We start from the raw sequence: 72089 nt of genomic DNA, 5'->3' as shown, positions 1-72089 counted from the left end.
ACAGTTGACATCCAATAGAAAGATAATATATATCTAATATATAAAAAGAAGTAATAAAATTAGACTCAATTGAATTAAATAATCCTAATGAAAAATGGGGTACGAAGTTAAAAAAAAAAAGAATTTTTAACTGAGGAATACCGCATAGCTGAGAAGCATCTAAAGAAGTGTTCAACCTCCTTCAAAACAACCCTGAGATACCACCTTGCAGCAGTCAGAATGGCTAAGATCAAAAACTCAGGTGATAGTAGATGCTATCAAGGATGTGGAAAAATGTGAACACTCTTCCATTGTTGGTGGGATTGCAAGCTGGTACAACAACCCAGGAATTCAGTCTGGTTGACCCTCAGAAAATTTGACATAGTGCTACCTGAGGACCCAGCTATACCAATTCTGGGCATACACCCAAAAGTTGCTACAACATATAACAAGGCAACATGCCTTACTATGTTTATAGCAGCCTTATTTATAATAGCCAGAACCTAGAAAGAACCCAGATGCCCTTCAACAGAGGAATGAATTCAGAAAACGTGGTACATCTACACAATAGAGTACTACTCAGCTATTAAAAACAATGACTTCATGAAATTCTTAGGCAAATGAATGGAACTAAAAATGTCATCCTGAGTAAGGTAGCCATGGGACTGAACAAGGGAACCCCAATGGAGGAGTTAGAGAGAGAAAATTCTATAGGAGCAGAATGTGTTTGCAGCCCCATAGGAAGAACAAAAATTTAAACCAACCAGACCCCACCAGAGCTCTCAGGGTCCAAACCACCGGCCAATCAGTATGTATCGAGGGACCCATGACTCCAGCCATATATGTAGCAGAGGATAGTATTGTCCAGCATCAATAGGAGAAAAAGCCCTTGTTCCTGTGAAGGCTCGTTTCCCCAATGTTGGGTAATGCCAGGGTGCTGAGGTTGGAGCGTGTATGTGTGTGTGTGTGTGTGTGTGTGTGTGTGTGTGTGTGTGTGTGTGTGTGTGTGTATGTGTGTGTGTGTGTATGTGAGTGTGTGTGTGTATCCTCATTGAAGCAGGGGGAAAGGGATGGGGTATGGGAAAGGGGGGAAAGGGGATATCACTTGAAATGTAAATACATAAAGTATCCAAGAAAAAAATATTTAAAATATTGTTACCACCAAAAAAACAACCGGGTTAGATAAAGAATATAAATATATTCCACTCCTTGTATGGATAAGCTATACTGCATTCAACCCCAACATTAAGATTTAAGGTTTCCAGTGTTACACTGAACTGAGGTGTAAAACACAACCTTGAAAGATTGCTTTTCCATGAATGGAATTGCAAATAACTTTGCATCATATACAAAGTACACTTGGCCATGACCATGTCTAATACATGATTGCAAACTTGATGGAGCCTATTAAGCTTATGAGCACTCTTCAATAATTGCATTATGTATAGTCTCTATGGGGATCTCTGCCACAACCATGGCCAACAGAGTAATGATCTGTGGGAGGCAATCAGATAGTTTGGCTCAACATGACCTTCTAGCTAGTGTTGGTTCAAACTTCAGGAATTTGATCCTAAACAGTTTTAGCCATTTTAAGCATAACATAATTTGATGAACATTTTCCTAATGATAACTCTACCCTGTATACACAATAAAAATTAAGATATGACTACATCTAAGCTCTTTGCAGAGTTCTTATGACATCTTCCCTAAAAAATAGTCCTAAATATTGACTATATGTGATACTTTCCATACAGACAGGTTCTGTAGATTGACACTCAAGGTAAGAATCTGAGGAGCATTCAATATTGTCTCAGGCATATAGTGCACTGGTCATTAGTCTATTATCTATATTCTCTTCACGACTTCTGGATAGGTAACAGGTTGTGAGTTTCTTCTTTTTGGAGTGACAACCCTGGTTCTACTAGTGCTTATGTGTGAGAATACCCCACAAATCCCTCATGAAGAAAAAATGTTCTCTCTGTTAACTTTAATGATTCCAAGATAATCAAAGACACCATGAATTCAGCAGGTGAAGTTGTGACCAATGTCTCAGCAAAATGGCAAACACTGGGACCCTTAGGACAGCCCTCAGGTGTGTAGAAAAGAACTCTAAAATCATGAGTTCGAAAATATATAATTTCTCAAGTTTTTACTAATATAGGGATGCAATATGAATTATATAAGGGGCTTCACAGATCTAAAGAAACAGAGGCAGCTACACTATGAGCTAGCTTGTAAGAAAGCTACAAAGAAAAGCAGATACAAATGCAGTCAGATTCTTGAGTTCAAGGCCAGCCTGGGACACAGAGAATTTGGGTCCAGGTATGGTCAGAATGATAATCCCAGGGCAAGGTCTTACCCAGCTATCTTATTGTCTATGCTTATGATTGCTTGACTCTTCCTAAGAGTCAAGGGGTCAAGATCATGGAATGCTGATTCTTGGAATGGTCAAGAGAGAACCTGGCATACTGCATGAGATAAACTAGCAGAGTGACAGCGGTTTTTTTTGTTGTTGTTATTGTTTTTTGTTTGTTTTTTTGTTTGTTTTTTTGTTTGTTTGTTTGTTTTTAGAATTTTCTTTAGTGAGAGCTGAATTGTCTAGAGATCTCTGGAGAGGAAAAATATCACTTCGGGAAATTTTTTTCTTACAGGATTTCTGATTTTAGTCTGAAAATTCATTGCAAACAGAGCTCTTTTAGAAGTTTTCATACCTTGATTTAGATCTTTTTCTTTAATCTTTTTTACAGCCCAGACTTTATCTGCCTCCCAGTCCACCCTGTGATTTTTCCACATACCACATATGCCCCCCCAGTCTCCACAAGGATCTCCCCCACCTCCAACCCCTCCCCACCCTACAAGACCTTCCTACTCACTTGGGTCTCCAGTCTCCTGAGGGTTAGGCGCATCTTCTCTGACTGGTCCAGACTCCACAGTGCTGTGCTATATCTGTGTTAGGGGCTTCATTAGTTGGTATATGCTACCTGGTTGGAGGTCCACTGTCAGAGAGATCTCAGGGGTCAAGGTTAGTTGAGACTGCTGGTCCTCCTACAGGGTTGCCCTCCTCCTCATCTTTCTCCAGCTTTTCCCTAATTCAACCTTAAGGGTCAGCAGCTTCTGTCCATTGGTTGGGTGTAAATATCTGCATCTGACTCTTTCAGCTACATGTTGGGTCTATCAAAGGGCAGTCATGATAGGACCCTTTTTGTGACCATACCATAGCCTCAATAGTAGTGTCAGATATAGCCTCTTGAGCTGGAACCCACTTTGGGCTTGTCAGTGGACCTTCTTTTCCACTGGCTCTTATCCATTTTTTCCCTGAAGTTCTTTCAGACAGGAACAATTATGGGTCAGAGTTTTGACTGTGGAATAGGAACCCCATCCATCACTTGATGTCCTGCCTTTCTACATGTTCCCTCTCCCACTGTAGGGCATTTCATCTAGGGTCCTTCTGTTTAAGTCCTGACAAGTCTCTAACCTCCCAGGTATCTGATATATTTTACAGGGTACCCCCCCTACCTCCTACCTCCTGAGGTTGCCTGTTTTCATTCTTTCTGCTGGTCCTCAGAGCTTTAGTAGAATATTTTTTTCTTATAGCATTTCTTGGTCAGAAATCCAAAGAATTATTTAGAGACTGAGCACTGATCTCTTGGAATGTTTTTATGCAGATATGTAGACAAGGCTGTCTGAAGAGTGAACACAACTCTTTTAGAATATTTTCTGGCTTTCTTATTTTGATTGTATAATCCAAGAATTTTAGAATTTTTCTAACATGTTTTCTAACTAAGTCGGTGTTGTGTTTCTAAAAAGAAAAAAAGAGAGGGAATACATTTTGTGGATGTGTAGTCATGTATGGGGAAAGGGCACTTGGCAGGTATTCCTTCCTTAGAGAAGGCATAGTATAGAGGTTTATTCAGGGCATTAAAGAGAGAGGTTGCAGAGAAGAAAGAGAGAGAGAGAGAGAGAGAGAGAGAGAGAGGGGGAGAAATAAGACAACTAGAGAGAGGCTTGCCATGAGAATTGGGAGAGATGGGGAATGAGGAGAGAGGGAGGAAGGGGAGAAATGACAGAATCAGAGCAGGAAAGAAAGAGCAAGAGAGAGCAGAATGAGCAAGCTGCCCCTTTTATAGTGAGTCAGGCATACCTGGCTGCTGCCAGTTAACTGTGGGGCGGAGCATGCCTCGCTGTTGCCAAGTAACTGTGGGGCTAAGCTAAGACAACATGCTAACAGAAGATTAAAGAAAAATTATGGCAGTTTTGTTGCACTATCCAGAGATCCAGAGAGCTGCTTTTAAAATTCTTACTAGCAGAGAGAATTGTCTCAACCAGAGAGCTCTATCTCAAGTAAAAAAAGCTAGGTTCTCAACCAGATAAGTATTTCAGAATAGCAAGAAAAAGCAATCTAGGGCAGAGACAGAACACACACACACACACACACACACACACACACACACACACACACACACAGATACATAGGGAAGGGGAAGGAGAGGGAGAGGGAAGGGTGGGGGAGAGGGAGGGGGACAGGGAAATGGAGCAATCTGAAAAGCAATCTCATGCAATAGCCAAGTCCTATCTACAGAGAGCTGTCTAGGGAGCCATCTGCAGCAGAACACAGGCCTCCAGCTTGGGTCCAGGATTTGACTTCCAGTTGTTTGTCTTCCAAGCTTCCACATACCCCTTCTCTCAGACTCCCTCTCCAAGTTGAGGTTTGTTCTTTGCAAGTTTCTGGATTTAAGAGGCAGTTTTTTCAAGCCGCCTCTTAAGAATTCAATAAGAATTCAGTGAGAAGCCACAATAAGCCAGTTTGAATTAGTGAGCATGGAGAGGAGTTTTGAGCCAGAATATTAGAATTGAACCAGACAGCCAGAGTTCAGAAAGAAGTAAGAAGTGTGAGCTTATTCAGCAGTAAGCAGCTAAGATGACAATCACATCTGCTGAACAAAAGTTCCTTTTCCGCAATGTCATTGCTATGCTGTATTTTTTAAATGGAAATTTTAAGGTCATTATATATTTCCTTTATGGATAAGAAATATCTTAAATTTATTTGAGAAATGGTCTGATTCTTTGTGTTTTACAAGGACTTGACATTGTCTCTAAATATATTTATTCTGAAATCAGCACTATCTCTCTCTATACATATATTTACATCAATACATAATAATGTATTTGTTTACTTGACCATTCCAATGCATATAAGGAAGTTCAATTTTGTTCTAGTCTGGCCTTACTCCTAAGAAAGAAAATAGATCTTGACATGCTCTTATCTTTTTCAAGTTATTAAAATCATAATGTCAGCAAACAAAAGCATATTTAAATGTCATCAAAATTATGAAATTGGAATAGTAGAAACATGTATACAGACACATATATGCATGTACATTATTTCCCTAGAAATATTATGTTTCATGGTTATTTTAATGAAGGACTTTTGAATTCAACTAGTTTAAAATACAGAAAATATGTCCAGTTCTTAGAGATATTTCTATTATGTTTCAATTTAAATTGAAGGTTTTGTATATTATAGAACCTATTTTGAATTTTATATATATATATATATATATATATATATATATATATATATATATATATGTATATATCGTGAAGCAAATAACCTATTTCCAGAAGACATTAGTTTTTCTCTTGAATCTTTAAAGTTTTATGGTTGTTTTTAACAACAACAACAAAAATTTTTGTATGTCTAATCGATACACACACAGGAAAATTTGCTTCATAGTGCTTCACATTTTCTTTTTGATATTTTTATGATAGGCCAAAGACAGTCTTCATTTACATTGTTTAGACAGTGTAATTTTTTGAAAAGAATATACACATGTTTTCACTCAAATTTTCAGCATAAGCCATAGTGAGATTTAGAGACTCTGGAAAGATACAGCTTGGAGGTTGTATTTTGGTTTTTTGTTTTGTTTTGTTTTGTTTTCTCATTTGTTCGTTTTTTTTGCAACTCCACTATGTTTTAACTGGGTGACCTTCAGAGAGTTATTTCACCTCTTGTCCTTCACTGTAGGAGATAACAATGTTCATTTCAGAAGGCCTTTGAGACTCTCAAAACATAAATATTTTAACTTTTCATTGTATGGTTTAAAACCTACAACACAATTAATGTCACTACTGTAATAGTCACTACTATAAAGGATCATTTGTTTGGTAGATGTATTTGGATATGACTTTACTTTTGGATTTAAAGTCTATCATGTACTACTTACATGTCTCATGTGCGTCTTCATAGCTTGTATGATTATTAGTAATTTAACCTTATAGTTAACTATAGCAGAAAATTATTGAACCCTGTACTAAGTGCCCATCTCCAGAATAAGTGTTTGGGAGTGAAAAATGAATAAAACCAAGTGCTTGTACTCCAGGAGCCTTTTAGGATTTAAAAGTAAAGGCATTCATTTTATCTCTTTAAACAGCAAAAAATAAAAAAGGTAAATGGTAATGATTATCACTCAAATTTGGTTTACATTTTGACAAATCACATAGAAGATTGTTCTTTATTTGTTAGAGTGTAGAAAAAAATGAAAAATACCCTTATGTTTTCCTTTCCATTTATCTACCATGTGTGCAGACAATGAACCCCAGGGAAACAAGGCACCCACCAACATTCTATTATAAATTCCCTCAGTATTTCTTCTATGTTTTTATTGCTTTTTCACGTGGCTTGACATTTTCATGTGAGTAAAATATAGTCCCACAGTCAAGTTGTTCCCAGTCAGGTCTACAAAATGAAAGTCATTCAATAAGCATTAAAAAATGTAAAGGAAAGTCCTAGAAACCAATCCAGTGCTGATATTCATTTGAGCAATTTTTCTTTGATTAAAACTGCACGCAATCATTCATTTAAGGGATATGATATTTTTATTTTGTCAAAATATGCAGTTAGAGTAGTCAGAGTAACAATAGATACTGTTTTAGGAGAATAAATCCTCTAAGGAATGAAATGTTTACTGAAGTATATGTTAGGTCAGACCATAAAGGTATTTTTTTGTAACCATATTTTGGTACAAGAAATCCAAGACCTTAGAGGATATGAACTGAAGGAGCCTTTGGGGTATTATTCTAATCTAAGAGCTTCATGCTAGGAACGTGAAATTGTTCCAGGATTTTTTCTGTGGCTGGACAGTGTATAATGTCCTTGTTACTTTAGTTTTAAATATCTCTTATGACCAAAGAATCCCAGGACACATAGGGAGCTAAGAATGAAGGCAAAATTCTTTATGTCTCTGTTTCTTTCCTTTCCCATCTGTCTGATGATAGTAAGAACATTTATTTTATATGATTATTGATTATTTTATTAAATATGTAAATATGTATGTTATATAGCACACACACACACACACACATACACACACACATATGCCTAGTATACAGTAAATGATGGCTAGTTTCATGAGCAGAGTTTCCTTTCTTATTGTGGGTTAAATGAAAAATTTTCCTAGATTTATGAACATTTAAAAGTAGTTATGACTATCAAATAATTACGAATTCATTGATTATTTACATTGTGATCGAAGCAAAGAAAATATTCTAAAAAATGTGAAGAAAACAAATATCTAGAGACATGGACAAAATCCATATGTTTTGAAAACCCAGTGTAAAGACATTTCAGAAAGCAAAAAGCAATGAGATACTACACATTCTAGAAGTTGTTCTGAAATGATACCCTTTTCTCCTTTTTCTTTTTTCCTTTTAATATTAATATTATTATGTAACTTTAGGAAAGTTACATCAGAACATGGTTTTTTTTCCTTGTTTAGTCATTATAGCTAGATAGTACTTGAAAAAGTCAATAAGAAGACATGTGTAGTTATATTCGCGTGACTGAACCTATATAAAGCAAAGCTATTTTTAAAACTGCAGTATAAGAAAGCTAAATATTAGAAACTTTGTATCATATGCATGTTTGTATAGTTTCTTATCCTTAAATCTGAGATATTCAGTTAGTTTTAGATCATTTTTCAATTTGAGGTTCTTCAGTTCTCCAAAATACATAATTATTCTCCATTTAGTAATGAATCATTCCAAAATACTTACATGGATTTGATGTGTCCATATACTTTGACCATCATCTGCATTTTGAACCTAATTCTAAATAATGTTTCCAGATGAAATTGTGGTGTATTTCAATACAGGTTTTCAAAACTATCTTTTTAAATTTCAAAACTTCTAGGAGTCTTATTTGTTTTTAATCTCTGCATCAAAATATTGCCAGATAAATCAGTAAAGTGCTATGATCCATTCTTAGAATTCTCTTTTACAATAAAAACAACTTTGTTTGACATTCAAATTATTTTTTCTAAGAAAGCCAATGAGTTTCAGTAAGAATGTGCCTATGGTAATTGTCAGCTTAACAAAATTTGGAATTTCCTAGGAAACCTCTAGTCATGCTTGTAAGGGATGACTTTGAATGCCATAATTGAAGTGGAGAAGACTTACAAACTGTGGGTGATATCATTCCCTGGGCAGGGGTCCTGTGCTGTATAAGATAGAAGAAGCTAGCTGAACAGCAACATGCATTCATCCTTGTCTTTCCAGATTATGAATGCAATATGATTGGTTTAAGCTCCTGACTTGACTTAACTATCATGATGGACTGTGATGTGAAATATAAACTTAGAATGGACCATTTCTCCCTTTAAGATGCTTTGCTCAGAGTATTTTATGATAGCAACAGAAGCAGAAACTTAAGTAGGACCCCACCACAGTTACATTTTTCTACAATTTGAAACTCATTCTCGCCTCACTTGTAAGAAGATAGGCTATGATAGTGTGAGGTTACAGAGAAAAAATGTTATCTCTGCTTTGGTTTTCTTGAAAAAATATGCACTTGGTATACTAAAAAATTAAAACTCTACCATTTACATACATTTAGACAGAAATATCTGACATGTATTAAACTCCCACCAGAAAAGCAAGTAATTATGATAAAAATATCTTCTCAACTCTTTGTTTTGATTTGTACCATTTCCTATAAACAGTACTCACTTCCGGCACATTTTCATTTATATGTGCTGGAAATGAGGAAGTGTAGAACATTTGCTTTCCCAAGGGAGCCTTGCTTTGAGCATATTTGAGCAGTGACCTGATTAAGCTGCCAGTGTGTGTTCATATTTTTGTAGAACCTTTAAAATAGAAATCTAGAGTGAAAGGACAATGCCTGAGAACTAGACTATTTTACTCTACAGCAAATGAAAAATATGAAGGAGTGTATTTTCTTTCATAGAAAAGGGTTTCACAACTTTTGCCCTTTATCAGATTTTTTTAATAGGCAAACTTTATCTGTGAAATTACTTTTTTCAGCAAAAGTTGTTCTATGCAAATTGAGAATCTTGAATCCTAGAATTCTGGCTGGCAGCTGCCAGATTTAAAGGCTGTGAACATCTCAAGCCAAGTATAAAATCCCTCTCTTCAGATATGGGGATTGACGTGAGTTCTTGAGTGACTAAAGTAGTAACTATGGGAGCAGTTTGAGTACATTTGTAAATTGAATTATTATACATGCTTCCAGGAAGGAATTTTTAAACAGCATTCTGATTTTTAAAAAGTAAAAAGTAGCAAACAGGATTGTGGGCAGGTAAGGAAGAGTCATTCATATTTGTGATAAGCCTTTTAATCAATCATTTTAACTTCCACAATAGTATATCAGATCAATAGAGAATGATCTCATTAGGAATGAATAATGGTTCTTTTTTTTTTTTTATAAAAGCACATGTTCAGCTTCAAGGCATTCCATTGTTGAATGAATTACATTCTTATGGCCTTTTGTATTGTAGATATTATAGCATTCTCAAAGACTTCTTGGTTACCTAATATTCTTCCCTCAAATGTCTCAATTAAAAGGAAAGTTTTTCTAATAACCCCCTATTCTGCTTCTGTATCTTTCTATGATTTTTCATATCATTCTTCAATTCAAATCTTATTTTAATTAATTTGTAAGATTTCCCAACTATAAAATATGTAATATATAAGCCATACAAATAATACCAACCATCTTATTCATTCATTCATTCACTTTACATACTAATCAGTTACCCCCTCTATTCCAAGGCCCACACTTGCAAATTCCTACCCCTATTACACTCTTTCCTTCCCATTAGAGAAGGGAAGCCCACTTGAGTAACATTGTATCTTGGGGTATCCAGTTACAGCACTATTAAGTACATATTCAACCAAACAGCAGTCCTGATAGGAGAAGGAGATCCAATAGCAGGCAACTCCACTCCGATTTTTAGGGTACCCACATGAAGACCGAACTGTACATCTCCTACAAATATATAGGGGGCATTGGTCCAGCCCCTGCATGCTCTTTGGTTGGTGGTCCAGTCTCTGTGAGCTGTCTTGGTCCAAAGCTAGTTGACACTGTAAGCCTTCTTGTATCCTTGACCCCTCCAGCTTTCTCAATTCTATCCCCCATTTTTCCACGTGACACCTTGTGCTCTTCCTGATGTTTGCCATATATTAATATGTGCTATGAGCAATGAAATATTCTAAGCACTTTTCAAACTTTCTAATATTTATACTTTATAGCTATGTTATCCCATAAACCCATTTCACAGATGAGACAACTGAGGCAAATTGATGTTGAAATATCTTTTCCGAAACTATGTAGTTGGTGAAAATAGAAAGAAAGATTAAATCTGACTTGGGTGCTAGTCTTGCATTACATTAAATTCCCTCTTTTTGTCATGATATTTCTGGCCTTCCCTTGTACTTCTAAATACTTAATTGGTTCTATAAATACTTAATTGGTGCTAGTAAATAGTAGATTCACAATAACACATTTGCAGAATGATGTAATTGATTTATTAAGAAACTCATCCACTACTATGCATGTGCTATGACACTAATACAACAAAACAAGAATGAAAAAACCTGGCACCTGAGTGTAACCTTCCTGAAATAAAAATGAATTCAGCTAATTATTAGATTCTAACACTAGCAGATGGGTCTGCCTACTTGAATCTATAAAAGAATACTATTTACTAGAAACAGTTTTGCTTTTAGTTTTACTCAATTTAATGAAAAGAATCAGAGAGTATAGACAAACACAGAGACAGCATGGCTTTCTAGACAAAGTCTAGATCAAATATCTTAGCACTATTAAGAACTATACAAGACTAGAAGACCAACTGATAGTGTCCAAGATTATGTTTTCTTTGAGGAAAGAAGAGGTGACTATCCATGAGTTAGGCATACCAAAAGATGTGAAAGAACATGTAAATTCTAAACTATCTTTTCTCTACTAGTGTTTAATTTCATCTGACAAGTCTATTTTTAGGAAGAAATAAGTTAATGGCTACTATCATGTAAACTTATTTGTAGATATGCACACATATGTAAACTTTTTAAAACATGTATACTATACACGCAAAGGTAAATTCTCAGAATATATCAATTAAACATTGAGCTTGACATTTTTGATAACCTTAAAAAACTGATTGGCTCATAAATACTGGTTATGTTAGTTCTACGTGAGTAATTTTCAGTTCCGATAATAGTCTGTGTTGTACAGAATCTTGTGCAGAGCAAGATAGTGCCCCAGAGAGACTAGATTATCTAGTGGAATATGTCATTGAATGGCATCTAGAGGAAAGATCAGGAGATCCCTGGAGTTCTTTTCACTCAAAAATTGCCCTTAAACAAAGCTATCAGTAATGTTGATATGTTAGTTAACATTACTTAATTCATGATCTCACAATCTATTGCTCTGAAATCATTATACAGTCTAGCAAAAAATACAGAAATAATCAGACAGATATCTAATAAGGTTTATTACAGTATTTTGACCTTGGAAAAATACATTATGATGAAAAAACAATGTTATCCAAGGATTTTAAAAAGTGTGCCCAATTACTCTTAAACCTCAGACAGAAGTGTCTATGAGAAGACCAGCAGTCTCTACTGACCTGGACAGCCGAGATCTCTCAGACACTGAACCAATAACCAGGTAGCGTATACTGGCTGATAGGAGACCCCCACATATATTTAGCAGAGGGCTGCCTTGTCTTGCCTCAGTGAGAGAAGATGCATCTAACCCTCAAGAAATTTGAGGGAGTTTAGAGGTATGGTACAGTGTGGGTAGGGGCATCCACTTGGAGATTGGGGAAGGAAGTACGGAATGGGAAGTGGTCAGTGGCAGATCTGGAGGGGGATAAAGACTGCATTTAAAAAAAAATGGATTGAAGAATAAAAAAGAGGGGGTTGAGGGTTTAGCTCAGTGGTAGAGCACTTGCCTAGCAAGCCCAAGGCCCTGGGTTCGATCCCCAGCTCCGAAAAAAAAAAAAGAAAAAAAAAGAATAAAAAAAAAAAAATAGAAGTAAATTCTTACATAACAAATTATTGTTTAAAGGTTCCTAGTTACTTTTTTTCTGTTTTTGTTAGATATTCTCACTCAACAATATTATCATGTTTTGAATTTTTTCTTAGAAAATCAATACAAATGAGTCATGATGCTGAATCATAAACTGAAACACAAAGATGTTTGGATTTACTCTTGTCCTTATTTATATAAACACACATACATTCGGCTATAAAGCTTTATAACTTGGTACAATTACTGTCAAGCTAACCAGCAAACTGCAGATTGCAGATGTATCAAAAGGAACACATATATGCATATATGGCAACGGTGATTTATGAAGTTGTTTCAAAGATGTCCACAAAGAATTTTGTTGTTCTTATATCCCAATCCAGTCTTCAGTGATATCTAAAAAACTAGCTCAGTTAAAAAAATTACTCAAGTGACTAAGATATTTAACCAATATTATTCTGATTGTTTTCCTTTAATTATTTTATTAAGTTCGAAAAATTAAATGAGTGGTGATTTTTATATATTAATAAAAACTATGTGAGACATCCGGTATAGGTTTAGGTACTTAATATTTGTTTAAAATAGATGAGACAAAGTGTCTTATTGATGTGTATAAGAAAAGTTTATTCTTGCTTAGTTCTGTCTATCTCATGAACTATGGGAGTTCAGACTTAATAATATAGAATAAAATAAAAAATACATAATTTTCTTCTGCAGTGTTATGATTCTCTTAAGTGTAGTGTATGTGACTAAACTCTCAGTTTTTATGTGTTAACCAATGTTCATATATGTACATGATGTATGTTTTAATTTGCTACCACTAATGATAAATATTAACATCAGCAACACTTACAATAGAAATCATGGAGTAAATATTGCTTTTTTACTCATTCAAGAATTTAATGCTTAATGGAGAACTATACTTAAACCCTGACCATTTGAACCCCATCTCTGGTAGACTAGAATTTCATATCATTGCTACAAGTGATGTTAGCCAACCAAGTTAAGTATTAATAGTTCAGTGTACAGAATGTCCAAACAACCTATATGGTATTACCAAGGAAACAGAAGACAAGGAAACAAAAGAAACAGACATTTAAAGGCTTCTAAGATATTCTGTTGCACTTCTTTATAATAATCCAATAGCATTTTGTTGATAGGGTACATTCAACTGTGCTACAAATAGATATAATATATAATGCAATGTGTTCTAATTCATAGAAGAAAATAGTAACTATAGGAATACTGATAATTCAGAGGACTCTGGGTAAAAATACACCAAAGCAGCAGATGGTATTTTATTGTGCAACTTATTTTGATGTTTGATTGGTGACACATAGATTTATAAATATGGAAAGAAGATTTAATTCAGAATGGGAAGATTGAACACCTTTGTGGTTAACCAAACTAGCTGGTCAAATAAAAGACAGCCTCATTGGAAAGCTTTGTATTAGACAATAGTTTTGTGCTAGTTAGTACATTTCTGAGAAATGAAAAGAGAAATCAATAAATTCATTAGACATCGTCTCCTTATAAGCCACGTAAATTTCCTGTTTTATACAGGCAAATATTATCTTAGGTAATATTTGAAAATCAAAGATGTAGCAAAATTATTGTGTCTGAACAACCTTGCAATGATAAATGCAAATATTAATTGAAGGAGATTCTTATAAACCACGTTTGACCACATTCTTCCATAATGTGCTATTTTAGATCTAAACAGTGAAACTATATTGAATTTGCCTTATATTCTATCATAAACATCAAATATTAGGTGGTAATTATTCTAATATACAAATGATATTTATTTGACAGCATTTAACTTTAATGCATTCTTTAACTTCTTATAGTAAAGAGCAAATGGATATTTAAAAAAAACAGACTCAGTAAACCAAACCCAACAATAGAAACCAATCTAATAGAAGCAGCACTTAAATTCCTGAATTAAAGGACTATATTCCACAACTAAACTGAGGAAAAGCTCTACTATGTCCACTGAATTAGCTTGTCTTTATCTTTGAGATGTTCATATTGATATCATATATGTGTGTGTGTGTGTGTGTGTGTGATCATTGATATTGCTTTGCTCTTCAAAGTAGTATATACAATAGCTAGTTAATTTTAAGCACAATCAGTGTGAATTGACTTGATTGTGCCAAGCAGATTGTCTTAAAGTGAAGTTCTGTTATAAAAATTAATGTAGGTTTCACATTGTTTTTTTGGGACTCAAATATTACTGAGAGGAATCGTATGACTACTTATTTCCTCAAACAAATGAAATCATTGGTTTATAGGGAAAATTTTAAAAAGTATATAAAGAAGTAGTAGTTATGACTCCTCAGTTCTGGTGGTAGCTGCCTTCTGAAAGAAGACTACTTGTCACATCACCCCAGATAGATACCTGGTCCAAACTAGATGTATCCCCAGTCCTTACAACACTAATATGACCAAGTTCATTCTTCCTCAAAGATTCTATTGTCTAACATGACCAGTTTCACTGTAGACTTCATGCAGAGCTAGGTCCCTTGGGAATACTTGCTGTTTGTTCCTTTCTTTGTTTTAAATTTCAACATCTTTAGGGTCTAGGATTTGTAAGCTTAATGTAAAGCTAGATTCCCTTTGGAAATACTTCCTGTTTCTTTGTTTGTTTGTTTGTTTGTTTGAAGTTTCAACATCTGTGCAAGTGTCAAAGCAATTAATGTGTGCTGGTCATTTGAAATTAGACTTGATTTATATAAAACAATAGCTGCTAGTTTTATTTTCATATACATGATAAATATCCTTGCTCAGGAAAAAAGTGAAACAAACCGATTACAGTTTCACACTGATCTATTGAAATTTTTGAGCAAAGTGTGACATAAATTCAGGAGTATGATACCAGATTCTATTCCTAATATATATACTATAAAATTACATATAAAGAACTGTGTATTCAACAGGATTACCTTGAATTTTCATTTGCATCATTTATGTTTTATACATGCTTTATAAAAGGTATCAAATTGTGGTTGAATCACAAGAACTTAAAATTACATTAAATTTATGATTTTATGCAGTGAATAAATTATTGGTGATTAAATTTGAAATGTAATTATAGAAAGATAATAATGAAGTATTATATTGGACAATTAAAAAAATAGATCTCATTTATGTATATCCTAACGGTAATTTTGGTATTTATTTTCCTTCTAGTCCATCTTGCTTATATTAAATATGGAGTTTTGTTTTAACGTACCTATAACTATACAGCATGTTCCCATTTGCATTATTTTTCTATGTTACTGCATGTGCTCATCTTTAGTTTTTACCTGATCTTATCGCTCTGTTTATTGCCTTTATTCTCATCTCTAATGCTCAGACTCCTGTAATCAGAACATAGCAATGACTTTGGTTACTTCTACATCAGGCCCAGATCCTTACACATATATCTTTGATATCATTGAAATTACCACTACTCACTTCCATACCCGAAACAACCTAAGAAAGATCAATTTCATTAGCTCTTTTAAAAATGCCATCATCTTTGCTGAGGGATGAGAACTACTTTTATCTGTGCATATAAAGATGAATATTAGAAAGCAGTTAGAAGTTATACAGGTTTAGGAAAGCAGCAGTAATTAATTTTCCTCTCCCTTCCATGGTCTCAGTAGTCACATGTACTTTTAGCCTAGTTTTATAATATCAAGCACTAATTCACTCCTATGAAGAAGTATTTTAGTTTAATTGGACAGTCAAGTTGCCTACTATCATCAAGATATAAATGAACCTCATGCATCTTTAAGGATATATTTCCATGCTGGTTATTGTGCTGGCTCCCAAGCATCATGGTGGTTAGGGCTGTTGTTTGCTTTCCTTCTTTAGCAGTTTAGTTTGTGAGTCATCTTCCAGTACTCTAACAGCTAGCACTCAGGGAAGACCCAGTCCCAATTTATACATCTACTTTCTGCCTCTGAAAAGAAAAGCTACCACCATGAAATCTCATCAGTATGGTTGCCTAAACAAAACATGAACAATCCCAACACCAGCTGACTAATCAATGTAATTAGGGAAAATATCAATAAGTCTTACCTTGAAATGAATAGAAACAAGTACAAGGAGGCAAAACTGAAAGGATACAATAGTTTGTACTTATGTATTGATGTGTGTGTGTGTGTGTGTGTGTGTGTGTGTGTGTGCGCGCACACGCGCGCATGCACGCTCAAGTGCATGCATGCCTGAGTTGGAAGGAGGGTGTAAGGAATAGGAGGTGAAGGAGAGAGAAGACAGGGTAAATAGTGTCATTTTTAATATGAAGTAATCACTAAAACATTGATATATTAAAAGAGTCTTATTTATAGCTTTGAGTTACATTCACTAGCTCGTGTCATTTATTTTCAACCTTTGAAACTCTGTTAGCTGGATTTATGTCATCTTGGTACAAGCTTGAGTAAACTGAAACGAGGCAACCTCGATTTTTAAAAATATGCCTCGATAAGATCAAGCTGCAGGCAAGCCTGTGAGCAATTTTCTTAATTAGTGATTGAGAGGGAGGATGTAGCCCTTTGTTGGTGGTATCATCCCTGGGTTCATGGTCCTGTGTTCCATTAGAAAGTCGTCTAAGTACATGGCCTCTTCATCAGCTCCTATCTACAGGTTCCATCCATGTTTGAGTTCATGTCCTGACTCCCTTTATTAATGAACACTGATAATGGAAGTGTAACCAAATAAACCCTTTTCTCTCAATTTGCTTTTGACCAGGTGTTTCATTACATCAGAAGTAACCCTAAGACAGAAAAAAAAATATTTGTTCAATACTGGGTTGCTATTCAATGATGTCTTTAAAATAAAAATAATAAAAATAGTATGTAATTTAAATTTTTATTTAGATATTTTATTTATTTACATTTCTAATGTTATCTCCTTTCCCCTCTGGAAACCCCGTATTCCACCCTTCCTCCCCCTGCTTCTATGAGTGTGCTCTTCCAACCACCCACAGACTCTCACCTCCCCACCCTGGCATTTCTCTACATTAGGGCATAAAGCCTTCCAAGGACCAAGTGCTTCTCCTCCCATTGATGCCCGACAAGGCATCAATGCTACATATGCAGCTAGGTCCATAGGTTCTTCCATGTGAAGTCTTTGGTCGGTGGTTTAGTCTCTGGGAGCTGTGGGGGTGTCTGGCTGGTTGATACTGTTGTTACTTCCTATGGGTTGCAAACCCCTTCAACTCCTACAGTCCTTTCTCTAACCCCTCTATTGGGGACCCCATTCTCAGTCCAATGGTTGGCTGAGGTCATCTGCCTCTGTATTTGTCAGGCTTTAGCAGAACCTCTCAGGAGACAGGTATACCAGGTTCCTATTAGCAAGTACTTTTTGGCATCAGCAATAGTGTCTGGGTTTGGTGTCTGGAGATGGGATTGATCCCCAGGTGGGATAGTCTCTGGATGGCCTTTCCATCAGTCTCTGCCCCATACTTTGTCTCTGTATTTCCTTCTTTGAGTATTTTGTTCCCCCTTTTAAGAAGGACTGAAGCATTCAAGATACAATTCACAGACCACATGAAGCTCAAGAAGAAGGAAGACCAAAAGCATATACAAATCTTTTATACAATATTCTTGCTAAACAAATACTATGTTTAAATAAAATAGTATGAAATCATAATCTTATATCCAAATTTACTTTGAAGAAGTACTAGAACCTTATAGATAAAAATAACCCTGTGCCCACATAATGAGATTACAAACAAGTCAACTACCAGTAATGAAACTGAATTAGGAAATTCATGCTGCCTGAAACTAGTTTTCAATTCTTCTAGAGAAATCCCAGTTTAGTATTCTGTTTCTTTTCCTCTCCGGTTCTTTATGCACTCTGGAAATAGGGTGATATTTCTAAAATAGCCATTTGATCAAGCAGGTAAAACATTCCCTGGAGTTGACATGCATGAATTACCCAGAAGTTCTACTCTCAAGCCTCAGAGCATTCTCCATAATGTAACCTTTGTAGGAATCCCTCTGTACTTGATATTAGCACATTTTAAATGCTTTTTAAACACTACACATGCTGGCATACACCAAAAATTATTCAGAACTCACATCTTTATGTTACTCTTCCATTTAATAACTTATTATGCACCTTTCCCAGGCCTCAAAATCATTATTTCTAATGAATGTCTGGTATTTCCTTAAGTAGATGACATCACAGATTACCAAACAATTTTTCTGTCGACATCTTTCTGTTTTTCTCTTTTGTAATCTTGACTATATTTGTCATTGTAAATAACATACTTGTTTTTATGTTTTTATCCAAAGCAGAGCTTACGAATGTACCATAATGTTTTAAGAATTATTGTAGTTCTTTACAAACTACTTTTGCAAAGTATTTGAAAAATTTGGCTCCAATGTTATTGGAAAAGGAAGCCTGTTTTTATACAACTTTTTGGACATTAAGTATTTTTATTATTTTAAATAATTGCTAACATGATAAAATAATAATCATATATCATGACATTCTTTTGCTCACTTTATTCCACATGTAAGCACAAATACTTTACACACATTTGTGTACAAACTACCTGCAAACTGACATATTTTTTGAAATTTGCAGAGTGTATCTCAAACATATTCTCATTTAATAGTTGATTTCCCTATTTTGTGACTGAATGGTTTTAACACACAAACACACATAAGTGCATACACACACACACACACACACACACACACACACATATATATATATATATATATATATGAGAGAGAGAGAGAGAGAGAGAGAGAGAGAAAGCAATATTGCATTTAGTAACACTTATTTGAAGTAATTTAAGCAGAAAGTATAAAGGAAAATATTTTCTTTTTTGTAATCAAAAGCACTGATACTAAAATGTGCTTCAAAATCACTTGGGACTTTTGAACTGAAACTTTAAGTAGGGAGAGACCATCTGGGTAAGAAAGAGGACCCTTGGAACAGTTTAATCTTAATGATTGCATTCACAAATGGAATCTGGGGAATGGATGTTTGTGTGTGACTAGGAATGAAAGGGGAAAAATAGAGAACTGAATAATTGAATTATAGTCTTAACTGTCGCCCAAATCAAGTCAGTGGCTTACCTAGAGTGTGAGCTGTTCATTTTATTTAAATTATGTCACAGGTCTCTGGGCTCTTTTTATATGTGTCATTGTCCTTTGCTATTAAAATTCATCACTAAGTATTTATTCAGCTCTTACATTTGACTGCTTAGTTTAGGCTCTCTCCTTCCCTGAATTAGCTAGGTGTCAGTGGTACATCCTATGATAATAGAGAGATAGAAAACAGCGGGGTAAGGGACTTTTAAGACACTTAATTGAATGTTTGACATGTATTCTAGGCATGTGACAGGTAATAATTAAGTCTGCTTAATTAGTTTTTGAATATTGGGATGAGAAATAGTAGCAAAATTGAATAGTACTAATGAAAGTCTGAATTACTATAATCAAAACATTCTTTTCCTTGCACCAGGTAAAAGACTTTCACATAATAAGTGCATTGCCTTTCTTTATATATAAGAAAAAGAGTTGAATTGTTACGGTGATTAAACCCAAAGTTCTGTCCTAATTCTTATAATTAAAAGTATTCTGTAGTGTTATAAAGAACTTAAGAAATAAAGGTGAATTTCTCACATAAAAGAAAAAATTGCATGGTACAGCAAATAGTATTTCAGATACATTGTTGTGGAAATTTAATAATTTGACAGATATGGTTGACATTGCATATATGAGGTAAAATAATAATGTTACTAAAGTAAATAAATCTGTAAAAAATCTTACTATATAAATCATATATTATACATTTGTATTCTGAAACTACCAATAGTTTACATTAGGACAAAGTCTCCCCCAATTTATTGTCTCTTAAATTCAAATTTATTAACTCAAACTCTTTGGATTCCACTAAATTAGATTACATAAATGTAACATGACAACATCTGATATATGTTGATATCTTCATCTCAAATAATATTACCAATGTGTTATCCAGAATTTGTGTCTTTTCAATGGAATTTAATAGCCATCAGAGTGAACCAGCAAACTTCAATAAATTCCCCATTGTTTTGTTTCTTTCTCCATTACTCATTTGTGTCTATAGTTTCCTTTTCCAAAGCCAAACAGCTGGGGCTTCCTTCACTATTAAAAAGTAGTAACCGCCAAACTTCAGTTTTAAAAATTGCAAAATTGACAGAATCCTCAAGGGGGGCTTTCGTCCAGAGCATGTGGAATTTGAAAGGAAAAGCAGATGGAGTCCAGGAGAAAGACAGCTTGGTGATGATGATTTTAATTATTAACTGAAAATCAAGTGAGGTACACTGAAGGGAGAAATTATTTGGGAAGCTGTTATAGAGACACAGGGAAAGGAAAGTTGCTGTGCACCAGCCTAGCCTTCCTTAAGCAGAAGCCATGTAGGCAAAAACCATAGTGCTCTAAGTGCCCTGAAGCCGAAGGACAATAGATGCGTGGAGCATTCTGATTAGTGATGGCAGGAGACACAGATGGCTGGTTAACCCGTTAGGTGATCAGAAAGCAGGGCCACCAGGGAATATGTGGCCTCTTCATACAGCAGGACCCAGACAGGTGGCAGACAGCTTGAGCTGGGTTCTTTGTGTTTGATTTCTGACCTTATTTAAAATGACAGTTTTAAAATGCCTATTAGGCCCTTACTTAAGCTTTTGTTGTTAATGCTGTTTTGTGCTTCTTTTAGCCCAAGGTTGGTAAATGGCAATACTATATCCAGAAGCACATTATCAATTTCGCCTTAGTATTTTAAGTTTTGTTTTAAAATTTATTTATTTATTCTAATTTACCTTTTTTCCTAGAGTATAGTTTGATCATATTCTTCCTCCTAAACTCATCCCAGTTCCTACCCACCTCCCTACCCACCCAACCTCATGTGCCCCACTTCCCTCCCTCACCGCTGCCATCCCCTCCCTCCCTCTCTTTCAAAAATGTGAAATAAATTAAAATGAACTTTAAAAATACAATAGTACCAAAACAAAATAGTGTACAAACAAAAACCAATAACCAGAAACAAAAACATTGATTTTTGTGTTGGGCAATACTCTTGCACATGAGGCCTGTCCCTAAGTATGACTGATATACCCAGTGATATTCCATTGGAGAAAACTGATTTTCCCTTTCACAGCAGGTATCAAATTGAAAAGACCTTCCTGGTAAGAGATAAGACTTTCTGTCTGGTTTCCCTTTTCAGTGTCAGGAGTTTGTCTGATTTAAACCTGTGAAGATTCTTATGCATGCTGCCACAGACTGGTTGTGTCTGGAAGATGTCGTTCCCTTGGAGTTATCCACCAACTCTGGCTCTTAGAATCTTCCTGTGGCCTCTTTTGCATAGATCCCTGAGTCTTGAGGGGAGGGGTTTGATGAAGTCATCCTATTTAGATGCTCCAAAGTCCATTGCTTTCTGCACATTCTCCAGCTGTATTTTATTAATTTCAATCTATTGCAAGAAAAATCTTCCCTGATGAAGGTTGAATGATACTTTTTCTATTGGTATAGCAATATTCCATTAGGAGTCATTTTGTTGCTATGTACCTTTAGCAGAACAATAGTAATAGGTTTTTGTCCAGGGTCTATAACCTACCTATTTTCCGGGTTTTGTTAAGGTTAGCATTATCAGAATATCAGATCCACTTCATGGAATAGGTATTAAATCTAATAAAAAAAATAGTTGGATACTCCATTAACATTCGTGTCTCTATTGTGTCCACATATCTTGAAGGCAGGCTGAGGTTGTAAATCACAGGACTTGTAAATAATGATTATTTTTTTTTCTTCCAGTAGCATGTGAAGTAATTACTAATACTATGCCCACTGGTATATAAACATGAAGCTTCTAGTTCGACACCTGCTTGAATCCTCCATATAATGTCATATGCTGCTTCAGAAAGGTAGGCTATGGCCTTACTATCAGGATAGGAAGAGTAACCTATGCCTTGGCAATACTCTGTATTGTTTAGGGTGTTCTATAAAAAGCATTTTGACCAAGAACTTGGACAATCTGTAACCCATTCCTTGCATTAAGATTTTATTTAGTAACATAAGATACCTAGTTTTCTCCTCAGTTATACATTGTCTCAATTTAAATTTCTCTCTTATATGTATATGGTTCATGAAGTTGCTAAGGTAGAAGGGTCCACATAGCATTTGAAAAAGTCATTAAATTTACTAGTTTCTCCCCATATTCTTTCCTTTACCGGGCTTTAAAATTTCCATCTCCATCTAATCCTCTCATTCTACTTTCCCCTTTGCATTTTTATAATGCTATTCTGTATTTTCCCATCATCAGATGATCCTCTCCTACATATCTCAAACCCTATATGAAGTCCTTTACTAATCACTTAACTACTTGAAACTACTTCAGTTTGAAACACTGGTAAATGAGAATAGTATATACAGAAGTATAATTTCATTATATTCTTTGACATTTTAGTATTCCATATTTCTTGAGGCAACCTGAGCTGTGGCCTCTCTCTAAAAGTATGCAAAGGAAAATTTCCAAATGTGACCCCTTGAATCTTCCTTTAGGCACACTGGCCACTCATCCAGAAATCTCATTCAAGTCGCTTTCATATGAGGCATTGCATGAGCTTGATTCTGTACATGTGTGAGACTGGAGGTTATCAAAATCAAATGTAATGGTGGTGGATTTGGTAGTTGAAAACACCTGTTGTAGCTTGTTTTTATACTATTTGAAATACATTAAACAGCTATAAGGAATATTATCCTTGAAAGGCCAACACTGGAGAAGCTGGTGTGTAAGATAAGTAGATAACCTATGCATTGCTCTAGGTGTTTTTGGATTTGTAGTTAATCTGATTGCTGCAGCTGCTTAGTTTTGCATTTAAGCAAAAACAATTTTAAATGCTGTAAAATCAAGCAGGGTTTGTTTTTGTTCTGTAGCTACAAGAAACCCGATTTCCAATCTGAACTTGCTGGTTCATATCAGATTCTTTTGACACAATATTTAACTGTTTCAGAAGAATATGTTATAACCTTTGCTCTCCTTACAATAGAAGAAAAGGTAAAAGGTGTTTGAAAGAGATGTCTTAGATACTAACTAAACAGGGTCAATTTCAGGCCAGGAATTCTGTAAGGCTATTCTAAAATGCTTGTTCTTTTGAGATCAGAAAAATATTAAGAATTACCAAGAGGGAACAAAAAGAGCAAAGTTAAACATGTGATCCCAGGTTCTCACTCTGCAGCTGTACATTGGAAAATGGGTTTTCAGTTCTTTGAAAAATGATGGGACAAATAGAGCAGAGGTTTTTAAATACATGTATATATCCTGAAATAATTGTAGTAGTAGTAGTAGTAGTAGTAGTAGTAATAATAATGATAATAATAATAATAATTTCAAGTGCAATTCTTACTAAAAGTCATCAATTTTACTGATGCTCCCTATCATTTTATTACTGACCATTTGAGGGCTTGAACTAAGGGGCAGAGTGTCCCAACTCTGACTGATTCATATGCTATCATATTGAAACTATAAATGCAGGAGCTCTAATCTGTAAGGCACAGTTTTATAAAAATAAGGAGACTTCTGGAGACTGCCAGATACTTAATTTAATTTCCTTTGTACTGTTTTATTTATTTTTATATTATGTGCATTAGCTCTTGCCAACATATATGTATGTGCGTGAAATGCATGCCTAGTACCATTAGACTGAAAAAGATACTTGAGAATGGAGATATAGATGGCTATGAGCCATTGTGTAGATATTGGAAACTTAATTCTGTGTTTTCTGCAAGAGCAGAAATTTCACTTAACCTCTAACAATCTTTCTACACCTTAATTTTTATCCCAATATTTTCTAGTGTATTTTGTATGCTCTGACTGTACTGCTGGTATTTTTCATGTGTAAGAATAGACTCTGGTTCGACAAAAATATGTAGAATTACTTTTTAAATCACTATCTGGAAATATTGTCAAAGAAGACAATTGTTGGGATGGGTCTGCAGCAAATTATATTTCTGTATGTGAATCTCCCCATATTATTGTCCCATTTGAGGTGGAGGTTGGAAAATACAAACCAGCCAGTATATCTGATGTGGGCCCATTTCTTATAAGTTGTGTTTTTCCCATATATATATATATATATATATGGGGGGGCTATCAGCCTCTTTCTGTCTTTTCTATGAGGGAATTAATCACAGAGATGAAGATTAATTAATTTCTTCCAACAAGACTCCACTTTCATATTAGCACATTGAGAAATTTGTTTAAAAATATGAAGTTGGGAGAATCCAAATATTCAAACAAAACTGTTCCATTACTCAGGAGTGTGTATGATCTGAGCAGCCAAGTGTCTTCTAATTCCCTGCCTGAAGCTGACTCATTGTCCTGGTTCAATTTCTATTGCTATGATAAAGACTGACAGGACCTTCTAGTCTCCATTTGTGCCCCTGTGTAAGTCTATGGCAGAGTTATCTGTATCAAAATCACGTGCAGAGAGAGCTGGTTTCCCAGGAGTATTGTCACTCCTGAGATCACAGGTGAGACCAACACTCTTGCTCCAATTACTGTCCAAAGAAGGACCCATCAGGAGACTACAGGGCACAGGAATTGTGGAGCAACTTACAACAGAATCCTTCGGGTTTCCATCAGTCCCAGAAAGACAACCCTGTGACAGAGCTCTCCACACCAAAATCCTGCCTGGAGAGAACTGGTCTCCTAGGAGTGCTGACAGACCTAATATCAAAGGCTCACAGGCTCATAGGAGGGACAGGTTTCAATAAGAGACAGCAAGAACAATGAACATCAGAGATAACTAGATGGAAAGACAGCAAGCATGAGATAATGAGGAACAGAAACCAAGGCTACATGGCATCATCAGAACCCAGTTCTACCAATACAGCAATTACTTGATACCTCAACAGACCAGAAAATCCAGATTCTGATTTAAATCACATCTCATGATGATGATATGGGACTTTAAGTAGGACATAAATAACTCCCTTAAACAAATACAGAAGAACACAGGAAAACTGGTAGAAGCCCTTAAACAGGAAACACAAAACACCCATAAAGCATTACAGAAAAAATACAACCAAACAGGTGGAAGGAATTGAACAAAACCATCCAGAATCTAAAAATGAAAATTGGAAAAATAAGAAATCACAAAAGGAGACAATATTGGAGTTAGAAAACCTAGGCAAACAATCAGGAATCATAGATTCAAGCATCACCAACAGAGTACAAGAGATAGAAGAGAGAATCTCATGTGCAGATGATACCATAGAAAACATTGATACAACAGTCAAAGAAAATGCAAAATGGCAAAAGCACCTAATCTAAAGCATCCAGGAAATCCAGAACACAATGAGAAGACAAAACCCTAGGGTTTATATGTATAGAAGAGAACAAAGACTCCTAAATTAAAGGGCTAATAAATATCTTCCACAAAATAACAGAAGAAAACTTCCCTAACCTAAAGAAAGATGCCCATAAATCTACAAGAAGCCTACAGAATTCCAAATAGACTGGACCAGAAAACCTTCTTCCCTTCACATATTAATCAAAACAGCAAATGCACAAAACAAAGAAAGAATATTAAAAGCAGTAAGGGAAAAAGATCAAATAACATACAAAGGCAGACCTATCAGAATTACACCAGACTTCTCATAAGAGACTATGAAAGCCAGAAGATCCTGGGCCCATGTTATACAGATTCTAAGAGAACACAAATGCCAGCCCAGGCTACTATATCCAGCAAGACTCTCAATTAACATAGATGGAGAAACCAACATATTCCATGACAAAACCAAATTTACACAATATATTTCTACAAATCCAATCCTACAAAGGATAATAGATGGAAATCTACAGTACAAGGAGGGAAAGTATACTCTAGACAAAGCAAGAAATTAATCTTCTTTCAACAAACCCAAAAGATAGTAGCCAGAAAACATAATTCTACCTCTAACAACAAAAATAACGGAAGTAACAATCACCATTCCTCAATATTCCTTAACATCAATGAACTCATTTCCTTAATAAAAAGACATAAACTAACAGACTGGATACATAAAGAGGGCCCAGCATTTTGCTACATACAGAAAACACACCACAGTGACAAATACAGAAACTATCTCAGAGTAAAAAGTTGGAAAAATTTTTTCCAAGCAAATGTTCCCAAGAAACAACCAGGAATAGCCAGTCAAATATTGAATAAAATTGACTTTGAAACAAAAGTTATCATAAAAGTTAAGGAAGGCCAGTTTATACACATCAAAGGAAAAATCTACAAAAGTGAACTCTCAATTTTTACCATCTATGCTCCAAATGCAAGGGTACCCACAATGCTAAAAGCAACTCTGCTAAAGCTCAAACCACACATTTCACCTCACAAAATAATAGGGGGAGCCTTTAATGTCCCAGTCTCATCAATGGACAGATCATGGAAACTGAAACTAAACAGAGACACAGAGAAACTAACAGAAGTTATGAACTAAATGGCTTTAACAGATATCTGTAGAACATTTTATCTGAAACAAATGAATATGCCTTCTTCTCAGCACCTCATGGTTCCTTCTCCAAAGTTGACAATATAATTGGTCAAAAAACAGAACTGAACAAATAAAAAGATTGAAAGAATCCCATGCACCCTGTCAGATCACCACAGACTCAGGCTTGTCTTCAATAGCAACAAACACAACAGAAAGCCCATGTACACATAGAAGCTATAGAATACTCTACTCAATGAAAACTTGGTCAAGGAAGAAAGAAAGAAAGAAATTAAAAACTTTTTAGAATTTATTTAAAATGACGGCACAACATAGCAAAACTTATGTGACACAATGAAAGTATGCTAAGAGATAAAATTTTAGCTCTTAGTGCCTCCAAAAAGAAACTGCAGAGAACATACTCTCTCAGTGTGACTGTACACATGAAAACTCTACAACATAAAAAAAGCAAATATACCCAAAAGGAGTAAATGGCAAGAAATAATCAAACTTGGACTTAGAATCAATGATGTAGAAAGAAAAGGAACTATATAAAACCAGGAGTTTGTTTTTTGAGAAAATCACCAAGATAGTTAAGCCTTTAGCCAGACTAATGATAGGGAACAGAAAGAGAATAATCATATATTAAAAGGGAGACATAACCAAAGAAACCAAGGAAATTCAAAAAAAATCATCAGATCCTACTACAAAAATCTATACTCAAGAAAACTGGAAAATCTGACAATAAATAAACAATTTTCTAGCCAGATACCAAATATCAAATTTAAATCTGGATCAGATAAACAATCTTAAAAGTACTATAACCAATAAAGAAATTGAAGCAGTCAATAAAAGTCTCAAAAAAAAAAAAACAAAAAACAAAAAACCCAAGACCTGTTGTGTTGAATTGAAGAATTCTATCAGACCTTCAAAGAAGACCTAATACCAATACTCTTCATACTATTCCACAAATACAAACAGAAGGAACACCACCCAATTCATTCTATGACGCCACAATTATGCTCATACCTAATGCACAAAGTCACAACAAAGAATGAGACCTTCAGATCAATTTCACTTAAGAATATTGATACAAAAATACTCAATAAAATTCTTACACAGGGAATCCAAGAATACCTCAAAATGATCAACCATCATGATCAAGTAGATTTAACCCAGGGATGCAGGGATTATTCAATATATGGAAATCCATCAATGTAATTCATTATTTAAAAACTCAAAGAAAAATATACATGAGCATCTCATAAGATGCTGAGAAAGCACTTGACAAAATTCAACACCCCTTCATGGTAAGAGTCGTGTAAAGATTAGGACTTCAAGGCCCATATCTAAACATAGTATAAGCAATATACAGCAAATCAGATTAAATGGAGAGAAACTTGAAGCAATCCCGCTAAAATCAGGGACTAGACAAGGCTGCCCACTCTCTCCCTACCTATTCAATATAGTACTTGAGGTCCTAGCCAGAGCAACAGCAAAAGGCAGTCAAAAGGATGCAAATTGGAAAGGAAGAAATCAAAATATTATTATTTACAGATATGATAATATACTAAAGTGAGCCCAAAAAATTCCAACAGCGAAATACTACACCTTATAACAACTTCAGCAAAGTGGCTGGTTATAAAATTAACTGAGACAAATCAGTAGCCTTCCTCTACTCAAAGGATAAACAGACTGAGAAAGAAATTAGGGAAATTTCACCCTTCACAATAGTCCCAAACAATATAAATTACCTTGGTTTGACTCTATCCAAGCAAGTGAAAGATCTGTATAACAAGAACATCAAGTCTGTGAAGAAAGAAATCAAGGAAAATCTAAGAAGGTAGAAAGATCTCCCATGCTTTAGATTGGCAGGATTAATATACTAAAATAAAAATGGCCATCTTACTGAAAGCAATCTACAGATTCAATGCAATCCCCATCAAAATTCCAACTCATTTCTTCATAGTGTTAGACAGACCAACTTGCAAATCCATTTGGAATAACCAAAAATTAAATAAATAAATAAATAAATAAATAAATAAATAAATAAATAAATAAATAACAAGGATAGTGAAAAGTATTCTCAACAATAAAAGAACTTCTTGGCAAATCACCATCCTTGATCTCAAGCTTTATTACAGAGCAGTCATGATAAAAACTGCATGGTATTGGTATAGAGGCAGGCACGTAGATCAATGGAATAGAGTTGAAGACCCAGAAATGAACCCACATACCTCTGATGACTTGATTTTTGACCAAGGAGCTAAAACCATCCAGTGGGAAAAAAAGACAGCATTTTCAACAAATGGTGATGGTTCAACTGGCCATCAGCATGTAGAAGAATGCAAATTGACCCATTCTTAACTACTTTACAATGCTCAAGTCAAAGTGGATCAAGGACTTCTACATAAAAACAGATACACTGAATTTAATAGAAGAGAAAACAGGGAAGAACCTCAAACACATGGGTGGCTGGGGAAGCACCAACATAAAAGCAGGAGGGCGGGGTGTGGGCTAGGAGGTTTTCAGAGTATAAACAGGATATGGGATAACATTTGAAATGTAAATAAAATATCCAATTAAAGGAGAATAAAACAAAATGGCAACCAACATATTGTGAAACAACCTTTACCAATCATACATCTGATAGATGGCTAATATACAAAATATACAAAGAATTCAGGAAGTTAGACTCCAGAGAGCCAAATAACCCTATGAAAAAAATGGGGTACAGAGCTAAACAAAGAATTTTCGGCTGAGGAATATTGAATGGCTGAAAAGTACCTAAAGAAATGTTCAACATCATTAGTCATCAGGGAAATGCAAATCAAAACAACCCTGAGATCTGCCTCACCCCAGTCTGAATCAAAAACTCAGGTGACAACACATGCTGTCCAGGATGTGGAGAAAGAGGAACATTCCTCCATTGTTGGTGGGATTGCACACTAAGACAATCACTCTGGAAATCAGTCTGGAGGTTCCTCAGAAAATTGGACATTGCACTACCTCAGGATCCAGCTATATCTCTCCTGGGCATATACCCAAAAGATGCTCCAACATACAACAAGGACATATGCTCCACTATCTTCATAGCAGCCTTAGTTATAATAGCCAGAAGCTGGAAAGAACCCAGGTGTCCTCCAACAAAGGAGTGGATACAGAAAATGTGGTACATCTACACAATGGAGTACTACTCAGCTATCAAAAACAATGACAAATGGATGGAACTAGAAAATATCATCCTGTGTGAAGTAACCTAATCCCAAAACAACACACATGGTATGAACTCACTGATAAGTGGATATTAGCCCAAAAGCTCGAATTACCCAAGATACAATCTACAGACCACATGAAGCTCAAGAAGAATGACCAAAGTGGGGGGCTCCATTCATTCCTAAAGGGGGGAAACAAAAATATTCATAGGTGAAGATATGGAGGCAAACTTTGGAACAGAGACTGAAAGAATGGTCATTCAGAGACTGCCCCACCTGCCTATACATCCCATATACACCGCCACCAAAACTAGACAATACTGATGAAGCTAAGTGCATGCTGACAGGAGTCTGGTATAGCCATCTCCTTAGAGGCTCAGCCAGAGCATGACAAATACAGAAGCGAATGCTAGCAGCAAACCATTGAACTGAGAGCAGGCTACTAGTTGGAGGAGTTGCAGAAAGGATTGAAGGAGCTGAAGTAATTTGCAACATCATAAGAGCAACAATAATAGCCAACCAAAGCTCCCAGGGACTAAACCACTACCCAAAGAGTACACATGGATAGACCCATGGCTCCAGCTGCATATGTAGCAGAGGATGACCCTTTAGAGCACCAGTGGGAGGAGAAGCCCTTGGTCCTGCCAAGGCTGGAACCCCCAGTGCAGTGGAATATCAGGGGGGTGGAAAAGGGGGCTGTTGGGGAGGGGGAACACCCTTAAAAAGAAGAAGGGGGGGGATTGAAAGGGGCTTATGGCTGTGAAAGAGAATTACATTTGAAATGTAAATAAAAATATACAAAAAAAAAGAATAAAAGACTTACCAGACATTGGGTCACCTACTAAGCAGCATACAGCCCCTAACACATATATAGCAATGGACTCCCTTGTTTGGTCTCAGTGGGAAAAGACACACCTAACCTTTGAGGAAAGACTTGAGGCTCCAGGGATTGGGGAGCTCTGGCAGGATGGGGTTTGCGTCGGGACATCCTCTTGGGGACATGGGAGGCTAAACAGTACGAGAAAATTTTAGAGGACAGACCTAGTGTGAGATAATGAATGGATGGTGAAGAAGAAGAAGAAGAAGAAGAAGAAGAAGAAGAAGAAGAAGAAGAAGAAGAAGAAGAAGAAGAAGAGGAAGAGGAAGAGGAAGAGGAAGAGGAAGAGGAAGAGGAAGAGGAAGAGGAAGAGGAAGAGGTAGTGGTAGTGGTGGTAGTAGTAGTAGTAGTAGTAGTAGTAGTAGTAGTAGTAGTAGTAGTAGTAGTAGTACTGACCAAAAGCAACAAGAATAAAAATACTATTAGAAGGTATGGTCTTGTTGGAGTCATTAAGGCCTTTCTGCAGGAAGGTTGTCATTGTGGGTAGTCTTTGAGGTTTTGGATGCTTTAAAACAGGCTTAGTGTGATTTTTTTCTTCCTGCTATCTGCCAATCCAGCTATAGAACTCACTGCTACCTCTCTAGCACCATGTCTTTCTGCATGCCACCAAGCTTCCCTCCATGACAATGGATTAAACTGCTGAAGGTATAAGGCAGCCTCATTTAAATGATTTCCTCTAAGAGTGGTTATGGTCACAGTGTCTCTTTATGGCAATAAAAATCTTAACTAAGACAATGTTGATTTTAACTTGAATGTCTGTGTCACAGTCCATCATGAAGGTAAGTCCAGGTAGGATTTCAAGACAGGAATCTGTAGGCACAAACTGATGCAGAGAAAATGTAGTAACACTATTTACTGGCTTGTTCCCCATGGTTTTCTCAGCCAGTATTCTTATAGCATCCAGGATGATCTTCCCAGGATTGTACCACATAGGTAGCTGGAAAACATAAGCATTATACATTAATCAAAAAATGTCCCCACAGACTTGCCTCCAGGCCTATCTCATGGAGGTATTCTCTTTTTTCTATTGTATTTTTTAATTTACATTTCAAATGTTATCCCCTTTCCTCCACTCAACCACTCACCTCTTCCTGACATTCCCCTAGACTGGGAGAGTGGGGAGGCCCAGCCATGGCAGGACCAAGGGCTGCTCCTCCCTTTGTTGCCCATCAAGGCCATCCTCTGTGACATATGCAGCTGGGGCCATGGGTCTGTCCATGTGTACTCTTTGGCTGGTGGTTTAGTCCCTGGGAACTCTGGTTGGTATTGTTGTTCTTATGGGTGTGCAAACTCTTTTAGCTCCTTCAATCCTTCTTCTAACTCCTCCAATGGGGACCTTGTTCTCAGTCTGATGGTTGACTGAAATCATCTGCCTCTGTATTTGTCATGCTCTGGCTGAGCCTCTCAGGAGACATCTATATCAGGCTCCTGTCAGCATGCACTTCTTGGCATCAGGAATATTGTCTGTGTTTGGTGGCTGTATGTATATAGGCTGGATCCCCAGGTGGGGCAGGTTCTGAATGGCCATTTCTTGAGTCTCTGTTCCAGACTTTGTCTCCATATCTCCTCCTATGAATATGGAACTGAGGTTCCCTCTTCCTAGATTGTAGTCTCTTCAGTTAGTTGAAAACAACAAAGTTACCAGAATACTCACCAAAGAGTAAAACATTGTTTTCTAAATACTCAATAAACCTGGATTTCCTTTAGAGGTTTGACCTGGGTTCCTGTTTCTCTTGATAGTTATGACTTAGTAGTGTTCCCTAAATATGCTCCCATTCGCTCTCACAAAGTTTTGTTCCCTGTGCCCCAAATTTGCTTTGCATCTCAGAATGTCTTATATTTGATCTACGTGAAGTATATTTAAATGAAAATTATATAGTACACAGTGTGCAGTATGTGTCAGTCAGTCACTGTACTTTAAATAAGAATTCCAAGGAGAACATAAGATATGCAGACCAGCACTGATCTTAAAATGTCTGTTGGGAAAATTCTGTGACTTTTTGTGGCTGAGATCTTTACTATTCCTGCTCTTACAGAGGTTTGGAACTTTGACACCTTTTTGTTTCTATTTATGTAAATAACTGCCATTTCCTTTCAATAAAGTCATATATATGAATTATTTTAAGTTCTGTTACCTCACAGAGAAAAAACTCAGCTAATACATTTTTCTGAATATCCTGTAAACGAGTTATAGCACAAAGTGTTCATAAACTTACTTGATCATTGAATGTTTTTGTTACAAAAGACCTTCTCTTAAAAGCAATGTTCTGCCCCATATGCTTTTGGGAACTACTTGTTTAAGGTAATTAATTTAACAGTTCTGTGGCTTTCCTACAGGCTACATACTTAATATTGGGTTTGAAGACCAATTTCTAAGGTTACAGTAATTGCTTTCCTACATGTGCATAGAATTAGGGATACTGAGTTGTGTTACACACAATTAAATGTGACTATATGAAGCTTTGGTTCTCCATATTAGCATCTGTCTGGGGAAAATAAACCAGGGTTCCACTGAAAAGATAAAAGTGTGATTTGTACAAGCTATGCCTTTTCCAATCACTACTTTCTAACACATACCCAGGGGCAGAAAGACACACATAGAGATATCATTCCAAAAGAAAAAGAGAAAAAAAAAACATGACACTGAATGAATTGACAAAAATAATTTTTCAAATATCTAGAACATTATTAAAATGGAGGGGAATAGTGAGATAATATATAGTAGAATAACTGCAGAGATAGATAAAACCTAAACTCAGCTCTGTCACTTTGAATAGGATTCTTTAAACATCACCATAATCCCAGTCAATGGCTAATTACTTTTTCTCCTGCTTAGGGGTTAGAAATAATTAAAATGCTAAACATTATAAGAAAATACTATTCCTACACATATTTCTACATTCCAGACACTGTGGTAAACCCTCTAAATGCATTTCTTTATTTAATTTTTGTAAACATTTCTTTGAGATACTTAGTACTCTTTTCTTTTTCCACTTCATGAAGACAGAAACCCAGGTTCAACAATATTAAAAATGTTGTACAATAGAGACAAATTGGGCTACAATCCTTGACTATCTGCCTCCATGTCCTGTATATTGTAGCACTAAAATATTTAACTATATTTTTTCATATCCTTCAACTTCTTCAACTAATTATTGATAGAAAAGTATATTGCAAATTTACACTGGAAAAAACAATGTTTATGTGTGTAGTTGCCATTGGTGAATAAATATATCTTCTGTTCTTTGTCAAGCTAGCCAACTTTGGAAGAATGATTTCAGTGGTGGAAAAGAGTTTTGAAATGACAGAGGAAGGATGCAAAATGAAGAACAATAACTTCATCACACACATCATATGAAAAGAGATGAAGGGGTAGTACTTAGCTAGAATTAGTGAAGGAAGATTTGAAGGAAAGATTCTTAACAATAGGGTTGTGGATTAGTAGGAGGCTGTCTTGTTAATATAGTCAAAGATGTGGAAAGGCATACAAGATTATTTGTTTAGATGGAGGACGAAATTTAACTTAAAGTGTATAAGAATAATGGAAATGAATAGAAAGGATAAGGGATCATAGATAGAGTCATGTCCTTCACTCTGTTAACACTAGATCTACTAGTTACTGAATAGTAGTCTTTACATAACACTAACCAAAAAAAAATATTTTCATAAATCAATCAATCCTGAAACCAATCCTGAAATGTGTTTTCCAGTCAACTTTCTCCTTGATAAATTTATTTGGTGAGCAATATTGAATCTATGTGGAACAACAGGTATCCTTAAAATGAATAAATATACATCAAATACATAGAATGATGACATCTGAACATATTATTCTTTTATTTAATGTTGCCCACCATTTAGAATTGATAGTAAAAGGAAAATGAAACTAAAAACAGTAGAACAGGTTCTATTTTCACCCACGATTTTAAGAAACAAATTTACTTTATAAATTGTATATTTTCTGATATAAAAAATGCAACCTTAGACTGTTAATATTTTTTCCTAGCAAAAAGTAACAATAATGTTGGAAATGTTGAGACTCATTTTCTTGCTTGTGAAAACCAGATCATCACTTCAAGAAATATCAAAACTAACTTGGAAATAAGTGTGGATTAATCATGCCTTTTTTCAATAATGATGTTAATTATAGAGAGATTATACAGAGTCATGCAGAGATTGTTTATTTCATATTTACTGAAAATGGCAACTATCCCACGTAATAATCTATTCTTGTGAATATCAAAAGGCAGTTCATCAAGTGCAGATACTTATTTGGCAGCTAGGCAATAGGGAAGATTTAAATTGGTGTATAGTAGAATGAAGTCAGTTGGTCCTGACTAGTTCAGTCAAGGTTCACTGTGCTAATGGATAAACATGGCTGTCCCTCTAGCTAAACAAAAGCTGGATTGTCCATATTTTTTGGCAAAAGCCATTGTGAAATTGCCCAGGATTCTCATTTATCATAAATTATTGTTGGGGGGCATCTTTTAATTAGCAGAAAATTACTCAAAATAACAAGATACATTTGCATTTTTCAGAATTCATGTTTACAAATATATACTTAAGCATTCATACATACTTTGTTTTCTAAAATGATATGTGTTTTGGGTGAAATCTTTCTTTCATGAGGTTTGATTAAAGGAACTAACTTAAATGGCTATGCAAGAGTCTGGTAGCACATGACTCTTTATACATACCTTAAACATGTACAGTAAAGATTTTAAAATTATTTTGATATTGTTTTATTGGGTATGTTTTATTTTCATTTCAAATGCTATCCCCTTTCCCCATTTCCTGTCCATAACCCCCTATTCCATCTCCTCTTCCCCTTCTTCTATGAGGATGTTCCCCCACATATCCACCAGCCCCTTCCTGCCTCCCCATCCTGACATTCCCTTACACTGGGAGGTAGAGCCTTGGCAGAACCAAGGGCTTCTGCTCCCATTAATGCTGAATGATGCCCTCCTCTGCTACATATGCAGCTGGAGCCATGGGTCTGTCCATGTGTAGTCTTTGGGTAGTGGTTTAGACCCTAGGACCTCTGGATGGTTGGTATTGTTCTAATGGTGTTGCAAACCCCTTCAGTTACTTCAATCCTTTCTCTATCTCCTCCCAAGGGGACTCCATTCTCAGTTCAATGGTTGGCTGTGATCATTTGCCCCTTTATTTGTCAGGATCTGGCAGAGCCTCTCAGGAGACAGCTATATCAGGCTTCTGTCAGTATGCACTTCTTGGCTTCAGCAATATTGTCTGGGTTTGTTGGCTGTAGTATATGTGTTGAATCCTTTTACTCATTACTTCTACCCTCATATAATTCTGAGTGAATTCCAGTGATCTTGGTGACTGAAGTAGATGTGAACCATCTGTTTATACTCTATAGAAGAAGGATAGGAAAGATGCTTGAACTTTATCTGGAATTATAAAATCACAAATAAAATGCACAACATTTTTTGTTCAGTGAACTTATTGGACGAATCAAGGTGCTGCTGAGGACAAAGTACAAAGAGTTAGAAATTAAGAAAGACTTTGAATGCTTGAGTTCTTATTTCAGGGCTATAATTATGAACTATTTGACAAAAGCAGGGACATTACTCTTCTCCCCCATAACCTGGAGTAAATGTTCCTTAGAAGTGCACTTCAAGCATAATTAGTAATATACTTAGGAAACTAGCCAAACAACATGGATATAATTTTCAGATAAAGAAGACCACTAGGACTAAGAGTTTAAATAACTCCATTATTCTGTTATTTCTCTTAGACAACCTACAGTTCCAGAAAAAAAATTTCTGAGGAGATAGTTTCTTCATTTGCATTCATAAATTTTGTAGAGGACCTTAGGGAGCTGCAAGGTCCCGTGCCCTGGGGACTGTGCCGGTTTCCTCCTTCTGCTCCTTGTGAAAAACAAGTCCTTATTTGGCTGTTCCTGCTTGGCTGGTCACTTCCGCATAGATACAACCTATCTGCTATCCCCACATGGCTTGCTAGGATTGGCCAGCGCTAGCTATTTAAGTGTGGTGCGGGGATTCCCCGGGGTCAGAAGATTGTATCAAGGTTCCTGAGTAAAACTGCTTGAAGAAGATCTTGTCTTCCTTGCTGGTCCAGGTTGGGCGCGACAGAGGACAGCCCATTTCTAGGAGGGAAGTGAGTTAGTCACCCTAAAGCAAGTTTATTTGAGATAAAAGCAGGAGTATGGAATAAATGAAGTTATATCTATAAAACTTTTAAGGAGGTGTTCAGTGCATAGGAAATAAAAATAAACTACAGACAATTGAATGTTAGGAATAAGGCTGATAGGATCCAACCATCATTAGGCTTCAAATATTTGATGGGTCTTTAATTGCTAAATTAATTTCAGTAATTCATTTAATCTTCCTAATAGTAAAACATTCAGTCTAGAAAAACAGACATGAAAATACCTAGCCATGGAAGTATTATGAATATGTATATAAAACAAGGCTTGATACAAAAATGTAATAAGTATATTTTCTTCCCTGAACAAATATTTCAATAACATTTACCATTTTTCTGGTACTGTCCTTTACACTCCTAATAAAATGGCAAACCATTACACACACACACACACACACACACACACACACACACAAACAACTCTTGCCTTCAGGGACCACCAATTCTAGTAAGGACAGACAATAACTATCATCTATACGGAAACTAAAGAAAAATGTTAACTAGAGAAATTAGTGAATTACATGCTATTTGACTTAAGGTTCTTGAGGGAAACACTTGATCAGAAACGTGGAAGGTACTAAAGGAAAATCATTCAAAGAAATAGAAGCTTTATCAAAGAAGACAGCAAGATGAGAAATGTCAAGTAAAGGAAGGGTGTTCTAATGTGAGGGGACCAAGAAGAGGAGTTTCAAATCAGATATCTAAGAAGGACAAATCATGTTTAGTTATGTGAAATATTAACTATTGCTGTTGTTATTATTGTAAAGCTCCAGAGGTTTTGAATATTGAAGTAATACTTTATCCTCTTTAGTAAATTCTTTTAAAACCCACAAAGCAGAAATCCAGGACAATATAACAATAATAGCGGTTAACTTTATAATTTGACCTTTCAAAAATTATTCTTATATATATGATCTAATTTTCCCTTTACAACACCCTGTAAGTTAGGTAATGACTAGTATCTCTCTTGATACCTTCTTGAGGAGACAGATGCACAGAAGATAAAGGTTCTGTGCAGTCACACGGCAAGGTATGTGGGAAACACACAGAGAGAAACTAGACCCAAGTTTTATCTATGAGATGTCTCTTTGTCTTACTATCTGGGTAACAAAAGTAGTCAACTAAAGAGGATCTGATTTAATAAGGAAATAGAGGTCAGTTGCACAGTTACGAATAAAATTCTGGATCTTGATTTCATTTCCTTTATGTAATAACACCTGAATTCACAAAGCTCAGTTGTTATTGAAAAAAATAATTATTTTTTCCTTAGTACATGTGAATTTCATGAATATAATTTAAGGACAAAATAGTATCTTTGAAGTGTCAGTACAAATTCGTTTTTGATGTTGCTTCTCTTGATAAGATTCTCTAAGATGTGAGTATTGCTTACTCTCACCCTCTGGTGTTTTCCATTAGTTCAAGGATAAAGTAGACTTAGGAGGGACAACATCTGAATTTGATTGAACAAAAAGATAATCTTATTTAGGAAGAATGATGCATTTCAAACAGAGAGATGCTGAGGCTTGGCACCAAGCCATTCTATATATAATATTTATTATAGATGTACCAGATGCTGACCAAGTCTATTGTGAAACGGAAGACACCATGCCAGGCTGTTACTTTGTTTGTCACTTTAGATATTTCAGAGGGTGTTTGCTAAGGCAAAAGATGTCCAATGATGTATGTGTGGATCAAAACATCACATTATGTCAACTCATAATAAAACACTGAAAATCATATAGGAAACTGAATTCTAAATAGAACAAAAATTAAAAGCAAAAATAGCCATGAGTATCAATAAAGAATCAGATTTAATTGTTTTAGTTAATCCCTCCTGCCCTTTGTTCCAGTCATTCCAACAATATCAAGTGTTGATGTGGCTGCTTTTGTTCGAGCCCCTTGGTAAGACAATCTAGTTATCGATCCTAATCACATTAATACTGTGCTATTATTTCCCAATGATGCCCAATTTGCTATTGGCCTATTCATGTACAAGCAATAATATTGTGTGCATGATAAGAATTGCAAATTAAAATATTATAAAATAAAGTTTCCATTCTTAAGACATTCACAATTAAGATAGTGAAAGCAAGTGTGTGCAAATAAACAGTGACTAATATGCAAGATATTTATAATGTATATTCTGTCATTTTGATCAAAATGACAGTCTCACACTGCATTTATTTTGGCTTTATGGAATTCCCTCTTTTAAAGCATCTTGCTATTATAATTCTTTAGAAATAATAATGAAATAAAAATAATTACATTATGTTAATACAAGTAAATTCTAAATGTTCTCTAGCATTTAAAAATAAATGTATAGATTCCCTTCTTATTCTCCTGTAATATTGCCACAGAAATTGAGGTAGATGATATTTTGTACATGTAATAACTGCACAAACCTGAAAAATTATTTGTCCCTTCAATATTGTAAGAAAGGATTCAAAATGCACTTTCTCATTTGATACAATTTGAAATTATAGTTAAATTTTGCTTGAATTTTACTATATCCTTGTTCATGAAGATGAAAAAAATTTTAATTATTTTTCTTATCAGTAATTATATTGTAAATGAAATTATTCTCATAATTTACTATTTACCTTATGTTTCTTCAGTCTACAAAGAACATAGACATCCTTCAGATGTTGGTTTTATTTCCTGCAACTTTACTTTAGCAATAGGGTCTCATTGTCAATTTCTGGAAGATAATCAAAATCAGTGGCAAAAGACTGAAATATTTGTAGATATGTCAGACTCATAAGCCACCGGGAATGTCAGTACTTTTATTGTAAACAGTAGTTGGATTTTTTCCAAAAGCCTTTTCTTTTTTTTTTTCTTTTTGTCTATTTTTCAGAGCTGGGGACCGAACCCAGGGCCTTGTGCTTGCTAGGCAAGCGCTCTACCACTGAGCTAAATCCCCAACCCCTCCAAAAGCCTTTTCTATGTTTAATATGAGACTATGCTGTTCTTGAGGTTTTCATGTGGTAAATGGGTGATTTTAATAAGGAGTCCCCATAGTCTCGGGCATTTAAATTCTAGGTCTCCAGTTGAGGACACTGTTTTGGGAGAGTAAGGAGTTGTGGCCTTGTTGAAGGTAATGTGTTAGTTGAGGCAAACTTTAAGATTTTCAAAGTCTTGCATCCTTCCCAGTATGCTCTCCCTTAACTGTGTGTAGCTTAAGCTGTGAGCACATGGCTCTTAGACTAGCCATCATGTGTACTGCCTACTCTTTCCTCTATACCATCATAGACTTCAACCCCCTGGAAACAAACACAAATCCTTCTTTGTATAAGTTAGTTTCCTTTTGACATGGTGCTTTTAGCACAACAACAGAAAAGCTTTTTATATAATCATGATTATTGTTTTCTGTGTTCAACCATGCATATATCTCTGGGATAAGAAAAACTTGATTGGGTGAATAATCATTTTTCTGTGTTGTTTAATTTGATTTGCAAGTATATTATTGAAAAAATTTGCATGTATGTTTATCAGACTCATTGGCCTATAATCAGTCTCTGTCTGATTTTGGAATCAGTGAAATACTGTTTTTATTTTAAAAAATGGAAATATTCCTTTTTATTTTACAGAATGATTTGAGGATAATTTGTGTGAGTTTTTGAATTTGGGAGAGTTCTACACTGAGTCCATCTGGCCCTGGCAATCTTTTAGTTGGATGAGTTTTAATTACTGATTCTAACTTATTATTACAGATCTATCTAAATTATTTGTTTTCATTTTATTTAACTTTAGTGGTATACACACACACACATACACACATACAAACATATATATATATATATATAAAATAAATTTTAGATTTTACATTTTTGGGGAGCTACAAAATTTTAAATTATATCCATTTGAATCTTGATTCTTGAAATTTCTACAATGTATGTTGTAATAGCTCCATTTTCATCTCTAATTATGATAGTTGTGGTATCTTAATGACTTAATATTTTACCTGAACAATGCCATAACATAGTAGCTGAATCTTGCATTTTACCTGAACACAAGGGAATAAAGTGTATTAACAACATTAATAAGAATCCACAGAAATAACTCACTCTTATGGAAACCAAGCAACACTACTGAAAAATTGAGCCAAAAAGAAATCAAGAAGGAAAGTTAAAACTTCTAGAATTGAATGAAAATGACAATAAAATACACCAAAATCCATGAATAAAATGAAGGCAGCTGTAAGAGGAAAGCTATTAGCAGTAAATATCTGCATTAAAAATTATACTGTTGAATTTTTTCACTAAATTTTTTATTTGACTTGCTGAATTTTTCACTTTGAATATTGTTTCAGTTTGTCTTTTAAGAATGCCTGTATCTTAATTAATACTATTTTCTTAACTTAAATTGTTCTTTATTTTGTTCTACTTTTTTCTCAAAATCCTTATTCTGGCATTTACTCGTGTAGTCTAAGTTACTTGAGTATATTTATAATTGATGTCTTGAAATAATTCCTTTGTGTTTCATCTATGTTGCTTTTCTCTTTGCCATTACTATGAGAATGCTAATTTTAGTAGATGTTTATACTATTTATTCATGTTGTTTGTATTTTTGCAATGGGAACGAGGCATCTGGAGTTCCATCTTTTGTATTTATATCTTCTCTTACTTTTGTTGAATGAGTGTTTGGATCTCTGTTTGATGTCATCCATACATTTCTGGTTATTAATCACCTGAATATTGTTTGGGGTTCAGGGTAGATATTCATTGAATGTGGTGTCAAAACTTGCCTTAGCTATCTCAAGTTGCTACAGATTTTTAGCATAGGAGCAAACCTTTTGTTGAGTTAAATACTGTCATTAATGATACAGAAAACTTTGTGGAAAGTTTATGAGTTTTGTATTTAATCCTCTGGTAGCAGGGCTTGGGGTTAGTAACAATGGTTGATAGTACTCTGGGAGTGCCCAGAATACATGGTCCTCAGTTAGTGGGAGTGGAATAGCAGCAAGAGAGAGAAGTCTATACCTAGAGGTATGGCATGGAAACCACATAGTCCTCAGGTGTCAGGAAATGGGGTGGCAACAGAAGTGAATGCCCATACCTGAAAGCAAAATACAAGACATTGAGTGCACTCATTTTTAAAGGCAGCAACAATAGTTTGTATTATTTTAGTCAGACTGCCTTGTCTCTACCAGGAGCAGAGGTAAACTCAGAGTCCATTGTTTAACCAGCACAATATAGTTTTTCCATACTAGGCCTCAACAGAGCCTCAATATTCATATTCTGTGAACTCCATAGTTCCTGTAACTTTCTTCCCTGGAGATTTGAAACCCTAAAATTATTAGGAGATGAGCTAAAATTCTTACAGTGAAAATCTAGAGATCCAATTCTGAAGCTATGCACTAGAAGAGGTTATTATGTGACTTGAGTTTAGGTCATACCTTCATGTATAGCCTCCAGGCACAGATGTCCATTTAAGAGCAGAGATGATAAAACATAAGATCTCCCTCTGGCATTCCTGGCCTCTGGCCAAGACAGAAATAAGACATTTTTAACTTATGACCAAGGACAAGAATTAGAATTGTGTTCTTTTGGGGTCTCTGAAACTAAATCTCCCTGACCTGTTTCTATCTCCTGTCCTCATCATTAAGAGGAAATATGATCAGATTATATTACACATACATATAATATTGTCATAATGAAACCCATAATTGTTTATAATTAATATAAATTAATAAAAAATTCCTTAAAAATACATTTTCTAACTGATTTTGATTTATGCTATGGCTTGCTGGTTGTTTAAGAGTATATTGATTTTCTGAACTATGTTTGAAAAGTTTCCAGTTTTTTTCCTGTGCTGATTTTTAATTTTTATCCCACAATTCTTAGATAAGTTATTCTAAACTATATCTGTCTTTTGAGCTTGATTAAGACTCATTTTGTAGCCAAGCTAGTCTAGATAATACACTGTGCACACTTCTGGGTCAATGTATAGACTTATGTTGTTAGATAGAATATTCTGTTAGTTGAAATTGGTTTATGATCTATTTGAAGTTCTCTATTTCTTTATTGATTTCCTGCTCAAATGTGCTATTCATTATATTAAGGAAGATATCATAGTTTGAATGTTTGCTTGTCCTCCTAAATCATGTTAAAATTGCTCCACAATTCAAAAGTTTTATAAAGACACTCAGATATTGATTAGAACATTATGGTGTCCTCATGTATATATGACTACCTTTGAAAGGATTAAAGATGGCTAACTATACTATTTTATCTCTAATTCTTTCTTCACGTGAAAACAAAAGCATCAGTTTCCCTCTAGAAAATGCAGCAATAAATAATGTACAATATTATCATAGATACAAGAGGGAAATCTCATGCAAAGAGTAACTTCTACAACTTTATTGGACAATAAGTAACCTATAGATATCAATAATTAATTAAAATATTAAAATACTGGGAATAAAAATGTTGCATGCCCCCACAAACCATCAAAAATGAAGTATATGGGTAAAATTATGTCATTTGGTCACAACTGGAAGTCACATAACAAAAGAAAGGACCTGATCTTTGACTTCCACACATGCTATGGCATACAATTACCCCCTTGGCCCAATAAGTAAATAAATGTATATCAGTTGTTTTGGTCTGATTATTATGTAATTTACTGAAATTTCACACTATTTTCATTACAAATATATAATAATTAAAAGCACTTTTTTGAAAGAAGAACGAAATCCTAATCAAACTCACTATATAGATGTATTTTCATGACCTTCTCCATACCAAATTATAAGGAATAAATATTTAAAGTTTTATTTGGAAGAGATATCATTATAAATGGTTGTAAACTATGATATGGTTTTTGGGAACCAAACTCAATAACTCTAGAAAAGTAGAGCAGCCATAATACTTTGCTGAGCCACCTCTCCAGACCAAGAAACAAATATTTACTGTTTAAAAAATACTAAGTATGTTATACATATGACACAGAGTACATAGGTGCAGTGGATAATGACCCATGGGGACTGAATTAAAAGGATCTCAAATTTGAGTCTAGCTTGGGCTGCATAATAAGTCTATATATATCAAAATAAAGTTTAAATGTCTTAGGAATTTAGCTTTGTGATGCATGTGCCTACAAAGCACAAAGTACTGGGTTCTATCCCTAGTACATTAAAAAATATTAAAGCATCATGATATTCTATAAAGATATATTTTGCTTTAATAGCCAACTTTGTTTTATGCATATTCAGACTTTATTTACAAGTTTATAGGCATATCTATATCTATCTATCTATATATGCATATTTATAATTATAATTATATTTTATGTTTCTTGATATATCAAAATATTTATCAATATATTGTTTTACTTTATGACTTAAAAGTGTTCTTGCTTAAAATCAATGTATTTCTCTAATACTCATTATAGCCATCTAGTATAATTTTGGTTAATACATTTAGTTAATATTTTTATCAAGCCTTTTACTTTTAACCTGTATCTTAAGTACACTTTTAATTAATAGCTCCTAGATAAATCATAATTTTCTGGGGGAAATAATAGTTTTGGTTTCCTTTGCTTTACATATTTTAATAAGTGTCCTGACAATTGCATAGGCTGATCTGGAATTCTTTATATAGGCCAGGTTCATTACAACTCTGCCTCAGTCTCCCCTAATGATGGGGTGACAGATGTGCATTATCATGCCTAAGTCCATTCTTTTATTCTGTGCTCTTTCATTTGGAGTATTTAGTCCATTTTTAGAAAAAGTAGTGTCTTTTAAAATCTGTTTGTTTTGTTTATCTTTCATGAAATTCTATTGTGTTCTTCACCTTTACTTACATTTCTGTTTACTGCTGGAGGAGAAGGGCTAATCCCCAAATCTGAAATTCGTAACATTTCAAATGCTGAAAATCATTTCTGTGATGACTCTACTGGAAAATTCTATACCTGGCTTCATTTGAAGGATTACAATAAAATGACATTTTCACTAAGCATCCAGTATGAAATTACCTTCGGATCACTAGTGTAAGGTGTTTATAATGCCTAAGTGAATTTGTGTTAAATGTGGCATTATTAGACCATGATGGAATATTCCTACCAAAGATATACCCTGATGTATATGAAAATATTTCAAAATCCAAAAAGTTCAACAACTAAAATATTTATGGACACAAAGCACCTTGTAAGTGTTCTTTAACTAGTAGTCCTACTATAATTAGCAAACAAAATCTCCACTGCTCCCTCAAGATTCTGAGCCTTAAGGTACAGGGTCCTTGGAACACAGGCTAACACTTTGAGAGTTTCTACAGACCTACAGAATTGTTTCAGTGCTCCAAATCCTTTTGTTCTATCAGTTTTTGATAGAGATGTAGGAATGTAGAACTTGCTGCTTTGATAGATTTTTGCCAGTGTCTTTCTCAATGCCTCCAAGAAAGTAAATTCCATAAATAATTTATATATCATTCCATGTGTGAAAACTAATGATTCTTAGTGATTAATGAATTAAATGGAATGACCCATTGAGTAGAATATTGAGTTAAGGAATAGGCTCAAATATACATATGTGATTAATTTATAATAAAGTTGTCATTTAAAATCAATAAAACATATTCTCTTCAAAAGAAAAATTGTTAATCCCTTAGTATTCTTTATAGAAGAAAAAGTTGGATCCCTACTCATAACACTGAATATGATAAAAAAATAGATATATCAGATATAGGGAGGAAAACACTAAACAGAGGATATTGGGCAAAACTAAATATGCAGAAGGTGAGGCAATCTAAACTGAAATAAATGCTAGTGGGAATGACTTTGAAATTAGTGTCTAATTGTAAGAATAGAATCACTTACTGGACATACAGTATAAAAATAAAATAAAAGTAATTAATATTGGAAAACAGATCAGCAAATACCAGCTGCAGTACACTCATGATTTATATTTGCTTAGGTGAAGTACAGATGGATCGAGAACACTATAATGAAATTCAAGCATTTGACTTTTCCTAGGCTTTGGGAGAATCTAAGAGATTTTATGTACTTATATGTAAGTAAGCAGAGTGAATTCGTATTTAGGTTTTATGCTAGCTAGTTTTATGTCAACTTGACATATGCTAGAGAGATCTGAGAGGAGGGAATCTCAACAGAGAAATAATCTCCATAAAATTGCGTTGTAGGCAGGCAAGCCCGTAGGACATTTTCTTAATTACTGATTGACAGGGGAGAGCAAGCCCATTGTAGGTGAGAATGATCCTGAGCAGGTGGTCCTGGGTTCTACAAGAAAATAGGCTGAGCAAGTTATGGGGAGCAAAAACCCAAAGGCAGTACTCCTCCATGGCTTCTGTATATCTACAACAAATCAAATATATAACTTATTATTATTTATTAGTGTATGATAAGATCTTCTTCCATTGACAGTAGACATGGAAGAGTTAGAGGAATGTGAACATTAAAAGATTTCATCCATTGCTATTCTACAAGGGTATAACACATCCACAATTGTTACTTGGCCCAATAGACTAAGCTGAGAAACCAATGAACAAGCTTGAGATTCACATATATCATTTGAACATTATGAAATCAACAGTGGACTTTAGGATTACAGAGTTGACTGATTTTTCCTTTATATATTTTCAAATTTTGATTATACTTTTACATTAATGCAGAAAAGAATGACTTTCAGTCTGGAGTCTCCACAGGCATGTGTCATAATATTTTGTTGTAATTCCTATGCCTTCTTCCTGCCCTCCTTTAGTTTGTTTCCTTATCTCCCCGTTGATGGCCCTTCTTCCAGGTCACAAGCTTGACAAAGAAGAGAATGACAAGCTCAGGTCAGCCATTTAACAATATGGAACACACACTGAATGTAGATGAGTACTGTAATAGTTACCTAAGAAAGCCATAAAAATTACTACAACTTGAGAATAGAAACCTATGCTTTCAAACTTATGGGGGTCAGATTGTTGGAATCAAGGCATTGATAAGATTGGGTTCTTTTTTAGGCTTCAGGGGATGAACTTTTCTGTACCTCTCTCCTATGTCTAGTGGCAGACAGCTACTTTGCAGCCTTTGATATGTAAATATATTCCTTTAATCTCTGCCTATATCTTCCTATAAACCTCATATTTGGTTGTCTCTGAATTCCATTCTATTTTTAAATTAGTGTTTATTATCATATACAGGTCTTGCCTTAAATTTGAGGTAATTTCATCTTGAAATCTTCTAATTCATATTTACAAAGACTCTTATTTCCAAACAAGGTAAAATTTAGAGGTACTAGTGGGTAAGAATTAGATTTGTGGTTAATTATTTGACCCACTATGTCAGAAACTAAAGAGATGTTCATCTTCTATAATTATGGAGCAAACGAACATTAAAAAGCCCCAATATTTATAATAAAAGAGAGATAAAAAGAAGACAAAATATGAAGATTGACAGGGTTCTATGCTCAAATCAGGCACCTGACAAAAATATAACCTATGTATGTATCAGGCCGTCCCATTAAGATTTGTATAATAGAAGCATATTTCTATGCCTTTCTTAGAAGGTATCCTCATCAATTTAGCAATAGATAATTATATTTTCAGTCCTTGTTAATAAATGAGTAGGCTCTATCTAATCATTGCTGTTTTTGAAGTTTTCCTTGATTAAATTTCGACCATTTAGTCATGTAAAGTGTTTTCAAGCACATACTGGAGCAATGGCTCAGAGGTTAAGAGCATTAGCTGCTTTACCAGAACACCTGGGTTTGATTCCCAGTAGCAATTCACAACTGTAAGAAACTTCCGCCTCTCCTCTGGCCTCCATGAGCACTCAAAAAGTCACACACAAATACATGCAAGATTCTTTTTATTTGAAGAATTTTATTGAGTTTATTTTTTATTCTTAAAGGAATGGGTATCTATATCATTTATGAACTAAATCCATGTAAGTCTTATTTTTTGTACATTTTTCTGTATTTCATTCTTTGCTCTATAGGTCTAATATTTCATGAATAATCTTTACTTCCTTAGTAGTTCAAATAATTTTAGTTCCTCTGGGGGTTACTAAGAGAAAATTGTCTAAAAGCACATGATCTGTAAATAGTGACAGTGTGTTCATTCTTTCAGCATAGTGAAAATAGTATTTGTGGGCTTTTTGTTGTTATTGTTTGTGGTTTTTTTTTTAGGGTGAGTGTTGTGTTTTGTTTGCTTTTTATGTTTTGGTTTTGTCTTTTTTGGTTTTTTTTGTTTTTTTTTTTATTAATTTCAAACTATATACTGAGGAACATCTATGTTAGAATATTCCTGTGGAAGAGCACATCAATTGATTGTCCAGTGTCAAATGTTTGCCTTGAAATCATTCATACAGGCAGCATTACACAGACTAAACAAGCTATATTTCAGAATATATATTTGCTACACATAATGGATTACTCTCATATATTCCTAAATATAACTTGTCGATACATTTATTGTATATAAAGAATATGTAATAAATACCAATAAAATTAATGAAAAAGAGGCCCTGAATTTAAAGATGGTTGCAGAGGGGCATTTGAGAGGGTTTTGAGGAAGAAAAGAAGAGTGTTGAAAACAAAGAAAATAAAAAGTGTTGTAATCAAATTGTAATTTCACAAATAAAAATAATAAAGAAAAGAGAAGCTATAGCATGAGCCATTTTACGTTAATTCTTACTTAAAGAGGCTGTAACTGAGGATTCGTTATTGCTTGATAATATTGTATATGGTCATTTTAGTCATGGTTATATATGATGTTTTAAAAGTTAAGAAAGTTTATGTTCTTCCAAGTTCTGTTTTGAATCATGGAAGCATGAAAAAATTAATTAAATGTTTTTAATCCTACAGAGAATTTGCTGCATTGTTTTTCTTTTACATGATGGCAAGTTTTCAAATATTGAGCTATTCTTACCATTCCATGTCTGAGCCAAATTTGATCAATATTTAACACTTTACAGAGATTGTCTTCATGTATTTTATTACTTACAATTTTCCAATCTTACTGAGATTATGTTGCATTAACATCTAAAGAACTGTAATGTTCAGTTTTGAAGTTATTGTAATAAAAAAAATCATAGGAGGAAATCTTTATTATTTGCAATTCAAAGAGTTTGTTTAAATGAGGGCTTATATATTCTTTAAATATTTTATAGATTTTTTTTCTGTACAACCCTGATATGGTTGTGATATTCCTTAGTAATTGTTTACAGATAGTTTTTTCTTAAATTATTGTTATGGCACAACAACATTGATCTACTGAAGATTAAAAGGCTTATTTAAATTTTCTGCTTCGTTAAGTCATGTTGGCTTCTAATTTTATTGGCACACATTTATTTATAATTGTCCTCTCTATTTTATCATGTCTATTACAGTGGAAGTGGTGTTGTATTTTCCATCTCTATTGATTTCTAATTGTTCCTTCACACTTTCATGTATCTATCCTTCTTGAATATAAATCTGTCCATAGCCTCACTCTTTGGTATTAAGGATCTTCGCTTCTGTTTTGCATTATACTAATATATTGTATCATTTGTATTTTAAGTTGACTTTTTGTTGTTTTTTTTATTTTATATAATCTTTTTATTTTATGTTCAAGATTTTATCCCACTCCCAGTCTACCCTTGGACTGTTCCACATCCCATACCTGCTCCCCACTTCCCCACCCCAGTTTCCATAAGGATGTCCCCACTCTGCCATCCTCTACCCCACCAAACCTTTCCAAGCCCTGAGGCCTCCAGTCTCTTGAGAGTTAGGTACATCTCTGACTGAGTCCAGACCAGGCAGTCTTCTGCTGTATATTTACAGGAAGGCTCATGTTAATTGGAAGTGCCTGGGATTTGACAGCAAATATCAGCCTCAGTAATAGGCATTGGAGAAAAAAATCTCTGTAGAGGAAAATTAGTTGTTTGATATCTCTTGCTGAAGTTTGAATTTAATGGTTGAGAGAAAGAGTTGCGTCCCTTAATATGTACTAAGAAAACCACATCATGGGACAGAAAGGGTAGAATACTTGGAAGGTTTGATTGATCACTCACAAGCACAGAGCACAAAGTGAGACACACATATGTGCCAAGGTGTGTGTGTGTGTGTGTTTGTGTGTGTGTGTGTGTGTGTGTGTGTGTGTGTGTGTGTGTGTGCTGAAAACTGCCTATTCGGTTCCTTCTGCCTTCCAAACCTCCCACCCCTGTGCATTTCTGAACCACTCTAATGAAGGTTAGAGATATAGTTCAGTGGTAGGGTCCTTTCCTACCATGCCTAGGGCCTGGTTTTCCATCTCCAGTACTTCAAAACTACACAACAAACATACAAATTTTATAAAAAAAAAACATGAAGTAAAGGGGAGATATACAGGAAAACATACATGAAATATAAACAATTCTGCCTAGTCATTTCTATGAATTACCAAGCCAGCACAGGGCTATGATTTTTTATCATTATATGCTTTCGTTGTTTTGCCCCAGTTCCCCTTCCAGAGTTCATCCTCCTTCCTCCCCTTCATTTGAAAAACAGCTCTATATCCCCATATATCTCCCTTCCTTGTGGCATCAAGTCTCTAAAGGGTTTACAACCCTCTCCCACTAAGACCAGACATGGCCAGATTTCCAGGGCCAGTAGCAACTCTAATAAGTTTCATATAAGTCTTTATAGTTCCTAGTAGTCAAAGAGAAAGTGTCTGGGAAAACCATCCATTAAGGGGGCCTACCTGTGGTCTGGAGAATTGGCTCACTGGTTTAGAGCACTGACTGCTATTCTAGATGTCCTCATTTCAAATCCTGTCACTATATTGTGGCTTACAACCCTCTATCATGAGATCTGATACCCTCTTCTGCTGTGTCTGAAGACAGCTACAGTGTATTTATATATAATAAATAAATAAATCTTTACAAAAAAGAGGGCCTACTTGTAAATGACTCATCTTGGCTGCCATTGGTCAGCTCAGTCATGACATCACAATTTGCCTTCTTTGTCCCAACAATGCCCAGCAGCATTGAAATTCTGGACCCTGGCTTGTGGAAAACAGAGAGAAAATTTCACCATAGTTAGGGCAATTTCTAGATTGTTCCGGGGGTGAAGAGACAGAAATCTCTGCTATCCAAATCAGCAGGATCCAGTAAAGGTATCCATGCTTGTATAAACCTGGGAAAAGGAGTCCAAATGAGGCCCAAGGTGAATGTCTCTTCTTACATGCATTTTATGGGGAATTTCAGAAAACAAATAAAGGACTCATAGCCAAACACCTACCAGGACTTTGCAGAATTCTCTGGAAAGTATTCAGAAAAATGAAGATCCATCTCAAAGCAGGAAAAGTCTAACTATGAAGCCCTAGCTCACTCAACAAAGATTAGTACAAGGATAAAATGGGGAATTACAGAGGAAAGAGAAGGAAGAGAAGAAGGAGGGATGCAAACACACCTCAGAAGCCCACATCCTTTTTCCTGCTCTTCTCTCTGGACCACTTTAGCCAGCTGAAGAAAGAGAACCCAAACTGGACATTGGTGGAGGTGGCCAAGGAAGCAGGAAAGATGTGTTCCATGTCTGCTGATGTGGACAAAATTCTCTAAGAAAAGAATGCTGTGCTACTGAGGACAAAGTACCTCGATGAGTGGGAGGCCTACTGCTCCCAATGCCAGGACAGGAAGAGAAACTTCTTGGGATAGGGCAAGCACAGTCTGAAACAATAAAACATCATTCAACTGGATTTCTGGTCCTGGATTTTTGTATCTTTAGACTGCCCTTGGATGTTATACTCTGGTGGTGAGTGGTTTGATTCAGGTCTAGCCTTAGAAAGGCTGGTTTTCAGAGAGGTATCTCTAAGATGGAGAAATGTCTATAGGAACAAAATGGCCTCAGTTGACCCGAGTGTACAAATTCAAGTGAAAAGCAATTTGTGTGCAGGGAGCGAGCTCCACAGTAGTTTTTGGGACCAAAGTGTATGGTGATCTGCTCACAGATTTCTTAACACAAATCTTAGCATTTGCTGAGGCTTGCCACCTCAGGGGAATGGGACCAAAGTGCCAGCAAATTTTTCTGTCTGTGCAGGCAGCCACTTTGATTTTGATTACAACTCTGAGTTTTGAAACAAGTTGTTTGGATTTCGAAACATCTGGTCCAGGGGGCTGGTTTGGGGCCATGTGGGCCCCTAGTCTCCTCAGGGTTAGGTGTATCTTCTCTGACTGAACCAGACCTGGCACTCCTCTGCTATATATGTGCTGGGGGCCTCATATTTGCTAGTGTATTCTGCCTGGTTGGTGGTCAAGTGTTTCTGAGAGATCTTTGGGATACAGGTTAATTGAATGGGATGGTCCTCCTACAAGATCACCCTCCTCTTTACTTTCTTCCTGGTTTTCCCTAATTTAACCACATGGGTCAACAACTTCTATCCATTGGTTGGGTGTAAAAACCTGAATCTGAGTCTTTCTGCAGTTGCCTGTTGGACCTTTCAGAGGGCAGTCATGGTAGGCCCCTGTTTGTAAGCATGTAATTTGCAGGCAAATGGATGAAACTAGAAAATATCATCCTAGTGAAGTAACTCAGACTCAAAAGTTCATGGATTGTATGTACTCACTAATAGGTATATATATATATATATATATATATATATATATATATATATATATATATATATATATATATATATATAAAGAATACAATCAATCAACAGCAGCATTTGGAAGGTTAAGAAAATGAAGGGTCCAAGTGAAGATCCCTCAATCCCACAGGGGAGGAAGAATAGAAATCATAGTGTGGGAGAGCAGGGCGAGTTTTTGGGACATGGCTTGCAAGGGGATAGAAATGAGAAGAGGATCAGGTATTGGGAGAGAGCGGGACTAATGCCTTGGGGGACAGCAGAAGAATGGAAACAGTCAAGCTCAAGAGGTAGGAGATGGGGGTCCCTGAGAATGTACCAGAGACTTGGGGGTTGAGAGACTTTCAGTATGCAAAGGGAGGGACCTTAGATGACATGCCCATCATTGGGGAGAGAGTACTGTAGAACCTACCTGGTGTGTGCTGCCTGGCTTTTGTTCCAGTGTTTGTGAGATTGCAGGGGTCCAGGTTACTTGAGAATATTGGTCCTCCTACAGGGTTGCCCTCTTCCTTAGCTTCTTCCAACTTTTCCCTTATTCAACAACAGCGATCTACAGCTTCTATCAGTTGGTTGGATGACTCTTTCAGCTGCTTGATGGGACATTTGGAAGCCATCATGATAGATCCTTTTTGTGAATGCCCCATAGCCTCAGTAATGGTGTCAAGTCTTGGGACTTTCCTTTGAGTTAGATCCCATTTTGGGACTGACTCTCTACTTTGCTTTCCTCAGGCTTTTCTCCATTTTTTGTCCCTGCAGATCTTTCAAAGAGCAACAATTCTGGTTCATAATTTTTGACTGTGGGATGCTAACCCCATCACATTGTGGAGGGGTGGGTATTTGTGCCTGGGATTTGACAGCAAATATCATAGGCATTGGTGAAAAAAATCTCTGTAGAGTAAATTAGTTGCTTGATATCTCTTGTTGAAGTTTGAATTTAATGGTTGAGAGAGAAAGACGTCCCTTAATATGTACTAAGGAACCACATCATGGGACAGAAAGGATAGAATACTTGGAAGGTTTGATTGATCACTCACAAGCTCAGAGCACAAGTAGAGTCAGCACATATGTGCCAAGGTGTGCGTGTGTGTGTGTGTGTGTGTGTGTGTGTGTGTGTGTGTGTGTGTGTGTGTGTGCTGAAAACTGCCTATTCGGTTCCTTCTGCCTTCCAAACCTCCCACCCCTGTGCATTTCTGAACCACTCTAAAGAAGGTTAGAGATATAGTTCAGTGGTAGGGTCCTTTCCTACCATGTGTAGGGCCTGGTTTTCCATCTCCAGTATTTCAAAACTACACAACAAACATACAAATCTTTCTAAGAAAAAACCATGAAGGAAAGGGGAGATATACAGGAAAACATACATGAAATATAAACAATTCTGCCTAGTCATTTCTATGAATTACCAAGCCAGCACAGGGGCTATGATTTTTTTATCATCACATGCTTCAGTTGTTTGCCCCCAGTTCCCCTTCCAGAGTTCATCCTCCTTCACTCCCCTTCATTTGAAAAGCAGCTCTATATCCCCATATATCTCCCTTCCTTGTGGCATCAAGTCTCTAAAGGGTTTAGCACAACCTCTCCCACTAAGACCAGACATGGCCAGATTTCCAGGGCCAGTAGCAACTCTAATAAGTTTCATATAAGTCTTTATAGTTCCTAGTAGTCAAAAGAGAAAGTGTCTGGAGAAACCATCCATTAAGGGGGCCTACCTGTGGTCTGGAGAATTGGCTCACTGGTTTAGAGCACTGACTGCTATTCTAGATGTCCTCATTTCAAATCCCTGTCACTATATTGTGGCTTACAACCCTCTATAATGAGATCTGATACCCTCTTCTGCTGTGTCTGAAGACAGCTACAGTGTATTTATATATAATAAATAAAGAAATCTTTACAAAAAAGAGGGCCTACTTGTAAATGACTTATCTTGGCTGCCATTGGTCAGCTCAGTCATGACATCACAATTTGCCTTCTTTGTCCCAACAATGCCCAGCAGCACTGAAATTCTGGACCCTGGCTTGTGGAACACAGAGAGAAAATTTCACCATAAGTAGGGCAATTTCTAGATTGTTCCGGGGGTGAGGAGACAGAAGTCTCTGCTGTCCAAATCAGCAGGATCCAGTAAAGGTATCCATGCTTTTATAAACCTGGGGAAAGAAGTCCAAATGAGGCCCAAGGTGAATGTCTCTTCTTACATGCATTTTATGGGGAATTTCAGAAAACAAATAAAGGACTGATAGCCAAACACCTACCAGGACTTTGCAGAATTCTCTGGAAAGTATTCAGAAAAATGAAGATCCATCTCAAAGCAGGAAAAGTCTAACTATGAAGCCCTAGCTCACTCAACAAAGATTAGTACAAGGATAAAATGGGGAATTACAGAGGAAAGAGAAGGAAGAGAAGAAGGAGGGATGCAAACACACCTCAGAAGCCCACATCCTTTTTCCTGCTCTTCTCTCTGGACCACTTTAGCCAGCTGAAGAAAGAGAACCCAAACTGGACATTGGTGGAGGTGGCCAAGGAAGCAGGAAAGATGTGGTCCATGTCTGCTGATGTGGACAAAATTCTCTAAGAAAAGAATGCTGTGCTACTGAGGACAAAGTACCTCGATGAGTGGGAGGCCTACTGCTCCCAATGCCAGGACAGGAAGAGAAACTTCTTGGGATAGGGCAAGCACAGTCTGAAACAATAAAACATCATTCAACTGGATTTCTGGTCCTGGATTTTTCTATCTGTAGACTGCCCTTGGATGTTATACTCTGGTGGTGAGTGGTTTGATTCAGGTCTAGCCTTAGAAAGGCTGGTTTTCAGAGAGGTATCTCTAAGATGGAGAAATGTGTATATGAACAAAATGGCCTCACTTGACCCGAGTGTACAAATTCAAGTGAAAAGCAATTTGTGTGCAGGGAGCGAGCTCCACAGTAGTTTTTGGGACCAAAGTGTATGGTGATCTGCTCACAGATTTCTTAACACAAATCTTAGCATTTGCTGAGGCTTGCCACCTCAGGGGAATGGGACCAAAGTGCCAGCAAATTTTTCTGTCTGTGCAGGCAGCCACTTTGATTTTGATTACAACTCTGAGTTTTGAAACAAGTTGTTTGGATTTCGAAACATCTGGTCCAGGGGGCTGGTTTGGGGCCATGTGGGCCCCTAGTCTCCTCAGGGTTAGGTGTATCTTCTCTGACTGAACCAGACCTGGCAGTCCTCTGCTATATATGTGCTGGGGCCCTCATATTTGCTAGTGTATTCTGCCTGTTTGGTGGTCAAGTGTTTCTGAGAGATCTTTGGGATACAGGTTAATTGAATGGGATGGTCCTCCTACAAGATCACCCTCCTCTTTACTTTCTTCCTGGTTTTCCCTAATTTAACCACATGGGTCAACAACTTCTATCCATTGGTTGGTTGTAAAAACCTGAATCTGTGTCTTTCTGCATTTGCCTGTTGGACCTTTCAGAGGGCAGTCATGGTAGGCCCCTGTTTGTAAGCATGTAATTTGCAGGCAAATGGATGAAACTAGAAAATATCATCCTAGTGAAGTAACTAAGACTCAAAATTCATGGATTGTATGTACTCACTAATAGGTGCATATATATATATATATATATATATATATATATATCACCGAATACAATCAACAGCAGCATTTGGAAGGTTAAGAAAATGAAGGGCCCAAGTGAAGATCCCTCAATCCCACAGGGGAGGAAGAAGATAGCAATCATGGTGTGGGAGAGCAGGGAGAGTTGGAGGGACATGGCTTGCAAGGGGACAGAAATGAGAAGAGGATCAGGTATTGGGAGAGAGCAGGACTAAAGCCTTGGGGGACAGCAGAAAGAATGGAAACAGTCAAGCTCAAGAGGTAGGAGATGGGGGTCCCTGAGAATGTACCAGAGACCTGGGGGGTGAGAGACTTTCAGTATGCAAAGGGAGGGACCTTAGATGACATGCCCATCATTGGGGAGAGAGTACTGTAGAACCTACCTGGTGTGTGCTGCCTGGCTTTTGTTCCAGTGTTTGAGAGATTGCAGTGGTCCAGGTTAATTGAGAATATTGGTCGTCCTACAGGGTTGCCCTCTTCCTTAGCTTCCTCCAACTTTTCCCTTATTCAATAACAGCAATCTACCAATTGGTAGATCAGTTGGTTGGACGACTCTTTCAGCTGCTTGATGGGACATTTGGAAGGCATCATGATAGATCCTTTTTGTGAATGCCCCATAGCCTCAGTAATGGTGTCAAGTCTTGGGACTTTCCTTTGAGTTAGATCCCATTTTGGGACTGACTCTCTCCTTCGCTTTCCTCAGGCTTTTCTCCATTTTTTGTCCCTGCAGATCTTTCAAAGAGCAACAATTGTGGTCCATAATTTTTGACTGTGGGATACTAACCCCATCACATTGTGGAGGGGTGGGTATTTGTGCCTGGGATTTGACAGCAAATATCATAGGCATTGGTGAAAACATTCTCTGTAGAGTAAATTAGTTGCTTCATATCTCTTGTTGAAGTTTGAATTTAATGGTTGAGAGAGAAAGATGTCCTTAATATGTACTAAGGAAACACATCATGGGACAGAAAGTATAGAATACTTGGAAGGTTTGATTGATCATTCAAAGGCTCAGAGCACAAGTAGAGTCAGTACATATGGGCCAAGGTGTGTGTGTGTGTGTGTGTGTGTGTGTTTGTGTTTGTGGGTGTGTGTGTGTGTCTGTGTCTGTGTGTGTGTGCTGAAAACTGCCTATTTGGTTCCTTCTGCCTCCAAACCTCCCACCCTGTGCATTTCTGAACCACTCTAATGAAGGTTAGAGATATAGTTCAGTGGTAGGGTCCTTTCCTACCATGCGTGAAAGGGCCTGGTTTTCCATCTCCAGTACTTAAAACTACACAACAAACATACAAATCTTTCTACGAAAAAACCATGAAGGAAAGGGGAGATATACAGGAAAACATACATGAAATATAAACAATTCTGCCTAGTCATTTCTATGAATTACCAAGCCAGCACAGGGGCTATGATTTTTTTATCATTATATGCTTTCGTTGTTTGCCCCCAGTTCCCCTTCCAGAGTTCATCCTCCTTCACTCCCCTTCATTTGAAAAGCAGCTCTATATCCCCATATATCTCCCTTCCTTGTGGCATCAAGTCTCTAAAGGGTTTAGCACAACCTCTCCCACTAAGACCAGACATGGCCAGATTTCCAGGGCCAGTAGCAACTCTAATAAGTTTCATATAAGTCTTTATAGTTCCTAGTAGTCAAAAGAGAAAGTGTCTGGAGAAACCATCCATTAAGGGGGCCTACCTGTGGTCTGGAGAATTGGCTCACTGGTTTAGAGCACTGACTGCTATTCTAGATGTCCTCATTTCAAATCCCTGTCACTATATTGTGGCTTATAACCCTCTATAATGAGATCTGATACCCTCTTCTGCTGTGTCTGAAGACAGCTACAGTGTATTTATATATAATAAATAAATAAATCTTTACAAAAAAGAGGGCCTAATTGTAAATGACTTATCTTGGCTGCCATTGGTCAGCTCAGTCATGACATCACAATTTGCCTTCTTTGTCCCAACAATGCCCACCAGCACTGAAATTCTGGACCCTGGCTTGTGGAACACAGAGAGAAAATTTCACCATAAGTAGGGCAATTTCTAGATTGTTCCGGGGGTGAGGAGACAGAAGTCTCTGCTATCCAAATCAGCAGGATCCAGTAAAGGTATTCATGCTTTTATAAACCTGGGAAAAGAAGTCCAAATGAGGCCCAAGGTGAATGTCTCTTCTTACATGCATTTTTGGGAATTTCAGAAAACAAATAAGGACTGAGAGCCAAACACCTACCAGGACTGTGCAGAATTCTCTGGAAAGTATTCAGACAAAATGAAGATCCATAGGTGTAGAGTATATATAGTTCAGTGGTAGGGTCCTGTCCTACAGTAATAGCAACTCTAATAAGTTTCATATAAGTCTTTATAGTTCCTAGTAGTACCCTCTTCTGCTGTGTCTGAAGACTGCTACAGTGTATTTATATAAAATAAATAAATAAATAAATAAATAAATAAATAAATCTTTACAAAAAAGAGGGCCTACTTGTAAATGACTTATCTTGGCTGCCATTGGTCAGCTCAGTCATGACATCACAATTTGCCTTCTTTGTCCCAACAATGCCCAGCAGCACTGAAAATTCTGGGCCCTGGATGAGGCACACACAGAGAGAAAATTTCACCATATATAGGGCACTTTCTATATTTTTCCTGGGGTAAAGAGACAGAAATCTCTGCTATCCAAATCAGCAGGATCCAGCAAAGGTATTCATGCTTTTATAAACCTGGGAAAAGGAGTCCAAGTAAGGCCTAATGTGAATGTCTCTTCTTACATCCATTTTATGCTGAATTTCAGAAAACAAATGGAGAAACAGCCAAACACCTACCAGGACATTACAGAATTTTCTAAAAAGTTTTCGGAAAAATGGAGATACATCTCAAAGCACAAAAAGGCAAATTATGAAGCCCTAGCCAAACTCAATAAAGATTGGTACAAGGATGAAATGAGTAATTACACAGGAAAAAGAAGGAAGAGAAGGAGGGATGCAAAGACACGTGGAAAGCTGACATCCTCATTCCTGCTCTTCTCTCTGGAGCTCTTTGCCCAACTAAAGGAACAGAACCCAAACTTGACAGTGGTGGAGATGACCAATGTTGCTGAAAGATGTGGTCCATGTCTGCCAATGATGACAAAATTCCCTATGAACAGAAAGCTGCTCTTATGTGGGCCAAGTACCTTCTGGAGCTGGAGGCCTACTGCTACCAATGTCAGGCCGGAAGAGAAACTTCTTGGGATAGGGCATGCACAGTTTAAAACCATAAAACATCATTCAATTGGTTTTCTGGCCCTGTGTTGTTGTATTTTCAGACTAATGTTGGATGCTGTGCTATGGTAGTGAGTGGTTTGATTCAGGTCTAGCCTTGGGGAAGCTGGCTTTCAGAGAGGCAGCTCTAAGATGGGAAAATGGCTACAGGAACAAAATGTCCTAGGTTGCTGTGGGTGAACAAGCTCATTTGAAAAGCCATTTGCATATGGAGAGCCAGCCCCATAGTAGCTTTTGTGACCAAACATTATAGTGATATGCTCAGAGCTTTCTTAATACAAATCCTAGCATTTACTGAGGCTTGCCATCTCATGGAATGGGGCCAACCAGAGCGATGTGTCCTGTCTGTGCAGACATCCATTTTGATTTGATTACAACTCTGGGTTTGGAATCAAGTTGTTTGGATTTTGACATATCAGGTCCATGTGAAAGGTAAGGGTCAATGTAGGGCCTCCAGTCTCTTGAGGGTTAGGTGCATCTTCTCTGACTAAACCCAGATCTCAAAGTCCTCTGCTGTGTATGTGCTGGAGGCCTCATATTTGCTAGTATATGCTTCCTGGTTGGTGATCCAGTGTCTGTGAGATCTAGGGGATCCAGGTTAATTGAGACTGCTGGTGCTCCTACATGGTGGCCCTCCTCTTCAGCTTCTTCCCAGTTTTAACTCACTCAACCACATGGGTCAACAGCTTTGTCCATTGGTTGGGTGTAAAAAGGCTGCACCTGAGTTTTTAAGCAGCTGTATGTTGGGCCTTTCAGAGGGCAGTCATGGTAGGCCTCTGTTTGTAAGCATGAGTTTGCAGGCAAATGGGTGGATCTAGAAAAATTTTTTCCTAGTGAGGTAACTCAGAATCAAAAGTACCTGCATTTTATGTATTCACTAATAAGTGGATAATAGCCAAAAATTAAAGAAAGAAAAGAAAATATATAGACTACCCAAATACAATCCACAGAACTCAAGAACGTTAACAAACTGAAGGGCCCAAGTGAGGATGTCTCAATCCCACTTGGGAGGAAGAAGAAAGCAATTACTGTGTAGCAGGGAGGGGAGGGAGGGAGGGACATGGCTGGCAATGGGACAGGAAGGGAAAGAGGATCAGATATTGGGGAAGAGCAGGACTGAAGCCCTGATGAACAGAAAGAATGGAAACAGTCAACCTCAAGAGGTAGGAGATAGGGGGATCCTCCGGAATGTACCAGAGACCTGGGAGGTGAGAGAATTTCAGGACTCAAAAGGAGGGACCTTAAATGTTATGACCTTCAGTGGGGGAGAGAGTATAGAGCATACTGGTGTATGCTGCCTTGTTGGTGTTCCAGTGCTTATGAGATCTAGGAAGTCCACTTTAATTGAGAATACTGGTCCTCCAACAAATTTGCTCTCCTCCTCAGTTTCCTCCAGCTTTCCCCTAATTCAACTGCAGGGCTCACCAGCCTCTGTCCATTGGTTGGATGTACATATTTGCATCTGACTCTTTGAGCTGCATGTTGGGTCTTTTGGAGGGCAGTCATGATAGATCCTTTTTTGTGAGTGCCCCACAGTAATGGTGTCATGCCTTGGGACCTCTCAAGAGGTGGATCCCTCTGTGTGCCTGTAGCTGGACCTTCTTTTCCTCAGGCTCTTCTCCATTTTCATCCCTTCAATTCTTCCAGACAGGAAGAATTATGGATCAGAACTTTGACTGTGTGATAACAACCCCATCCCTCACTTGATGCCCTGTGCTTTTGCTGGAGGTAAGCTCTAAATGTTCCCTCTCCCTACTGTTGGGAATTTCATCTAAAGCCTTTCAGTCATGAGATTCTCACACCTCCCAGGTCTCTAGTACATTCTGGAGGGTCCCCCCATTTCCTATCTCCCAAGGTTGCCTCTTTCCATTTTTTTCTGCTGGCCCTCAGGGTTTCAGTCCTTTCATTTATCCTATTACCTGATCACCTTCTCTTCCTCTCCTTTTCCCCTTTCCCACCAAAGTCCACTTCTCCCTCCCCACTCCTGTGTTTGCTTTCTTTTCCCTCCCAAGTGGGATTGAGGCATCCCTACTTGTTCCCTTCAGTTTATTAACCTTTTAAGGTCTATGGACTGTATCCTGGGTATTCTGTACCTTCCCCCTAATATCCTTTTACAGGTGAGCACATACCATACTTGTGCTTTTGGTTCTGAGTTACCTCCCTCAGGATGATATTTTCTAGTTCCATTCATTTGCCTGCAAAATTCAGGATGTCTGCACTGTTAATAACTGAGTAATATTTTGTAAATGAATCACATTTCTATATCCTTTATTCTGTTCTGTGACATCTAGGTTGTTTCCAGCTATCTTAAATTTTTTTTCAATTTCTGTTGAAAATATAAAATTTTAAGCCTTAACCATTTGTCTAAAATAACTACAATAAAAAGTATGTGATTTGACTCACATTGTTTTTACTGTGTGCCACACCTTTTCCTGTGTATATTTTCTTTATAATTTATTTATTGAATAATTGATAGTTTACATAGAATCTAAATGCATGAGGTTTGGCCCTCATTCTGTTATTGTTTTACTTTTAACTATATTGTTCAGAATAAACATAAAAGTTTTTGATATATCTTAATTCTTTATTATTTGTTAACATGTTCATTGTACTCTAGCATGTGTAATTAAAATGTTGAGATCATCAATGTTTAACTTTTATCAAAGATAGTATAAACTAAAGTTTTTTACTGTTATATCAAATTGTGGACATACCAAATAAAAGCAAGCTTGTTTGTCTTAATCCTCATAATTGTATATCCTTATTGGCAATTTCTACAGATCTATCAAATTTGGAGAAAATGTGTTTCATTTTTCTATTTTATTTTATTTCTTTACAGTTTAATCATTGCCCCCCTCCAGGTTTGTCCTCCCACATTTCCTCATCCCATTCCTCCTCCCCACCCTCCAATCCCACCTCACCCCACTCCCTGACTCCAAGAGAATGCCCCTTCCCTCCACCTGCAAGGCCACTCTACTCCTTGGGGTCTCAAGTCTCTAGAGAGTTAGGCACCTTTTCTCCCACCGAGGCTAGACCAGACAGACCTCTCCTGTATATATGTCTGAGGCCTTGGACTAGATAGTGTATACTGCTTGATTGGTGGTTTACTGTCTGAGCGATCTCAGAGGACTTAATCAATTGAGACTGCTGGGCTTCCTATGGGCTCTCCTCCTCAGCTTCTTACAATCTTTCCCTTATTCAACAAAAGGGCTCCCCGACTTCAGTCCAACGTTTGTGTATAAATATTTACATTTGCCTCAGTCAGCTACTTACTGGGTCTCTCAGAGACCAGACAAGATAGGCTCCTGTCTATAAGCACACCATAGCATCAATAATAGTGTCAGGACTTGGAGCCTCTGCTTGAGATGGATCCCCAGGTGGGCTGGTAACAAGACTACTTCCCCTCAGTCTCCTCTCCATTTTTGTAGCAGCTCTTTTAGACAGAAACAGTTCTGCTTCGGAGTTTTTGACTGTGGGATGGCAACTCCATCCCTCCACTTGATGCCCTGTCTTTCTACTTGAAGTGAACTCTACAAGTTCCTTCTCCACACTGTTGGACATTTCATCTAAGTTCCTTCCCTTTAAGCCTGAATTCAGTTTCTCATTTACTGGGTGTCTGGTACATTCTAGAGGGCCCCCCCACACATCCTACCTCCTGAGTTTGCCTGTTTCCATTTATTGTACTGGCCATCAGTGCTTCAATCTGCCCCCCCCACTCCTGTACTGATTATCTTTTGCTCTTTCCTTCCCCTTTCCTTTTCCTACCAGATCCCTCACTCCCTCCTCTGTCTCCCAGGATTTTTTCCCTCCCAAGTGGCAATGAAGCATCCTCACTTGGGTGCTTCTGCTTGTTAACCTTCTTGAGTTTTGTGGATTGTATCCTAAGTATTCTGTACTTTTTGGCTAATATCCCCTTATTTGTGAGTACATACCATGCATGTCCCTTGGGTCTGAATTAGCTCACTCAGGATGTTATTTTCTAATTCCATACATTTGCCTGCAAAATTCATGATGCCCTTGTTCTTAATAGCTGAATAGTATTCTACTGTGTAAATGATCCAAATTTTCTGTATCCATCCTTCCATTTTGTGATATCTGAGTTGTCTCTAGCTTCTGGGTGTCACAAAGAAGGCCTCTATGAACATAGTAGAACATGTGCCCCTGTGGCATGATGGGGCATTGATCTTTAAGAAAGAAGCCAAAAAATATACAATGGAAAAAAAGCAAGTATCTTTAATAAATGGTGGTGATCTAACTGGTAGTTTGTAGAAAGGTGAAAATAGATCTTTAATAAATTACCTTTCACAACACTCAAGTTCAAGTGGATCAAGAACATCAAAATAAAACCAGATACACTGAATCGAATAAAAGAAAAGGTGGGAATGAGCTTCAAATTCATTGACACAGAGGGTGGCGAATATCCTAAAAGGAACCCAGTAGTTCAGGCTCTAAGATCAAGAATTGATAAATAGGATCCCATGAAATTGAAAAGCTTTTGTAAGGCAAAGAACATAGTCAATAGGACAAATCGGCAACCTACAGATTGAGAAAAACTCTTCATTAACACCACATGTGATAGAGGACTAATATCCGAAATATATAACAAACTTAAGAAGCTAACCTCCAGGGGTTGGGGATTTGGCTCAGTGGCAGAGCGCTTGCAAAGGAAGCGCAAGGCCCTGGTTCGGGTCCCCAGCTCAAAAAAAAAAAAAAAAGAAGGTAACCTCCAAAATACCAAACAACACAATTTAAAATGGGGTATAGAGTTAAACAGAAAATTCACAGCAGAGGAACATCGAATGGCCAGCCAAGAAGCACTTAAAGAAAATTTCAAAGTCATTAGTCGTCAGGGAAATGCATATCAAAATGATGCTGAGATATACTACCTTACACCAATCAGTATGGCTAAGATCAAAAACTCAGGTTATAGAACATGTTGGCAAGGATGGGGACAAAGATGAACAGTCCTCCATTGCTGGTGAGGTTGCAAACTGATATAAACCCTCTGGAAATCAATCTGGAGGTGCCTCAGAGAATTGGAAATAGATCTACCTAAAGAGAAAATGTTTCTCAAATCTCTAAGTTTGCAGCAGTGATACTTTGAACTACGTTTCAGACAGACAATAATCATAATGAACTGTAGGTGAAATTTGGTAAGGAAATAATAGCCAGAGAACATTGCTATAGCAATATTAGCATTGCATATATTTCAACAGTTTAATACTCATCATTTCTGTACTATATATTACAAATAAATGAAATAACTTTTAGTGCAGCCAGAAATTTTCATTAGCAAGAAAGTTAAATATTTTGCATCTCTCTATTAGTGTTAAAGATTATACCTTTATTGTTTTCAAAAGTATTTTACATGTGTTGTTTTATATTCTATGAATTGTGTTTTATTTGCCTAATCTGTTTGTACTGTTGTGTAGGTTACTAGTCCCCTAATATAGATTAATCTGGTGGAACTTTTGGGATCACTTAAATATACTATCATATCATCCACAAATAACGATATTTTGACTTCTTTCTTTCCAGTCTGTATCCCTTTGATCTCCTTTCAGTGTCTGATTGTTCTGGCTAGGACTTCAAGAACTATATTGAATAAGTAGGGAGAGAGTGGGCAGCCTTGTCTAGTCTCTGATTTTAATGGGATTCCTTCAAGTTTCTCTCCATTTAGTTTAATGTTAGCTACTGGTTTCCTGTATATGGCTTTTACTGTGCTTAAGTATGGGCCTTGAATTCCTGTTCTTTCCAAGACTTTTATCATGAAGGGGTGTTGAATTTTGTCAAATGCTTTCTCAGCATCTAATGAAATGATCATGTGGTTTTGTTCTTTCAGTTTGTTTATGTAATGGATCAAGTTGATGGTTTTCCGTATATCCCTGCATGCCTGGGATATATATTTCCGTATATATATCCCTGCATGCCTGGGATGAAGCCTACTTGATCATGGTGGATGATTGTTTTGATGTGCTCTTGGATTCGGTTTGCCAGAATTGTATTGAGTATTTTAGCGTCGATATTCATAAGGGAAATTGGTCTGAAGTTCTCTTTCTTTGTTGGGTCTTTGTGTGGTTTAGGTATAAGAGTAATTGTGGTTTCATAGAAGGAATTCAGTAGCACTCCATCTGTTTCAATTTTGTGGAATAGTTTTGATAGTATTAGTATGAGGTCTTCTATGAAGGTCTAATAGAATTCTGCACTGAACCCATCTGGACCTGGGCTCTTTTTGGTTTGGAGACTTTTAATGACTACTTCTATTTCTTTAGGAGTTATGGAGTTGTTTAAATGGTTTATCTGTTCCTTATGTAACTTCCATACCTGATATCTGTCTAGGAAATTGTCCATTTCCTCCAGATTTTCAAGTTTTGTTGAATATAGGATTTTGTAGTAGGATCTGATGATTTTTTTCGAATTTCCTCTGAGTCTGTTGTTATGTCGCCCGTTTCATTTCTTATTTTGTTAATTTGGACACACTCTCTGTGTCCTCTAGTCCTGTTAGTTTGGCTAAGGGTTTTATCCATCTTGTTGATTTTCTCAAGATCCAGATTTTGATTCTGTTGATTCTTTTTTTTATTAACTTGAATATTTCTTATATACATTTAGAGTGTTATTCCCTTTCCTGGTTTCGGGCAAACATCCCTCCCCCCCCCTTCCTTATGGGTGTTCCTCCCCCCTCCCCCCATTGCCCTCCCCCAACAGTCTAGTTCAATGGGGGTTCAGTCTTAGCAGGACCAGGGCCCCTTCCACTGGTGCTCTTACTAGGATATTCATTGCTACCTATGAGGTCAGAGTCCAGGGTCAGTCCATGTATAGTCTTTAGGTAGTGGCTTAGTCCCTGGAAGCTCTGGTTGCTTGGCATTGTTGTTCATATGGGCCCCTTTGAGCTCTTCCAGTTCTTTCTCTGATTCCTTCAACGGGGGTCCTATTCTCAGTTCAGTGGTTTGCTGCTGGCATTCGCCTCTGTATTTGCTGTATTCTGGCTGTATCTCTCAGGAGCGATCTACACTTCTGCACTTCTTTGCTTCATCCATCTTGTCTAATTGGGTGGCTGTATATATATGGGCCACATGTGGGGCAGGCTCTGAATGGGTGTCCCTTCAGTCTCTGTTTTAATCTTGCCTCTCTCTTCCCTGCCAAGGGTATTCTTGTTCCCCTTTTAAAGAAGGAGTGAAGCATTCACATTTTGATCATCCGTCTTGAGTTTCATTTGTTCTAGGCATCTAGAGTAATTCAAGCATTTGGGCTAATAGCCACTTATCAATGAGTGCATACCATGTATGTCTTTCTGTGATTGGGTTAGCTCACTCAGGATGATATTTTCCAGTTCCAACCATTTGCCTAAGAATTTCATAAAGTCATTGTTTTTGATAGCTGAGTAATATTCCATTGTGTAGATGTACCATATTATCTGTATCCATTCCTCTGTTGAAGGGCATCTGGGTTCTTTCCAGCTTCTGGCTATTATAAATAAGGCTGCGATGAACATAGTGGAGCACGTGTCTTTTATATGTTGGGGCATCTTTTGGGTATATGCCCAAGAGAGGTATAGCTGGATCCTCAGGCTGTTCAATGTCCAATTTTCTGAGGAACCTCCAGACTGATTTCCAGAATGGTTGTACCAGTCTGCAACCCCACCAACAATGGAGAAGTGTTCCTCTTTCTCCGCATCCTTGCCAGCATTTGCTGTCACCTGAGTTTTTGATCTTAGCCATTCTCACTGGTGTGAGGTGAAATCTCAGGGTTGTTTTGATTTGCATTTCCCTGATGACTAAAGATGTTGAACATTTCTTTAGGTGTTTCTCAGCCATTCGGCATTCCTCAGCTGTGAATTCTTTGTTTAGCTCTGAACCCCATTTTTTAATAGGGTTATTTGTCTCCCTGCGGTCTAACTTTTTGAGTTCTTTGTATATTTTGGATATAAGGCCTCTATCTGTTGTAGGATTGGTAAAGATTCTGTTGATTCTTTGTATAGTCCTTTTTGTTTCTACTTGGTTGATTTCAGCCCTGAGTCTGATTATTTCCTGACTTCTCCTCCTCCTGGGTCTATCTGCTACTTTTTGTTCTAGAGCTCTTAGGTGTGCTTTCAAGCTGCTGATATATGCTCTCTCCTATTTCTTTCTGCAGGCACTCAGAGCTATGACTTTTCCTCTTAGCACAGTTTTCATTGTGTCCCACAAATTTGGGTATATTGTACCTTCATTTTCATTAAATTCTAAGAAGTCTTTAATTTCTTTCTTTATTTCTTCCTTGACCAGGTTATCACTGAGTAGAGCATTGTTCAACTGCCATGTATATGTGGATGTTCTTTCTTTATTGTTATTGAAGACCAGCTTTAGCCCATGGTGGTCTGATAGAATGCATGGGATTATTTTTATCCTTCTGTATCTATTGAGGCCTGTTTTATGACCAATTATATGGTCAATTTTGGAGAAAGTACCATGAGGTGGTTAGAAGACGGTATATCCTTTTGTTTTAGAATAGAATGTTCTATAAGTATATGTTAAGTCCATTTGTTTCATAATTTCTATTAGTCTGTCTATGTCTGTGTTTAATTTCTGTTTCCATGATCTGTCCATTAATGAGAGTGCGGTGTTGAAATCTCCTACTATTATTGTGTGAGGTGCAGTGTGTGGTTTCAGCTTTGTAAAGTTTCTTTTATGTGTGCTGGTGCCCTTGTATTTGAAGCATAGATTTTTAAGATTGAGAGTTCATCTTGAGGGATTTTTCTTTGATGAATATGAAGTGTCCTTCCTTATCTTTTTTGATGAAGTTTGGTTGAAAATTGATTTTGTTTGATATTAGAATGGTTACTCCAGCTTGCTTCTTTAGATCATTTGCATGGAAAGTTGATTTCCAGCCTTTTACTCTGAGGCAGTGTCTGTCTTTGTCTCTGAGATGTGTTTTCTGTAGGCAGCAAATGCTGGGATCTCATTATATATCTAGTTTGTTCATTTGTGTCTTTATATTGGGGAATTGAGTCCATTGATGTTGAGAGATATTAAGGAATATTGATTGTTGCTTCCCCATCTTTGTATTTGGAGGTGAGATTTTGTTTGTATGTTTGTCTTCTCTTTGTTTTGTTGCAAAACGATTAGTTTCATGCTTTTTCTAGGGTATAGCTTGCCTCCTTGTGTTGGGCTTTACCATTTATTATGCTTTGTAAGGCTGAATTTGCAGAAAGTTATTGTGTAAATTTGGTTTTATCATGGAATAGAATATCTTGGTTTCTACATCTATGTTAATTGAGAGTTTTCCTGGATTCAGTAACCTAGGCTGGCATTTATGTTCTCTTAGGGTATGTATGACATCTGTCCAGGATGTTCTGGCTTTCATAGTCTCTGGTGAGAAGTCTGGTGTAATCCTGATAGGTCAGCCTTGATATGTTACTTGACCTTTTTCCCTTAATGCTTTTAATATTCTTTCTTTGTTTTGTGCATTTGGTGTTTTGAATATTATGTGATGGGAGGAGTTTCTTTTCTGGTCGAATCTATTTGGAGTTCTGTAGGCTTCTTGTATGTTTATGGGCATCTCTTTCTTTAAGTTATGGAACTTTTCTTCTATGAATTTGTTGAAGATATTTGCTGGTCCTTTGAGTTGGGAGTCTTTACTCTCGTCTATACCTATTGACCTTAGGTTTGATCTTCTCATTGTGTCCTGGATTCCTGTATGTTTTGGGCTAGTAACTTTTTCTGTATTACATTTGTGACAGTTGTGTCAATAATTTCTATGGAATCTTCTGCTCCTGACATTCTCTCTTCTATCTCTTGTATTCTGTTGGTGATGCTCGCATCTGTGACTCCTGATCTCTTCCCTAGGTTTTCTATCTCCATAGTTGTCTCCCTTTGTGCTTTCTTTATTGTTTCTATTTCCATGTTTAACTCCTGGATGGTTTTGTTAATTTTTTTTCTCCTGTTTTTTTTTTTTTCCAGTAGTTCTTTAAGGGGTTTTTGTGTTTCTTCTTTAAGGGTTTCTAGTTGTTTTCTTGTGTTGTCCTGGTATTTCTTTAAGGGAGTTATTTATGACTTTCTTTTTTTTTTTCTTTCCTTTTTTTTCCGGAGCTGGGGACCGAACCCAGGGCCTTGCGCTTGCTAGGCAAGCGCTCTACCACTGAGCTAAATCCCCAACCCCTATTTATGACTTTCTTAATGTTCTCCATCATCATGATAAAATGTGATTTTTAAATCTAGATCTTGCTTTTCTGGTGTGTTTGGATATTCAGTGTTTGCTTTGGTGGGAGAATTGTGCTCTGATGATGCCATGTAGTCTTGGTTTCTGTTGCTTGGGTTCCTGAGCTTGCCTCTGGCCATCAAGTTGTCTCTGGTGTTACCTTGTTTTGCTATTTCTGACAGTGGCTTGACTGTCCTATAGGCCTGTGTGTCAGGAGTTCTGTATACCTGCTTTCCTGTTTTCTTTTCAGGCAGTTATGAGAACAGAGTGTTTGTTCTCAAGCATGTAGTCATTCCTGTTCACTGGCTTTCAGCTGTCCCTATGGGTGGGAACCAGAATGGCCTGCCCCTCCTTCTCCTTGGTCCCTGTGCACAGGGGTACCAGATATCACTAGCGTTTTCCTCTAAAGACAGAAATGTGGGCTAAGAGTAGTCTCCTCTGGTTTTCCAGGCGTGTCTGCCCCTCTGAAGGTCTTGCTCTCACTCCCATGTGATTTGGGTGCAAGGAGCTGTTTGACAGGGTCCCTTCAGATTCAGGCACAGTCTGGACCCCTGGTTACTGTAGCTTGACTGCTCCTATCTTCCTGTGCCCAGATGCACTATACAGTTTCTCTTGGTCAAGGGATGTGGGCAAAGGTGGGCAGAAGTGGACGTCTCCCCTGCCCTGCAGTCTCAGGATTGCCTACACTCCTGGGCAATCAGCTCTCTCTCCCACGGGGTTTGGGAGCAGGGAGTGGGTACATTCAAGTTCTTTAAAAGTACTTTGTCTTTATTTGTGTACTATTGGTTTTCCCACATCGTTCCCTTGTCTTGCATTTCATTTCTAACTAATTTTAAATTCTAGGCTATGAATTTGTTGTTTTATTTAATACATAATTATTATCAATTCCATTTGTTGCTCTTATAACTGTAGTGAAATACCAAGGCCTGGATAGTTTAAACAAGAGAAATTTATCATCTCATAATTATCATGGCTAGAAGTACAAAATCAAGATGTAAGCTTGTTTGTTTCTTTTTTCGAGGGGGGGTTGGTTTCTGATGGCTGTGATGTAAAATTCTTCATTTAGGCCATTCTTCGATTATATAATCATTGCTTCTATACCACTTTCCATATCTTCATCTCATCTTTGCTCAATGTGTGTATATTGCTTATATTTCTTTTTAATAAGGGCACTATGCATACAGGCTTTGGGCCCATCCTAATAACCACATTTTAACTTACTGATATTTTTATGGCCACATCGCTAAATAGGGTCCCCCTTTTCATATTCTAGATATTAGAACTCCTCAAATATAACATGGAAGGTCTGAATTTAATTAATAATACAGATTTTTTTTATCACCCAGAGTCCCAAGAGGATACCAAACCTCCTTACTACTATCTTAGTTAATTTTAGGAATCTAAATCACCTGGGTTTTAACTCTGCTCTCATCATGGGACCATGTAATATGCAGTTTACATGTGCTGTCTTAGCCCGGCAACAAACATGTAATATGTGGGAAAACAAAATCACAAGTATAAACAAATTTGGTTTTCCTTTAAAGTCATGGGTATATTCACTTAAGTGCTTTATTATATTTCTACTTTCTGTCCATTTTTCTTGAGGTGTTGAGAATAAATTCTTTATTAGTTCAGACCAGTTAATTCTTGATGGTGCCATTTTATTGATGCATATGCTAAAAAACATATTAGAAACTCAGATATGATAATGAATTATAAGGTGTCAGTGAGACATTATTGTTCCAGTTGCTATGTATTGAATGTCTGTTCTGTTCAAAGCAGTTACAAGCCTCTTGTTTCATTAATCTAGCCTGACGTTCTTGTTCATTGGGAAAAGCCTCCTGTTCTATGAGAGCCTTGGAATAACTCCTTATATACTGTAATGATGTTGAAACTAGTGCCCAATTCTTAGTCACAAAGTCTAAGTTCACATTTTAGACCACAGATTAGAAATTGCAATCCTTGCACCAGCATCTGCCATCTCCAGATTCTGTTCCCTAGTCAAAGGTCTCCATCACCACCTCTTGCCTGAGGGGATAATTTTATATTTTGCTATAATGAAAAGCATTCTTTTAATGCCTTACTAGTGATTTGTATTATGATGGCCTAACTACTGTTAATTCTGACAATGCTTTAGGTCCAGCCATCTGCACAATGGGTCTAAGAAACATTTCAGTAAAGCACAGTGATAAGGCAAACTCAAAACTAAGGAAGTCAATTTGAATGTAAATTAGGATCTTGAGTCAACAGACATCCTCTAGATTTTCTGGCTTAGTGTCTCTGTATCTATTTTAGTTGCTACAATTCTGATTAAATCAGATGTTCTCTTCCTTTGCAATTTTCATTATAGAGTTAAATGTCTTTTATAGTCAAGCAGAGTGTTTCTAAGTATTTTAAAGGGCACAGATTTCTTTTGTAGCTAGACATTTCCTAAAAGTTTCACTAATAAATCTCAACTTCTCCTTGACC

At 36.6% G+C, this 72089-nt stretch overlaps 3 pseudogenes; all 3 read left to right on the top strand.

Annotated features, from left to right (window-relative positions):
- The first annotated feature begins 31640 nt into the window (after nucleotides 1-31640).
- Nucleotides 31641-51696, top strand: LOC116888035 (annotated as a pseudogene).
- A 159-nt stretch (nucleotides 51697-51855) lies between these two features.
- On the top strand, nucleotides 51856-55287 carry LOC116888034 (annotated as a pseudogene).
- Nucleotides 55288-56312: 1025 nt separating this feature from the next.
- LOC116888033 lies at nucleotides 56313-59421 on the top strand (annotated as a pseudogene).
- Nucleotides 59422-72089: the final 12668 nt, after the last annotated feature.

The sequence above is a fragment of the Rattus rattus genome, chromosome X (assembly GCF_011064425.1).
Source record: "Rattus rattus isolate New Zealand chromosome X, Rrattus_CSIRO_v1, whole genome shotgun sequence".
Lineage (NCBI taxonomy): Eukaryota > Metazoa > Chordata > Mammalia > Rodentia > Muridae > Rattus > Rattus rattus.
Note: the sequence above shows the minus strand (reverse complement) of the source record. Positions and strands in the feature narration are given on the sequence as shown.